This window comes from Diabrotica undecimpunctata, chromosome 3 (assembly GCF_040954645.1).
Source record: "Diabrotica undecimpunctata isolate CICGRU chromosome 3, icDiaUnde3, whole genome shotgun sequence".
Lineage (NCBI taxonomy): Eukaryota > Metazoa > Arthropoda > Insecta > Coleoptera > Chrysomelidae > Diabrotica > Diabrotica undecimpunctata.
Genome location: NC_092805.1, coordinates 154,582,856 through 154,654,944, shown reverse-complemented (window position 1 = coordinate 154,654,944; position 72,089 = coordinate 154,582,856). Strand labels below are relative to the sequence as shown.

At 32.9% G+C, this 72,089-nt stretch overlaps 2 protein-coding genes across 6 annotated transcripts; one reads left to right on the top strand and one right to left on the bottom strand.

Annotated features, from left to right (window-relative positions):
• The first annotated feature begins 24,690 nt into the window (after positions 1–24,690).
• Positions 24,691–34,659, top strand: LOC140437625 (aldo-keto reductase 1B-like). The gene is made up of 6 exons (XM_072527245.1): positions 24,691–24,851; positions 27,173–27,457; positions 28,432–28,632; positions 30,586–30,785; positions 32,934–33,089; positions 34,587–34,659. The coding sequence occupies exons 1-6, from the start codon at positions 24,777–24,779 to the stop codon at positions 34,627–34,629; spliced, it is 960 nt and encodes a 319-aa protein (XP_072383346.1). The 5' UTR covers positions 24,691–24,776; the 3' UTR covers positions 34,630–34,659.
• A 22-nt stretch (positions 34,660–34,681) lies between these two features.
• On the bottom strand, positions 34,682–70,209 carry LOC140437624 (salivary protein Tsal2A-like). 5 transcript variants are annotated; one of them, XM_072527243.1, is made up of 4 exons: positions 70,084–70,209; positions 43,013–43,163; positions 39,421–40,090; positions 34,682–36,444 (listed from the first exon to the last, which is right to left on the bottom strand). In XM_072527243.1, exons 2-4 carry the CDS (start codon positions 43,080–43,082, stop codon positions 35,982–35,984), a joined length of 1,203 nt encoding a protein of 400 aa, XP_072383344.1. In that variant the 5' UTR covers positions 43,083–43,163; positions 70,084–70,209; the 3' UTR covers positions 34,682–35,981. The 5 variants fall into 5 exon arrangements, with proteins under 5 accessions (XP_072383344.1, XP_072383345.1, XP_072383341.1 ...); XM_072527244.1 differs by lacking the exon at positions 70,084–70,209 and adding an exon at positions 58,908–59,035; XM_072527240.1 differs by lacking the exon at positions 70,084–70,209 and adding an exon at positions 48,953–49,039.
• Positions 70,210–72,089: the final 1,880 nt, after the last annotated feature.

Sequence of the window (72,089 nt, the reverse complement as noted above, 5' to 3'; positions counted from 1 at the left end):
ATGAGGGTGACGACAGTCGGTCAGTCATGAATACCGTATTATGGCGCCATCTCTTATTCATTTATTGCACTAATAAAACAACAGTTTTATTGACTTATAGCGAATTGAATTTTACGTGTGAATATAGTGTTATGACAATTTCGAAACATTTTGAGTTGCGACACTTTTGTATTATTAGTGCGATATATTGACGATACATTCGTCATTTGGCACCATGGCAGAGATACTTTGGTGTATTTTTAAAACAATCTGAATGGTATACATCCTAGTATCCAGTTCATGACGGAAGTTAAAACTAATTTATTTCCACCGTTTCTTGACGTTATTATGAAGAAAAACCAATCCCAAGGTTTCCAATATAATCATACCAATCATTACTTGTATGCCAACTCTCAGCATCCACCTTCACAAATTAATTCAGTCATTAATACATTTGTCTTCGGATCAGATCATCAGTCTTGAAGGGGTACAAACAATATAATACTAATAGTATAATACTTTGTCCTCTATTTAACTAAATATATAAATTTGTTTCTGGAAGATATGTGTATTTTTAAAGAATTTGCATGAGTAATTTGTTTAAATCTTTTTTTTAAATCTCCAAAAAAACAATTAATATTAAAAGGAAAACAAATTTCGAACAGATGAGTGTTTGAAACTATAAAAACCTATATTTTTAATATACGATAATAATTTAATTTTCGAAATAGAAGCCGACACTGATCATTTCTTACAAAGAAAATTTATAAGGTGGTATATAATTGGCGCCTGCTCGTTTGCATGGTCTTTAATGGTGCACCAGCAACAGCAACCGACACAACCATGAATCAGCTTAACTATGCTCTTTATTCTTTTATCAGGTAGCCTATTGAGTATAACTCGTTACTGCTACATCAACGCATTCTTCAGCACCCACCTGTATAAGGGGTATATACAAAGACTAATTGTAAACGGCATCGTCACTTTTTGTCTAGGTACGATAGAAGGTTTGAAGAATTAGTTTAAAATTAGCAACCCTGAATATAAAGCGCAATGAAAGAAATAAATAAAGTATATATATATATATATATATATATATATATATATATATATATATATATATATATATATATATATATATATATATAGGCACAGCCCTGACCTATTCTTTATCAGGTAGTGAGGTATTTGTACTATCTAGTACTTAGTTCGTTTTTAAATACAAATCGTGTCTCTCTAATTTACAAGCACGGAATAAAATTGTAGAATACCAAAAACTAAATAATCAGGGCCGCCCGTGTGCAACTTAATATTTGCCGCCCCCCTTCCAACACTTTAGACATACATACTATTATTTAAAGAAATGTGCAGACGATGCATAATGTAACAATAATAATTTGTAAATAGATAAATATTTACTTGAACGTTTAGACTAATCTCCATGATTCAACGTCCATATATTATCCTAATGTATATCCTAATATCCTATCCTAATATCCTAATTTAAACGTCCATTATCCTAATTTAATAACCATGATCCAACGTCCAGAATATGTATATCCTAATATCCTAATTTAAACGTCCATTTAATTAAAATAAACCGTGAATAGAAACATAAACACATAAAAAAAACTAAAAACGCACTTTTCGGGCTTTCGTCTCGGAAAACTTTTTGACAATATCTTTAATGTTCAATGTCCCACACACTTCATGTTCAATAGATAACATTGCAGAAGGCAGAAACACATCTTACTACAATTATTATTTGTTCTACGTGTGCCCCAATGTTTTTTCTCCATTTCATATAATTTTTGATGAGCAGAGTCAACTGTTAATCCTTTTTTTTAAATGTTGTAGATAGTTTAAACAGTTTTTGAGAATATTTTATATGAGCTGCACCGGATTCATGTCTTTTTAAAATAACAACTAAATGTTGCCAGTCACTTATCCCATTAATTCCACTAAGTAATTGTCGGCTGCTTTCATCACAACAAAATAGTTTACAAGGTGCACAAAAAACACTATTTAGTGATAATGAGTAAAGTAACCACGGGCCATGAATTTGGTCTTGATTAGGTAATGTGCGATAATAAGTTTCTGAAAATTTCCTATTATTTGTATCTCTGGGGAAGTTAATTTTTGTAATTTGCTGAGGAAAATTTTCAACAACAAATTGAACTTCACTTGGATTCATATCTGCAGGCCATTTTCCAGGATCATCTGAGACCAAGTATACACTGCAATCCAGATTAACTGGAACATTAATTGTTCTGTCTTGGTTGGTGGTTTCAGGTTCAGGCGTTTCAGCATCAGTACTCGCACTATCGCTATTATTGCCATCAAATCATCCGTCTTTATCCGCAGGAATATTTAATTGTTTGGTACTTTTTTATATGGTTTGGACTTTGCTTGAAGTTGAAGGTCCTAAATTTATATCCAAGTCTTCTATATTTTCATGTATGTTTTTCATCAAAAATGATTCCAGTGCACCGCTAAGTTTTTTTTTTCTACTCAGTTTTTGCCTCTTTTATTTTTCTATATTAAAAACCTGAAAGTCGTTTTCTTTTTCTTTCGGACATTTTGAAATTATCACTTAAGAACGAAGCCGGGCGAATTTAACAAAATAAATCCAAAAACACTGCAAATAAGTGGTCCAAATAATGTTTCTCCAAATAATACGTATCCGTAACGCGTATACGAATAAAATTGCTCTGATCTCGACGTTACTTCGAAATACAGTACCTACTGTGCAAAAGAAACGGATACAGTACTATATTTTACAAACAAAATCGTCTATCAAAAGCGTGTCTAAATTCATCGAATTCTCAACTAAGACTGAACATAAGACATATTAACCCATCTATAAACATAACCATAGGAACAATATTATAACAGAAACTTTACAACCACTTGCCTAAATTTTTGTAAGGTATCTACGTGTGAAATCTCAAATAACTGGAGTCCGAAAGCCGCCAGCCGCTTTGAATTAAAAAGTATTCCCGAAACTGCTTTATGACTGTACCTACAAAAGGGCGGCAGTTCATACAATAAATAATATTTTCTGACATTTTTTTTTAGATTAGGATGAAAAAAGAAAAGAAGTATACATGATAAATAAAACATATTTAAGTATTATCACGTACTGAATAAATATCATTGTTTGGAATATTAGAGTTCACAGAATTATCTGAATCATCATCATCATCAATGGCGCTACAACTATTTGTGAATCATTGCCGCGTTTACTATTGCCTTCCATGTTTGTCGGTCCCGTGCTAGTAACTTCCATTGTCGCACTCCTATTTTCTCTAGATCTTCTTTGACTGCATCTTTCCACCTTTTTCTAGGCTGCCCTAAAGACCTTCTTCCATCTGGCCTTTCCCAGAACACATTGTTTATAAGGCGATTGTCGTTACTGCGTATCACATGTCCTACCTATTATCTTTAGTTAGTTTAATTATCTGAATCATTGCTATTTAATTATTTGAATTTATTTTCGTTTTAAAAAAAGTATTATCATTAGTGGACTGCTTTTGGCCGCCCCTATTGTTGGACGCCCGTGTGCGATGCACACTTGGCACACATGGTAGCGGCGGCCCTGTAAATAATGGTAGAACGCAACTGCATAAGATAAAGGCAGCTCGTATTAGCTACCTAGTTCAAGAAGGATCGGCATATTAATAACGTTTTTAGCTTTGAATATAATTTAAAACAATAATTATGGTACCTACATTTCTGTAACCTAAATCTATGTACAAAACGTACAATTTTCATAGAAACAGTTTCCTTATATGAATTTTTATTTATGAAATTGGTTTATGAAATAAGCAACAAATCCCATTTTTCGGACGTCGCAACAATAAATAATAATCTTTTAAAACAACCATTTGTCAGAAAAGTAATTTCAAAAGACAAGTCAATAAGAGTTGGTACATCGTAAAGTAAAGAGTTGTTTTCCAAAGAATAACCTAAGCACAAAGTAGCCAACGGCTACTAATATTTTAACCATCGCGGTAAATATTTGTTCAACGAATTAACTTGTCAATAGGATGTTACGTTCTGCTTATTGATGGCCTTTTCTTTGGTTTATACATCTGAGTAAAATAACTAAGTGCCTGTAAACAAACAAATAATGTATATGTATATATATATATATATATATAAATATATATATATATATATATATATATATATATATATATATATATATATATATATATATAATAAATATAATAAATTACTTTATTTAAACAGCTTACCTATTATCGTCTGTATCGGCTGTATTATCGTGGCTTAGTATCTCTGGTTTTGTATTTGCAAGTAAGGAATAATAAAAATATACATAAAATTTTATCCATATGTATAGCAAATAAGATCAAAAAAATATCAAAAATAAAATACGTCATTATAAAATACATCAATGTATTTGATCAATACACAACTCATATACCTCCTATATAAAATGAATAAAAACAGATCAATATTATGACATCTAATTTTTAAACATCCAAAAAAAAAACATAAAGATCATATACAACCAAACGTGTTCTTTAATAATTCTAGAAATCAAATAAGCAAAACCGTTTCCGATTTACAAACCGATAACTTTTCAGACATCTCTTCTATCTCCCTATGACTGTCTTTTAAAAATTTTAAATCAAAACTTAATCTGCAAATTTACAGGACTATCTCTCCTAGTCCACCGTACTTTCCTATCGGTTCGATCTTTGCCCAAAGAAAATCATCTCTTCTTCTTCTTCATGTGCCTTGTCCGTTCCGAACTTTGGCAATCAACATGGTTATTCTGACTTTGTTTACGGTAGATCTGAATAGTTCATCAGATGACAATCCGAACCATTGCTGCAAGTTTTAGAGCCACGAGTGTCTCCTCCTCCCTGGACCCCTTCTGCTGTCTATTTTCTCTTAAACGATCAGCTGTAGTACTCTATATTTATTATGTCTCATAACGTGACCCAAGTATTCCGACTTTCTTTTCTTTATACTTATTCCTACCTCTCTTTCTTTACCTATCCGGCGTAGTACCTCTTCGTTGGTGACGTGCTCAGTCCAGGATATACGTAATATACGTCGGTAAGCCCACATTTCGAAGTACTCTACTTTTTTCATCAATGTTGCGGTCATTGTCCACGCCTCCAGTCCATATAACAAAACCGGGAATACATAGCATTTTAGAAGTCGAATTTTGAGAGGTAGGGTGAGGCTTTTAGAGGTGAAAATTTGCTTCATGCTAGTGAACGGTGCTCTTACGTTTTCTACTCTTATACGTATTTCCTTAGCTTGATCTCAATTTGAGTTAACTGTTGTTCCCAAGTAGATGTACGAATCCATCTGTTCAATTCTTTCATTGTCTAATATCAGTTGCTGTGGTGGTTGTTGGGTTTTGCTTACTAACATCCATTTGGTTTTTGTGATATTTAGTCTGAGTCCGTATTGCACACTTGTTTTTTGTATCTTACTCATTAGGCAACTCAGTTCCTCCATGCTACTTGCTAGAATCCCAGTGTTATCAGCACACAATGATCTCTTATTGAAATAAAATATTGGTAACCAAATGTTGCTTACAAATCTCCACATCTGGTGGCATGTCAAAATGACATCGACAGCCTCGCCTGAGATAATTTGTTGTATTTAAAAAAACTTACAGTTTGTGTGAAAATATCTGCTTTGCACTGCTTGGCTGGTACCAAAAATCTAATTTTTTTACTTTTTACTTTATACCGGGAAACACCAAAATTTTACCTAATTATAATTTCACAAAGAAAATCAAAACAACCTTTCTCTTCCAAATATCATATTGAACTTTTCTTTTTAAATGCCTTCCTTCCAAAACCAAACCTCTCGTTTTCTTTCATACCATTACCTAAAATCTCTTTCTTGAACAATTAACACACTCTAACAAAAAACATATCTTTCCCACTCTTTCTCTGTCGTCTCCTACCGCCGTTATCATACATATAACACACCACCTGGTTTTGGCTTGACAACCAATATCTACGTCACACAACTATCTGAGATACCTCAAATTTAAACTCTATTAGGTAAAAGAAATAAAATAAAAGACTTACTCGCAATCAATTTAATATTACTACCAATACGACCGGTTTGGCCTTCTACACTTTACAAAGCATCTTCAGGTCAAACGGTAAAAATTAAATTAAATGCTGAAATTATAAAAAGCCCATATTAGGGTGCTGTCTTATAAAGATAAAAGATTACAGTAATTATGCCAATATTACATGTCTGTGTTTATTAATATGAATAAAATTGATCAAGCAGACAAAGTAGAAACCCACAAATTGGTGAGAGATAATCTATTGAATTGTAATAAATAAGTAAAAAACAAAATACTAGTTACATGCCGATACAAGAATTATTAGTTAATGATTTGGGAAACATAGTTCAAACTATCCTGTATTGCTGATGATGGGTGATCTTCGGTTTTTATTGTAACTGTTCGATAATTAGCGGGGAAGTTTCTTAAAGGAAGAGATGTTAAAAAGTGAAATAGGAATAAGGTATTATATGTTTGTTTGTTAAATGAAAGTTATGGTTTATATTCTTTGAATTATTTAAAGTAATTTATATTTATTCAAGAGATATATTTTAGAAATGTGTGTTAATTTATTCAAATTTTTTTACAATAAAAGGACAGTTGTACGACAATTAATGAAATTATATGTACAATTTTGTGGGTGTGCAATTTCTTTAACTTGTAATTATCAAATTTTTTTGTTAAAGTGAATTTGATTTCTGTTTTGGTAGAAATTGTGATGTCAGATATGATAAAATTATTAAACTGAAACAATTAAGGACACTTAGGGACAAACAGAACAGAATTAAAAGGACAAAACAGACATTAAATTTAAAAAGGGGGCACTATATAGTCGTTTTCAAATATTTAACCCGGCACTACATATGTGGGGTTTCACAAACCCCAGCTCCCAAATATCGTTCTTAAAATAAATCAAACGCAGACTTATGCGCACGTCCACCCCAATAGCTTCCCAAAAATGTCCCCACCATCGAATTCAGGCGTTACCTCAGTACATTGTAGGCAGTGAGTGAAGTTACACGCGCCTGAAACGCTCTGGGGTGTGTCAAACCCCACCTATGTACTCACGTTTGCAATTTTGACATAATAAGTAAGTTTTTATTTTAGACTTATTTGAATCTGCATATTCAATTGTTTAATTTTTTAGCTAAAATATCATGTCATACGAAGCGGAACAGAAAAAGCTTGAAGCTCTATGGGCTGAAATTCATGACGATGCCATCGAATCGGGAAGCGATGACGATATTGACCATATCTCTGAAAGCGACCACAACACCGACTCGGAGCAGAATATCGCAATAGAAGATGTAGTTTTTGACGGAGATTCAGACATGGAGACATCAAAAACAGAACTTCAGAATGAGACGGAAAATAAAAGCACTGACGGACCTTCAAGAAACGAAGAAATGTATCTCGGAAAAGACGGAACACAATGGAATAAACTTGCTTCAAATAATAAACGGGTTCGAACAAGATCAGAGAACATTATTACTCATTTGCCGGGTGTGAAGCATTATGCAAACAATGCTAAACGTGCTTTAGATTGTTGGCAATTGTTTTTCGATCGACAAATGATCGAAGACATAGTGCGCTGGACCAATCACAAAATTCAACAAAAATAAATGCATGGTGAAACCAACCAATGAATGTGAAATTAAAGCATTTATCGGACTTCTTTATTTAGCAGGTATGTTTCATTCTAATCGTCAGAATTTGAGAGACTTATGGCAAACAGATGGGACTGGTGTCGATATATTCCGCAATACGATGTCTATAAATCGTTTTCAATTCCTGATGGTCTGTCTTCGGTTCGATAACATCGAGAATCGTAAAGACAGATTGGCGATTGACAAATTAGCTCCAGTTCATGGAATTCTGGACAAATTTATTGAAAATTGTAAGCAGGCCTACACTTCCTTTCAATATGTGACAATAGATGAGAAATTGGAGTCTTTTCATGGAAGATGTGCTTTCAAACAGTACATGCCCAACAAGCCTGCAAAGTATGGGATCAAAGTGCAAGCCCTAGTTGATGCCCGTTCGTACTACGTTTTAAATTTGGAAGTATATGCAGGAAAATAGCCAGAAGGTCCCTACAGTGTTAGTAATTCCCCAATAGATATAGTAGAGAGGCTAATACAACCTATTTCTGGTTCCAACCGAAATGTGACCTTTGACAACTGGTACACTAGTTATGAATTAATGATAAAATTGCTGAACGAGCATAAACTTACGTCAGTAGGCACGCTGAGAAAGAACAAACGATGCATCCCAGCACAATTTTTGACAGTCCAGAACAGAGAACAAATGACATCTTTATTTGGATTTCAGAAAGATATTACACTTTTATCGTATGTGCCGAAAAAAAATAAAAACGTCCTACTGTTGTCCACCATGCACCATGATGGAGCTATTGATGAAGCAACTGGCGATAAAAATTTACCAGAAATAATAAGCTTCTACAACTTTACTAAAAGTGGAGTAGATGTAGTGGATGAACTGTCTGCATCATATAACGTATCTAGAAACTCACGGAGATGGCCTCTTACGATCGTGTTTTCTCTCTTAAATACAGCCGCCATAAATGCTTTGGTGATATACAGAGAAAACAATCAAGATTTCAAACTTGCCAGAAGATTGTTTATCAAAATGTTGGGCTTTGAATTGATCCAGGACCACATATCTGAAAGAAAAAATAATCCAAGAATATCAAGGAGTATTCGTCAAAACATTGCACATTTTGGCCAAGATGCCTCTGCAGTGCCACCTGCCAAGATTCCAAAACTCATGGGAAGATGTTCAGTATGTCCAAGAAGTCGAGATCGGAAAACTAAATATTTCTGTTCAAACTGTGAATCATTACTGTGCCTGGAGCATGCTGTCATAAGTTGTCAAAATTGCATGAATTCAAATAGCGATTAATTTTTTTTCTTTCACTGTACAACCGGGCAGAGTTTTTCCTTGTATTATCTTACTATTAAATTTTCATTTACTATTGTATTTTTGATCATATGGTGTTTATATTTTTTGGTAAGATTGTTCAGTTAAGTTGTGGTTTTTGCTTATGGAGAATTGCCTATTATTAGTTTATTTTTAATTTCTTTTGAATAAAGGTGTTCTGATTATTTCTTTTCTGCTTAAATAGTCCTTAGATGATCACTTCAGACCATGAAATTAGAAAACATATAAAAAAACTGCCAGAAAAAATTCTGATTTTCTTAGAAATTGGGGTTTGTCACACCCCACATATGTACTAACGACAGAAAAATCCACGTATGTGACGCCGGGTTAATAAAAATATATGTGTATGAGAAATCTTATCTGAAATGATAGGTGAATACAAAATAAAAAATCAATGTTATCATTGTTATGCAGTTTATTTTTGTAGCTGCGATCACCTAACCAAAACGGATTCGATCTGATTATGCGATAATATAGAACTACGGCTATTCTGGGAAAACATATTCCTATCTTCTCAGCGGATTCCTCCGGGAAAAAATTTCCGTAAAAGAACAAAATTGCCGTCGTTACAAACAGAACATTCTCGTTCTACAAATACATTTAAGTTTTAGAATAAGTCTACACACGTAAATACTCGCAACAAACGAAAAAGTAGAATGTCAATAACTACCCATATCTGTCAGTTGAAAAAATGTCCGGTTATTTATGTTGATAAAAAGGACCATTTAACGAACAAACTAGAATCAAATGGATACCATAAATGTTGACGAGATGAGATTGTAACTCAGTCAGGCCTTTTTAGTGCGGCTGCCGATATATTCAACAGTAATTAGACATCAATAAATATCTTGTTGATAAATCTGTGCAATTTCATTGGTTTTTAGAACTTGCTTTAATATTTAAAACATGATTTTTATTACCTATCTTCGAAATTAATCTACAATTATATATAATTATAATAAGTTTTTTTTTTCTCGCGTATAGGTTTCTTGTGACAGTCAAATACAAATATGTAACACATTTTTTTAATTATCTACAGCTATACAGATATGGGTTTACTACTTTAAAAGGTAGTTTAATAAATTGTCTTGAATATTTTGTTTCTGTCACATCTCTTTTAAATGTCCTGCAGTAGTCAGTCAGTATTCTCGGACTTCATTTTCCTTGATATCCATACCTAAAATATCTCTACGGAAACGTTTCCATGTTTATTACCTAAACCTCCAATATTTTTTGAGAAAAAGTTCAAGTGAGAATCTAAAGGAAATAGATTTTAAAAGACATCTTACGGCCCAAATCACTGTAGACTTGCAGTAGATTCTGTGGCTGAAAGGCAAAAGGGGATAAGTCGATTTTTTGTAAAATAATGTTATGTATACCATTCGACAGCATTTTGATTCTGCACAATCTTGGTAAAGAGAGTTAACTCCTTCTACCCAAGTGTAACAATAACCTTTGTTCTTTGAGTCATGAATTCCACAGTTATAGAACCATAACTGTCTTTTGTAGAAAACTATATTAGTTGGCACTCTGGGTAGAGGCAGAGTTTTCTCCAAATCTAATGATATACACTCAGTGTTTTCATCATTTTTTGCTAACTCAAACTGCTTGTTCATTAGCTCTCTTGCATATTTTGCCATATCTAAATGATTATTATGTTTTTCTTTGGCCTGAATTTGTTGTTCATTCGAGGTAGAACTCTTTTCAATAATAAGACGGTCACATACATTACATGTGTCTTTTTTTAACTGTTTTCTTTTTAAATTAAATTTATCTTAAAATATTTGTGTGTATAGCGCCATACATACTGGCTTCTCGTGTTCTTCAGAGTATAATTTAAACATCAATGGGAGGGTGGTGTCGGGATTTGGATATTCTGCTGTTGTTGTAGACCTGCAGTAATGAGAAACATATCTAAGAAATTTAGAAATATGATTGACAATTTCTTCGATTTTAGCATCATTTAATTTGTTGTGACCTCCAGCATTTCCTCGGCCATCTATCACACAACCTTGTTTTTTTTTGTTTAGTGCTACATTTATCGAGCATCTGGATATCTGTAAAGTTTGCATGAATAGCTGTTTGCAAACTTTTTGGTTCATTAGGTAGTATTCTCTAGTACTTGTCTTCTTGTCAGAGCCCTTGACTCGTTTTCTTTTTCTTTGACAGATTTTGGTTACATTTCAACCTGCAGGAGCAAATGTAGTCTCGAAACTCTTTTGCATATGTAGTATTGCCTTTTGTAGTTATGTAATCTTGGTTTGTGTTTACCTTTTTTTCTTTATAGATCTGGTTTGATCCAGGTACTTCCTTTTTCTCCTTTTTTTGGGACGTGCTGTTATATTATTTTCTAGTCTATCATGTTCTTCCTCTTCCTGGGTTTGATTTATTGGTGTATCCACAAACTCTGAAAGGGAGTTTGTTTGAATTTCTTTGAGAGGTTAAACATTTTGTAGCGTTATTAGATTACACTCACTACTAACTGAATCATTAACATTGTCCTTAATAGCTAAATTATAATCACTTAAAACAAAATCGTCCGAATTTATTAACTGTCTCAATTCAAAGTCATCTACATCAATAATAGTTGAATCCTCAAAATGGTTATCAGCGTTGCTAGTACTCGGGAATTCCTGACCATTTACATTATTAATAAGTGATTCACTCACCTGAGTGTCTTTTTCATTATTAATATGCAGCTCCTAAAAACAATAGTGTCACGTTTTTCCGAATTATTTTAAATTAGCTATTATGTATAATAGTTTTAGATGTAAAAGCCATTATGAAAAATAAAAACCGCACATAATTACTTTTATAAAAACATAACCTACACATTTTTACATAAATTAGTGTAAGGATTATATCAGTTACTTACCTCTACAGCATTTATTGACTGTTGTACTAGAAGTAGCATCTTCTGTCCTCTTGATATATTATTCATTAAAATAATTAAAAATAACCACAAATCTCTTTATAATAATAACCACAAAAACTTTACACAGAAGTTATTACATATGTCACAGTAAAAGTTTCCGTATTCTGTGGGTTGTTATTTTGCAATTAAAGACCAAGCGACCACTTTGGTCTACGAATGCCAAACGTTGTGGTTCTTAGTCTACGATTGCTTTATATAAAGTCGTTTGATCTACGACTGCAAAATTCAAAATGGTAGATAGGTCTATTGGCGCTTAGGTTTTTCAACGATAGAAGGAATCTCCTTACCCGAATTTATGTGGAATTTTTTCTACACGAAGTTTGAACCTTTGACCACAAGAGGGCATCGATATCTCCATTTATTAAATTGTGGCGCTTAGTCTACCACTGCATAACGCGATCCATATTATAAGTGCACATATTTTCTAATATTATGAAATTAACTGAGAAGCAAAACGATTTAAGTCATGTTAACTTGAGAATTATTCGAAATGTGTGCTAGTAAATGGCATTCATTCAAGATATCCCCTTTTGCCGGAATGTGATTGAAGAAATATATATGAAAGTATTGCTAGGATATACAAAGTTATCCCTTTTTGCAGAATGCGGTGTCCACACAAATCATATTCGTATCGGTTTTTTGTCAGTACTTGTCTAGATTGTGAAGAGAGCACACGCAAATTTTATGAAGGAACATTTACTTCGATGGCAACTGTTCAATTCTACTCACCAAAATATTCACCACGTGTGGTAATTGTTGATTATTGATCACTACATTCCATATTTTTTTTTAGTAAAAGAAAATGTACAGCAAGATTTTGACTCAGACGACAGCGTAAAAGACCCGGTCTATGATCACATTCAAGAAGACCACCATAGTGATTCTGATACCGAACAGGAGAAAAATGGCTCAGATAAACCAAATTTTGAAAACAATGAAGAACATGGCCAACGAATGCACAAAATATTGAAACGAAAAGTAGGAAAAAGAAAAAATAGACAGGTTTTACGAAATACGGGTAAAAGATATGAAACAAAGAAAGGAAACTCAATAAAAGCTAGGCAGTCTCAGTCACTGCGAGATTGTAGAAGAAAGTGTAAAGAAAAAATATTTGATGAACATAGATTATCTCTGTTTCAAAGTTACTAGGGAATGGGCAACTACGATAGAAGAGTAAGTTATATTGCCTCATTAATTCAAATTTCTGACAAGAAGATTACTACTAACAGAAGTGATACTGATAAACCTTCAAAAAATAGGAAAAGAGTTGTACATATTTTATTAAAATCCAACTGTGATATTCCTATGGCTGATGGCTCATGGCAGAGGCAGGCATGAACCAAAAAACAAAATTTCCGAACCTAGAATAGAACTCGTCTATAGCCACATATCAAAATTTCCTGCCTATGAGTCTCACTACTCACGAAAACATACTAGTAAAAAGTATCTAGTAACAGAATTAACAAAAGCTTGTAAAAAGTTGTATCAATTGTATACCCAGGACATAACATCTGAACCGGTTTCATAAAGTTTACTCTCAAACAATCGATAAATTAGGCTTAAAATTTAAAAAACCAAGCAACGATACCTGTAATAATTGTGATATTTTTCACAATCATATTATTATCAGTAAGACAGCTGATGCAAGGAAAAAGTATGAAAATTTATTAGCAAATCATCATACAGAAGCTGAAACTGCTTACGAGTCAAAGAGATTTGACAAATTAAAATGTATAAACAGCAAAAGTCAAAAAATATTTGTATTTGACTTACAACAGGTTCTTCCTACACCTTACTTACAAACTAATACCGTGTTTCACAAAACGACAATTAAATACGTATAACTTAACAATTAATGATTGTCCTGCGAAGATTTCCACTCATTATATGTGGCATGAATTTACCTTCTGAAATAGAGCACGTCGTTTTATACAGTGATACTTGTGGCGCACAAAATCAAAACTCATTTGTGGCAGCAATGTTTACGCTTTTATTAAGTCAAAATAATAACTTAAAGGTAATTGATCATAAATTTTTAGTGCCTGTCCATACTCACATGGAGTGTGACGTAGATCACGCAACAATAGAAAAAGTTAAAAAAATGCCCATTTCCTATTCATGTACCTAGAGTTTGGTATAACTTAGTAAAATCTGCAGGAACAAAACGTACTACTTATTACTGCTAAACAAAAACAAAAAACAGAGGAAACAAACCAAACAGAAAAATTAAGTTTACGGTAGTTGAAATGACCCCAAATATTTTTTTTAATTTTAAAAATTTATTCAAAGGAATGTTAATAAAGAGAAAGAACACAGACTATAAGACTGACATTTGCTGGAGAAATTTGAAATGGCTAAGATACACCAAGGAATTTGGTATTAATAATTTTAAAACATCGCTTCAGGAATATGAGCCATTTTAGGAAATAAATTTTAGAAGACAAAAACAATACACCCATCGGTATCAAGAACATTACTTTAGATAATTTGTATGATAAGCCAAGACAAATAAGTGTAAAAAAAGTAAGCGATCTTTTAGACCTCATTGAGTTAGTTGATGAGAGTGCAAAAGAATTTTATCGTGGACTTGCCCAAATCCCACAAAATTCACAAGATCTGGATTATAAATACTGCTGACACAGATCCAGACATAGATAATTATTTTAATGATGACGATTTTTAATAAAATATTCTAAAACAAATATTTGTGTAATTTAGTATTTTAAAGAAACAGCTTCCGAAAAATATTTGTGTTCATCAAATTTTTGTTCTTCCTGCGAAAGCTATTCTGTTCGTATTATATAGAATATATGTTTTTATTTTGTGTTTAGAATGCGCCTTTAATTCTGTTTTTAAGTATCATCTTGATCAATTGTTAATTTGTAAACGTATCATCGATTGCTGTAGCAACCTCCATGTTTAATAAACTTTTTGAAAAAATTTACGTTTTATTTTTTGTTTTGTCAATGCTATATCCAGAACAAAATATTTTCTTTGCCTTATTGTGGTTGCCAGTTGTAAGTAGAAATAACTGCAGTTAACACTACAGTGCACATATAATGTTAGCCAAGTTACTACCGAACATAAGGGTATAAATCTACATAACCCCCTTTACCAAGATTATTTTACGTCCATTTCAACTATAACCTTACTTATCTCCTTATGCTTTCTTGAAATAATTAAAAATAATAAATATCCTAAAATATTTTTTTTTAATTTATCAATATATTGGAGACATAGATATTAATTAAAAAAAAATACTTAAATAATAAATATATCTAACAGAATTTAAGTCGGATCTAGAAAAATACAAACGTTACTAATATTACGTGTATAAGGTAACAAAAAGACCATAATTATGAACTAAAAATGTCTGTACTGAAAAACTTCCAAATGAGAGTTATCCCCTTTTGGCTTCTAGCCACAGGATTGTTGACATATTGCTTGTACTTGTCGTCTGTATAATTTCCCAAAAATTTTTTAGCCATATTTGTGAAATTAAGTCCATGTTCTTTTTTAGACTTTAAATCCACTTTAGAATTTGTGCTGTTATCAAATCTAGTATTCATAGAGCTACAATGATGCCCTCTTTGACTTTTGCATTACCTACTGTAGGAAACATTTTAGTACAAAAAACCTTTTTTTATTCTTTTCTATAGCTTTGATATACCTTTTCTTTAATCCTAAATTAATATGCAGTAGTAACCAGTATATTTTTTAGGATCAACCAAAGGCGTCTTTTAAAAATTGTTCTTACCGGTTTCAAGAGATTTCCGCTTAGATAATGGTTTTGTCTTCCAGGAGGAGGTCTTCCGTGAACTGAGTAAAATGAAACTAGACATCTGTGTATTAACTGAAGTAAAGAAAAAAGGAAGAGGAAATGAAAAGATAAACGAATACCTGCATTTCTATAGTGGCGTAGAAAAGAGCGAACGAGCTAAAAGGGGAGTGTCTATAGCAATACATCAGAAACTGAAAAAATGTATTAAATCATGGCAAGAAATAGATGAAAGAATTATCCTCATGGAAATTAAGAAAAATGGCCATGAAATAGTGGTAATTGGAACATATGCACCGACGGATGATTCAATGGTTGACAGCAAGGAAGAGTACTTTAACAAGTTAACAACTGTTCTAGCCACAATTAATAAGAAGAAAGAAATTTGAATCTTAGGTGATCTTAATGCAAGAACTGGGAAGAGCTCCAACAGTGAAATAATAGGGAGATATGGAGAAGACATTCTGAACGACAATGGTCAAAGATTAATAGATTTTTGCGAGGCACATTCTTTGAAAATATTAAATGGTTTCTTCCCCCATAAGAATATACATAAATTTACATGGACGCAGCCTACCAGGAATTTAAAATCAATAATTAACTATTTCATTCATCGTAAAGATTCTAAACTAAAAACGAAGGACGTGAAGGTATTTAGAGGGCCAGAATGTGGAAGTGACCACCATATGATTATTGCAAAAGTAATGGTGATATTTAAGAGAGCACAATCAAGTCACAAAAATGATGAAGTAACAGACATGAGAACAACCATAGAAAACATAAAATATAACCTGGAAAGCTTTAAACAAGATTCGACAAAGTTCTTATATAAAATTAGAATAGCTCAGAAAATAAAAAATATAGAAACAAAGGACTTAGACCCTGAAAGTCTGTATGAGGTAATTAAAAAATATATTCATGAAGCGGCAAATGAAGCACTGGGAAAAGTTGAAAATCGGAAAAAAGGAAAACCTGAATGGTTGTCAATGGAACTAGAAGAGAAAGTTCTCAAGAAAAAACAAGCATATCACATATGGCTTCAATCCAAAGATCCTCAAGACAGAGAAATATACGCTAAATGGAATAGAGAAGTTAAAAAAGACGTGGATAAGGCGAAAAATATAAACTGGGAGGCTAAGTGTGATGAACTGGATAGATTTATGGGTGGAACAAAAGTGGCGCAAGCTTGGAAAACATTAAAGCAGTTTAGGAAAAATGAGAAAAATGAAGACAACATTTCTCTCATAAATTTAAATGAATGGGAAGAATATTATACGAAACTGCTGAAAGAGGATAGAGTAGAGTACAGACGGGAAAAGATAAGGGAATTAATAGACAACAGAGACGAAAGACAGGAAATCCCTATAATAACATTATCTGAATTGACGGAAACCTTAAAAGAGGTTAAAAACGGAAAAGCCACAGGGCCTGGAGACATTCCCATAGAGCTGGTTAAATATGGGCCGACTGCACTTTTAGAATTAATAGTAGACCTTTTCAATAAATGTATGTGTGGAGACCAGAAAATTCCTAAAGATTGGAATAAATCTTATATAAGCTCCATATATAAGAGAGGGAATCAAAGAGACTGTTCCAATTATAGAGGTATTAGTGTGACGAGCTCTGTGGGCCGGTTGTACGGCAGAATATTAAAGAAGAGGGTTGAAAGACAGATACAAGATATTGAAGAACAAAGCGGCTTTCGAACCGGGAGATCCTGCCTTGATAATATATTTATCCTACGACAAATAATTGAAAAGCGTGTCGAAAGAAGTAGAGAGACCCATTTGGTATTTATAGACCTTGAGAAAGCATACGATAGTGTCCCGTTAAAGAAAATGTTTGAGGTCCTCAAAAGGTCCGGATTGGATTCGACGTATATCCGAGCGATATATAAATTGTACGAAAATGCAGTTAGTTGTGTAAAAATTGGAAACAGAACCTCAAATGAATTTAAAGTCACTAAAGGTCTAAAGCAAGGATGCTGTTTGTCACCGACACTCTTTAAAATATACGTCCAAGAAGCATTGAGGAATTGGAGAAATAAATGTAGATTTATGGACATCGAAGTGGGACAAGAAACTCTGTATACAATGTTGTTTGCAGATGATCAGGTGGTGGTTGCAACCGATGAGGAAGATATAAACTATATGAATCGAAAATTATTTGAGGAATATGCCAAATGGGGGCTTACTGTAAACATAAGCAAAACAGAATATTTAAAAATTGAAGGAAATACCACAGATCTGAGGCTTGAAAACTCAGTCATAAAAGGCTGCAACCAGTATAAATATCTAGGAAGCATCATATCAGCAGATGGCAGAGTTAAGATAGATGTACAAAACCGAATAACCCAAGGGAAAAAATGCATTTGAATACTGAATTTATTACTGTGGTCTAATAAAATAAAGATGCATACCAAACTTCGCGTATACAGAGCAATTGTAGAACCAATTACCACATATGGTGCCGAATGTTGGACGATGACAAAGAATGAACGAGATAAAGTAGACGTTGTGGAAATGGATTATCTTAGAAGGTCATGTCAAGTATCGAGAATGGAAAGAATCAGGAATGAGAATACGAAACCGTACAGGAATTAGAGATACTCTTTCAGATAGAATACAAGGAAGGCAATTACAATGGTATGGTCACGTGATGAGAATGGAGGAGGAGCGGTGGCCAAAGAAAGCCTTAATGTATGTTCTGCCAGAAAGAAGGAAAAGGGGAAGACCACCAAATTCCTGGAGAAGAGATATTACAAAAACAATGCAATCTAGAGGCTTAGAAGAGGGAGATTGGAGAGATAGGAAAATATGGAGGCTGAAATGCGGGAAACGGCCGTAGGACCCCCGTTATATGATGATGATGATAATGGTTTTGTGATCTAAACAAAAACAAAAAACAGAGGAAACAAACCAAACAGAAAAATTAAGTTTACGGTAGTTGAAATGACCCCAAATATTTTTTTTAATTTTAAAAATTTATTCAAAGGAATGTTAATAAAGAGAAAGAACACAGACTATAAGACTGACATTTGCTGGAGAAATTTGAAATGGCTAAGATACACCAAGGAATTTGGTATTAATAATTTTAAAACATCGCTTCAGGAATATGAGCCATTTTAGGAAATAAATTTTAGAAGACAAAAACAATACACCCATCGGTATCAAGAACATTACTTTAGATAATTTGTATGATAAGCCAAGACAAATAAGTGTAAAAAAAGTAAGCGATCTTTTAGACCTCATTGAGTTAGTTGATGAGAGTGCAAAAGAATTTTATCGTGGACTTGCCCAAATCCCACAAAATTCACAAGATCTGGATTATAAATACTGCTGACACAGATCCAGACATAGATAATTATTTTAATGATGACGATTTTTAATAAAATATTCTAAAACAAATATTTGTGTAATTTAGTATTTTAAAGAAACAGCTTCCGAAAAATATTTGTGTTCATCAAATTTTTGTTCTTCCTGCGAAAGCTATTCTGTTCGTATTATATAGAATATATGTTTTTATTTTGTGTTTAGAATGCGCCTTTAATTCTGTTTTTAAGTATCATCTTGATCAATTGTTAATTTGTAAACGTATCATCGATTGCTGTAGCAACCTCCATGTTTAATAAACTTTTTGAAAAAATTTACGTTTTATTTTTTGTTTTGTCAATGCTATATCCAGAACAAAATATTTTCTTTGCCTTATTGTGGTTGCCAGTTGTAAGTAGAAATAACTGCAGTTAACACTACAGTGCACATATAATGTTAGCCAAGTTAGAAAATTATTTGAGGAATATGCCAAATGGGGGCTTACTGTAAACATAAGCAAAACAGAATATTTAAAAATTGAAGGAAATACCACAGATCTGAGGCTTGAAAACTCAGTCATAAAAGGCTGCAACCAGTATAAATATCTAGGAAGCATCATATCAGCAGATGGCAGAGTTAAGATAGATGTACAAAACCGAATAACCCAAGGGAAAAAATGCATTTGAATACTGAATTTATTACTGTGGTCTAATAAAATAAAGATGCATACCAAACTTCGCGTATACAGAGCAATTGTAGAACCAATTACCACATATGGTGCCGAATGTTGGACGATGACAAAGAATGAACGAGATAAAGTAGACGTTGTGGAAATGGATTATCTTAGAAGGTCATGTCAAGTATCGAGAATGGAAAGAATCAGGAATGAGAATACGAAACCGTACAGGAATTAGAGATACTCTTTCAGATAGAATACAAGGAAGGCAATTACAATGGTATGGTCACGTGATGAGAATGGAGGAGGAGCGGTGGCCAAAGAAAGCCTTAATGTATGTTCTGCCAGAAAGAAGGAAAAGGGGAAGACCACCAAATTCCTGGAGAAGAGATATTACAAAAACAATGCAATCTAGAGGCTTAGAAGAGGGAGATTGGAGAGATAGGAAAATATGGAGGCTGAAATGCGGGAAACGGCCGTAGGACCCCCGTTATATGATGATGATGATAATGGTTTTGTGATCTCGGCTGTCTCATTCGCAAAGTAAACAGCAAAGCTTTGTATAGGTACTCAGCCTGCATGCCAAGTAACATAGAAATTACTTTAAGATCTCCACATAAGATCGACCTGTATCTATCATATTGACTAGTTTCTAAAATTAGTTTCATATTTCCAAATTAATGTCTCTTTGATCTTTGCAGAATAGGCTAAAGGGACTGAAGGTAATTGCTTACCGTTATGCAAAAGAACAGCTTTAACGCTAACTTTCGATGACTTCATAAACAAACGGTAATCTTGTGGTATAAATTATTATGACTATAAGTGTTAATTACTGCTGAAATATCATTACAATACAGTAAATCTACTTTTAAGGGAAATAATTTTTAAAATTCTTTTGCCTGTTTCTTACTAAAGCATAATTTAGTACTTTTGCCAAGCAAGTTCCAACTGTTAAGCCGTGCTCCTAATAGTTCTGCTTCTTTTTTATATAAAACTGAATCTCTCTCTCTACACCTATTTTTATGGCGTTTGCTGCCGTTGGACTTTTCTGTCCAGGTCTTTTTGAGTACGAACCAGTTTCTCGAAATCTTTTAAAGCATCTGATACTGTACTTTGCGAAATCTCCTACGTATGTACGCTAATGTACGCTACTTGATCTGGCCTTATTGTAAATTATTTTGTATTTTTAAAGATCAGTGAAAAATACACAATTTATCAATCAGAAATACAATAAATTCAACAGTCATTATTGTATAAGTAAATATTTAATTTATCGAGAGAACCTAAAAAAGGTCACAATTTAAAACCTAATACAATACAATTTTTTTTTTAATTTTGACTAGGCTATATTATATCGTGATAAGTATTCTGACTGTATAAGGATTAATTCTAGTGAAAGTGTAGGAAAAAAAGATATTATTTATTTGATGACACATTTCATATTTTTTCATTATTGACAGAAATGCATTAGATAAACAAAAATGTGATTTCTGATAATAAAGTTTTTTAGATAAACCGTTAATATTTATTAACGGTTATCAGTACATTACACAATACAGAGTTCAAGTACAGTCAAAGGTTTGAGATACTAACGCTTAATTTTCCTAGAAATTAACGGGCAGTTCAAATAAAAATTTTAGTATTATTTAGATAGTAAGGTGGAAAGTTTTTTACGCAAAACATAACTATTAAATGTGATAATATCAGTTGATGACAAATTATCTTGTAAACCAAATCTTGTTTATGTAAATCTTCTTCTTCTTCAGCCTTCATTTATCTATTGTTGGACATAGGCCACCTCCAAATTGCTCCACGCTTTTTTATCTTTTGCAATTCTCATCCACTGCTGTCCAGCTACAGCTGTTATATCGTCTATCCATTTTTTTTGTGTCTTTCCACGCTTCTTTTTGTTTTTCGAGGTCTCTAGAATGTCACTTTATGAGACCATCTGTTGGTGTCTTGTCTTGCTACATGTGCTACCCATTGCCATCTCAAGCATGAGGCTTATATTTAACATCGCCCTCTTCATGGCCCGTTGAGTTACTCTTAATTGTTCTGCCATTTTGTTTGTTATTGCCATAGTTTCCAATCCATAAGTTGCAACTGGTGATATACAAGTGTCATAGGTTTTTCGTTTTAAGTGTATTGGGATTTTTTTGTCTTTTAAAATGAAGCTCAACTTACCAAAAGCAGCCCATGACAAATGTGTCCTACTTTTAATTTCTATGGTTTCATTTTCCTTTTGGTTTTTAATTGGTTGTCCTAGATATTTATATTGTTCTACCTTTTCTATATTGATGTTATCTATCATGATGACTTCTAGGCTGTTGCTTAATATCTTTGTTTTGTCGAGATTCATTTTTAATCCTATTTGATTCGATTTGTGATTTAAATATTTAAATCTTGTAGCATTAATATTAGTTCATGTTGATTAGTTCATGAATAGATTTTGTTCAGTGTATTGTTGCATTGGGACAGTTTGGCTTTCCTGTAGATACAACAGAATTGCGTCACATTATTAAAGATTATTTGGACAGATGTGGTAGGGAAGTTAGGATTTTCCAGAATAATTTGCCTGGTCTAGAATGGGCCAAATCGTTTATTAACAGACATCCAGGTATATCTCGACGCTTCAATGAGACAGTGATAAGGAGCTACTTTGAAAATTTAACGACCGAAATATTAGAGACCGATGCAATTATCCTGAAATAATTCGAAATGCATCGAAGACATTAATTTCCGTCATGTTTCCAGAAAATGCGGCTGAAGAACTGTTCCCTCCATATATTGTTTATCGAGCCAGCAAGATGTGGACCACGTGAACAGAAAATGAGCCAAAAGGATGTCGATATAACTCTAGTTCTTCTGGGTGGTTTGATAGCAATATATTTACTGATTGGCTGGAACTTCAAATGATACCTAGGCTAAGAAAATTAGAAGAAAAGAAAATCCTAATATGCAACAACCTTTCTTCTCATTTGACAGTTCATTCGCTCAAATTATGTCGAGAAAACCAAGTAAGCCTAATTTGTTTATCCCACAATAGCACACACTTAACTCAGCCTCTGGACGTAGCATTTTTTCGCCCAGTTAAAATAGCCTGGAAAAAATTGCTATCGGACTGGAAAAATACCGAAGAAGGCGTTAAAAATACAAATATTCAGAAACAGAACTTCCCACCACAGTAAAATTGATGGGAATTATTGCACCAACCATCAAAGATAATTTGATATCCGGTTTTCGCAAATGTGGGATATTTCCTTGGAATGTGGAAGAAGTTTTAATCCGCATACCTCGAAGTTCAAACAACATAGATATTGTAGAATCCGCATTTTTTCGAATACTTGAAACACGAAGATCTTTGTCACCTAACACTACAAAGAATCGCAGAAAGAAAATCAACGTTCCTCCTGGAAAAAGTGTGTGCGTTGATGAATCAATTGATGAACCTATGACCTCCACTACAGCAAATGACGAGCAGCAGCCAGAATCTTGTACTTTTAGGGGAGAGGACACACTTAGTTTAAACGATGATTCATCGGACTATCTTAACTTCGATTAAATTGAAAAAGAGCAAGAAAAAGAAAGAGAATTCATAAATTTTGTAGAAGATAAATACTATCAAACAAATGGTTTCCATTTTGATAGGGTAGTAAGAGAAATTCAATGTTTTGTATTCTTTTCTTTCGAAGGACAGGTCTATCCTGGACAAATTGTTTCCTTTAACACTGATGAAGTTACAATTAATGCAATGCAAAAATCACTAAAAATGTAGAAGTGGTCTCCAAAGAAAGATCAACTTACATACTCCTGGTCCGATGTTCTTGGATCTATTAAACCTCCCAAACAAGTAACAAAAGGGGTATATTTTATGTGCCTTAGCTGGCTTGTTCGTACAGTGACTAAATATGCAGTTGAACATTTTGCTACAACGCTATATTCAATAAACATATTAGGTATTTGTTTCTAAAACCTTATTAAGTTTTAAAAAACTGTTTTTCGTTGAATATTTGCATTCCTAGTTCTTAAGTTTTTGAAAGGTACATCTAATTACATTTTATGAGGTACCTTATCATATTTTTTTGTAATTTATTAATATAATTCAAAATATGTTTTAGTTTTCTGCAATAAATTCTAAAAAAATATTTTTTTCCCTGTTTTTTTAATTTATTTTGAGAGATGGGGAACATTAAACACAATGTGTGCTTACATTGCATCAGTGATGTAAAAACTAGCGATTAGACGTTATTTTATGATGTGAGGCAAAGTAACCTTTGGCTATGGAAAACTTTGCTCAACATTTCAAATGAAAAAATAACAATAATTCGTTATTTTTGAGCTTAAAGTATTTAAACCATGATTGTTTAAAGTATTCTTTACAAGTAGGATTTAAGTAAATAAAGATATCTCTCAATTTTATAAACATTTGTTGAAAATTCTTCAGAGACCTTTAAAAACGGAGCAAAGTAACCCCAGTTTACGGTAGACGAAAATTCTTAAACTGGTGCATTTTTGGCCTTAAATTGTTAATAATTTAAAAAAGTCCACCGAACGCACTGGACGCAACAGTTTGGATTGTCTGATTGAGATATCTGATTATTTGAAGTTACAGTTTAGACCATAAAACTTAAAAAAAGTCAAATACCTGGTCGAGTCAAACGGGAATAATATATAGACTTAAAGCGTATATATTCCAATTATATTTTCTAACATTTATAAAATCTCCGAATTCGGTGAACTAGATAAAGAATAATTAATATCTTTTATTGCATTAAGTTTACACAGTGCCTTATTTTAACATTTCTTTTACATCGAAAAATTTAATTTTTAATACATTCCAAAACGGATACTGATTTGCTGCAACTAAACTTCTTATCAACAGGTCTATGTACGTCTATTAAAATTTCTAGATAACATTATATAATGTCAGTTCAAGTATTTTTAACATAACCTTGAATAACAAATTCAAGTGGGAGATGTTTTAGAAGTGAGTGACTTTATAAATTATAAAATTTAGTTAATTCTTAAATTCGGTGACGGAATTACATAATTTGTTTCCCGCTATGGCAAGTAAGGTACCCTCAGTTAAACTTAATAATGGACGAGAAATACCAGCTTTCGGTTTAGGAACGTGGAAGGTATGTATAGTTTTGTTTACTTGTTTGTATATAGCTATTTATAGACTCACGTGTGGCTACTTAACAAAATTTTTTTTGTGCAGCGGTCGTTGTATTGCATATGATAAATCTTACTGTCGGTGCATTTTCAATTTTAAATTGTTTGAAGTTTTCTTAATTACTAGTTATTAAAATATTAAATTGCTCTATATATACTGCAATCTGATAAATAAAATGGTGTTAACTGATGTGTAATACTCTATGATTTTTGATTCGTGTTTTTGATAGTGTTATGATGGACTTCACAATGTATGGTTAGGGGTCATTTGACCCAGCATAAATCATGTATGAAACAATACTGCAATATGTAATAACAAGTTTAAAAACTATGCCGTCAATTTTTTTCGGTGAAGGTGACTACACAGGTAAGGTAAACTTACCACTCAAAGGGGTGTGAGGGGGGTGGTATTTTGGTCAAACATTTTTGTACGGCATTTATAGCCAGTATAAAAATAGGTTTCATAGCTATGAAACGGAAGACATTTGACCAATGCGTTCTTCCTATTATGACATACGAAGCAGAAACTCTCACGCTCACAAAGACAACAGCACTAAAAATGCGAGTGGCACAAAGGCGCATGGAAAGATCAATTCTCAGCGTGACAAAAAAAGACAAAATAAAAAATCAAGACTTAAGGAAAAGAACAGGTATCAGTAATGTCGTCGAACGTATAGCCAAGCTGAAATGGAATTTTGGAAAACTGAAAGACATAAGATGGACCAGAAAACTAATAGAATGGCACCCACGAGAAGACAAACGCAGCAGAGGACGACCACCAACACGCTGGATGGAGGACATTAGACGAATATCCATGAAATGGCAACAAGAAGCACAGAACCTACACAGTTCACCTACACTATTAAGATTTTTTTCAAATTTCCCAACGTGATTTTAGTATAAATCATACTTCAAACTACAATATGGTTGCGTCTGTTATTACTAATAAAATTTTAACATATTAAATTTTAAATATTCCTGGCTACTGTCATATTCAGACAAATACCTCAAATCACATTGACTGCTTTGTTCCAACTTTCGTCCTAATATGTTATTTCAATCAGTTGCTATCAACAAGTTCTCATAGACACTTCGTCTCAGGACTAACAACCTCCAGTGGAGTCTTATGTTGCCATGTCATCTATTCCTGTTGTAACTTAAACATCCTTAGTTAATTTAACAATATTTAGAAGGTTTTTATCCAAGTATTTAGTGATTCAAAATATTCAGTATTCAGATACATTCAGTAAGTATTAACCACATTTTTGTATTAACCTTGGTCAAAATTTCAAATTTCATGTTTGCTCTAATTAAAGTGGTTATACTTTTAGGATAGCACTGATGATGGAATATTAATTCCGAAAACGTTCTGTGATGTATCCCGATAGAGTTTTTTAATATTAATATTTTATAAAGGAATTTTTAAATCAATTTTTTGTTATACATGGCATATAGCCAGATACAGGAATTTAGTTTCTTTGTGGATTTCAACGAATGGCGCGCAAATTGAATAAGTGTATACTTATGAGTATCAAGACTACGACACTAAATTAGGAAGAGACAATAAAACAACATTAAAATAAAACAGGAGAATAATATTAACATTGGCAAATTAGAAGTCTTTAGATCAGATATTTCCATGCACTTGAAAAGTAAGGTCTTTGATTAGTGCATACTTCCAGCTCTAACGTATGAGGCAGAAATATTAACCTTTATCAGAAAAGTAATTATTAAAATACAAGTGGCACATGGCCGGGAATGGGAATACATTGCTGAAATTGAATTGGGCAGGTCATGTTGGCATAATCAGAGATGAAATATTGACCAAGAAAATTTTAGAATGAAGACGATGTTTATCGTAATCGAGGACGTCCTCCAACAAGGTGGTAGGATGACTTCAAGAGCATGAAGCACAACTGGATTCAAGGTGCTCAAGATCGGATGCAATGGAATTATTTACGGGAGGCCTATGTTCAGTACAGGACTCGATACGGCTAATAATGATTATGTTACGTATTGTTCATGTATCTGTATTTATAAATTTCTTTATTAAGAATCTATTGTCTATAATTATCTAAATAACCTATTCGTGATTTTTATTGTTTTCTTGGTAGAAAAGTAATGAAGTATACTTCTCTGTTTATTACCACCACTTGAGAAATAAACATGTTTCTTATTCTAGCTATTATGTCACCTCCTACAATAATATGGCCTGTTTTATTTCACGTGCTAATCAGTTTTAATATATAATAGCTGTGTTGGGTTTAATAGTATTTATTTTTAGTCTAAACCAGGTGAAGTAACACAGGCAGTTAAAGATGCCATCGATGCTGGATACAGACACATTGATTGTGCCTATTTCTACGAGAACGAAGCCGAAGTAGGAGCTGCTCTAAAGGATAAAATTAGCAGCGGTGTAGTAAAACGGGAAGATCTGTTTATTACCAGCAAACTCTGGGTTACGTTTATGAAACCTGAATTAGTGGAACCAACTTTCCAGGAGACCCTCCAAAACTTAGGTCTCGATTATCTAGATCTATATCTAGTTCACTGGCCAGCTGCTCTTAAGGTAAGTTGTAAATTAGATAACATGACGACCAATAGTCAAAAATACATATATACGGTTGCCTTCCATCTTATACACATATTTTATTATTATTTTCTTTCTTTATTGCGAGCTATGCCGATATCTTTTACCTTAAGCTTAATAAATAAAAGTTGTACTATCTATAAACGTTAGATATTACAACTTTTATTTATGACTGCATTGTTTGCTGGTCTGCGATAGAATACAAAACGGAATATTTTACACTAACGCCATATGGCAGATATTCGAAAATTCGATTGGTTTAGAGTCGAATATTAAACATTTGCCAATGGTGTATTTACGAACAACTCAATTTATTAAGTTTAGATATATAGAGAGATGCAGAGATCTTTTATATCGGTATGGATACAATTTTGATCTTTTTTAAGTAAATCATCCCCTATATACATCTTTTGTCGCTGTTTGTGTTTTATTTTTCAAATTATGTCCATTTTCAAAATCAAAATAATGGCTATTTTGTTGAGAATGATTAGCTAAGACTGTACTGTTTGATTTATTGGTACACTATGTTTGTGTGCAACAATCCTTTTATGTAGATATTGATGTGCTTGCCCAATGTATGTTTAGTTGCAGTCTTTACAATTTACTTTATAAACAAAGTTCGACTGATGATCTTTAGTAATATTGGGATCTTATGTTGTTTATAAAGCAAATTTGTAAAGAGTGCAACACAACATAATATATTGGGCTCAAGCATACAATTATCTATTTATTATCTATACGTTTTTTTGAACTAATGATTTACCTTGTATATTTCTAGATCAATACTTCAGATAACTTGATTTATTCAAAAAACTTTTATTCAAAACTTATTTGTAAACCTATCAGTAATCGAAAGATTGGTAAATTACGTACGTGTACTCTAGACCAACCTAGATTTATTGAATTTGTTTCTTCTGTTTTTAAAATAATACATTTTTGAAACTGTACTCTAGGAAGGAGGTGCTTTGTTGCCTAAGCGTCCAGATCACGAAACTCTTGGTATCTTCAGCGACGTAGATTATTTAGACACATGGAAAGAAGTAGAAAAACTTGCCAAAAAAGGTTTAGCCAAATCAATTGGTGTCTCAAATTTTAATAAAAGGCAACTAGAAAGAATTCTTGCAAACGCCACCATAAAACCAGTCAATAATCAGGTTAGTATAAAAAACCTAATACATAGTGTTGTTTTATTTAATTTAAGTAGTTTTTTAAGTATTATAACTTATTACAATAAAGTGATAAAAATAGATTATCTTCTACTAATTAATGACCGTGAACTAACCTCCCCTTCATTTTTGAAAGGTCATTATCTTATTAATGTTTATCTTAATTCTTGTGATACTGATTTGCTTTCTTACTATTTCTTACTTCCGGTGATCTGTTATATAGTTTGTTTTCGCTTCCCCAAGTGTTTTGATTAATAACTTTTATTATAAATTTTTAAAATAGAAATTTGGCCAAAATTTTTCTTTTATTAATATATCTCTAAATTTTGTTTCCGCTTTGGTGTTACCATGTTGTTTGGTTCATGTCTTAAGTATATTATTCTTTTTGTACATATTGGCCCTAATGAAATAAAATATAGACAAACTATTAAGACGAAAACTGCAAAAATATATAAAGAAAATCCTTAAAGGTAGAAAATACGAGTATTAAGACCCATTAATAGATATAAAAATCTAAACAAAACACAGAATATTTTATATAAAAGAACTTTATAACAGAGACAAAATTAGAAATATCGAACTACGGAAACCCAAAAGCGAATGTAAGAAGACTTATTCGATAGAAACGAGAGCTAATACCGTAAAAAAAATAAGACAGAACATCAGAATTGGGAGTCTTGATATCAATTGCTGGAAAACCAATAAGATGCAGAATTCTTTTTCTTCGTCATTTTGTAGGAGATGGTGCTGTTTACCCTATCACCTCAGCTCTTGTGATGTTGATATCCAGCTGTCATACCACCTCTTTGGGGGTCTTCCTAGTAAGGGATTTTTTGTATTGGGTTTATAGGTTTTTGTATATTTCGCGATTCTTAACGGGTCCATTCTGCCGACATGATCTCTCCATTTGCGGTGTCATGCTCGTGTTCATCTCACACATCCTTGATTGCAGTCTGTCCTCATTACTTACTTTATCTCTGAGAAAAATTCCTCTTATGTTTCTTAATACTTTTATTTCTGTAGATTTATCAAACATTTTCGTAAGCGACGCTTCAGGTCTTGGTTCTGCTGCGTATGTTAGTACTTATCTTATGCATGATTTATATATCTGGATTTAGCTCTCTACGTTCATTTGTTTCTCCGTTTGATATAATCTTAAGCGTGTCCGGATTCTGCCTGCCATATCGACTTTTTTTACTTTCTCTGCAGTATATCGATTATAGGATATATCTATTCTGAGATAGTTTAAATTCATAGTAGTTGTTCTATTACGTGTTCAATAATGTTTAGTTAATTTTTATCAGATCTTACTTATTTTCATAGGGCTCATATCTTTAATTTGTAAGTAGCATACATCAAGTAATACTTAGGTCATGAAAGTAAAACTAATAAAAAATCATTATATTTCCACGGCTACATATTCTGTGGAAACAGAGAATCTACATAGTAAAAATTGCGTTGTGTAGTTGTCTTCAATGGAATATCAAGTAAAGTTTACAAAAAAAAACACATAGGAGCTATATAAACCGCTATATTTAAACAATTTGTGCACGGATGAGTTAAAATAGGAATAGAAAAATGTATTTGGCAAGCAACTATCGAAGTTTTTAATAAAACAGAGAGAAATGGTAAGTAGGAGAAGATATAGAAGAAAGATAGAAAGGAAGATACAAAGGATATAAAAATGGATTAAAAATAATTAAATTTTGGAAAAGTGGGAGAAATAAAAAAAGTTAGAGACGTTAGAAAAGTTGAAAAGTTAGTTTAAAAACGTTTTTAAATAAATAAAAATTTATAGAGAGGGTTATGGTAAATTACTATTATCAGTATTCAAATCCAAAAATCTGTAGTTAAAATTTAAATATAACTAATCAAACAATAATTCTTTATTTTTTATTTTCTACTTGACAAGAAAATATAATGTTAGCTTTATATCTATAGATCGAGTGTCATCCATACCTTAACCAGAAAAAACTTATCGCCTTCTGCAAATCCAAAGACATTTCCGTAACTGCCTACAGTCCTTTGGGTTCTCCAGACAGACCGTGGGCGAAACCTGGTGATCCAATTCTCACTGAAGATCCTAAAATTAAGAAGATTGCAGAGAAATACAAGAAATCTAGCGCACAAGTAATTTTAAGGTAAACATACTCCTTATACTTAATTTTATAGATTTGGTTATTTAGTGTTTAATCTCAAATTAGTATAAATATATTAATTAGAAAAAAGCAATACGTATTTAATCAAATTAAAAATATCTTCGAGAAAATATTTTTGTATGGTTTGAAAAACGTGTAGTAGAAAATCTATGTTCGTCAAAATAAAACTTAAATAATGGTCCAGTCGTCAGAGATTTTACCTCTAAAAATTGTACGAACAAGCTGAATTTGGCCAAAAATGTCAATTTTGGAACCCAAAAAAGATGCGAAAACGTTTACTACTTTTAGCCCCCGGCTTCTTCCTAGAACGAGCTCTCGTATGAGGGGAAAACTCTGATAAAAAATAGATTTATCAAAAATCTGTACGCGGTAGAACAAAATGTTTTAAATATAATTTTAAACAAAAATGTTTATTAACACTTTTTGTGTAGAATAAACCGTTCTCGGTTTATAGGGGGCAACATGAAGCTGCCGATGCTTTTGTCGTAACAAAACACTAAGAAATTCCCACTGTTTTCCAACGAATGAGTTGGAGGTTTTAGGCGTTTTTAGGTTTAGGAGGTGCATGGCGTACAATGGGAGTGCGTTATGTAGCAGAACGAGAGAGGGTAAAAGGCGAGTTTCTGGCGCCTAATAACTGTAATATATCGGCTAGGGGAATGAACCCCAACAGAAAATTCGGTCCTCCAAGGATGGGGGTTAAGTCGTAAGGCCAGCAAACTTACACTTGTGAAAATTCTACAATGTTAAAATACCCAATGAGCCTCGATTACCGGACGAAAATTACAGTAGACGAAAACAGCAACGAAAATGGACCATGAATTAAGAAATCTGGAATATACAGGGAATCCGGAACAAACAACAAGAAATTATGCAGGAATTCGTAAATCGAAAATAAGATGTAGCCATTCTCTCTGAGACCAAGAGAAAAGGAAATGGAAGCGAAAAATTAAAAGACTATGTACATTTCTTCTCAGAAGTGGAAAAGGATCAAAGAGCAAGAGCAGGAATATCAAACAAGAAATTCGAAAAATATATTAAATCTTGGAAAGCATACAACGAACGTTTTGTTAAAGTGACAATTCTCCTAAGAGGATCACAAATAACAATTCTGGGGGTATATGCCGTAAATAATGACTACTCAGTGCAAGAAAAGGAATCTTTTAAAGAAGACTTTAGAAAAATCCTGAACGAAATTCCTAACAGCCATGAGATTATATGCAAAGAAGACCTTAATGCCTGCCAGAGTAGGAAAACAAGCTCAAAGTAAAGTGGTAGGCATGCATGGAGAAGAAACTGTTAACAACAACGGAGAAAGACTCATAAATATATGCCAGTAATATGAGTTAAAGATTTTGAATGGTTTTTTCGCCCACAAGAACATACATAAATACACCTAGTATCAGCACACAAGAGATCTAAAATCGATAATAGATTATTTTATAACAAGACAACAAACTAAGCTAAGAGTACAGGACGTAAAGGTGAATAGAGGAGCAGAGTGCGGCTTGGACCACTGCCTGATAATAGGAAAAATATATACACCATTCGTAGACAGGAAACACACAGACATCAAAAAAGAAATCAGATAACAAATAGAAAGAACTACGTACACCTTAGATAATCTAGATAACGAGAGCACACAGTGTATATATGGGTATGATTTTTATAACGACTAAGGATTTTTCTAAAATGGGAAATAATTAGATCATGATTAGTGGAGTTTTTATTAAATGAAGTTCAAGGTTATATGATGCAAATGGTTTTTTATTCTTTTATAGAAAGGTTTAACAGAACGATTATTTGCATTGAGGTTTGGGTAATTATCAGTAAAAGTATTTTTATAGACAGGATTTTTTGCATTATCCTTAATTTTTGTTGCATATGTTAGACTAAGGTAAGCTCTTCTTTCATTTAACGACAATTCATTATTTAAGTAAACTTTCAATCGGTATACAAAAGGCTCCCAGGCATATTCTGAGTGCTCTGTTATGAATAGTATCGAGCTTTTTAAGTACTGATTTCGATGCTGAGTCGTAAGCTATAGCCGCGTAGTCCAGCTGTGTATTTAAATTTTTCACAACCTTACTAAATACAAAAATACAACTAAGATTGCTTTTTGTCTTATAGATATCTTCTGCAATCTGGAGTAATTCCAATTCCAAAATCAGTCAACAAGAATAGACTACAAGAGAATATTAATATTTTTGACTTCGAACTCTCAGCAGCTGATGTAGCTGTTATAGATACCTTTGATTGTAACGGAAGGGTATGCTGGTATGTCGAGTAAGTATTGTTGATGTTTTTAGTAATATTTTTTAAAAATTGTTGTAATTTTTAGTAGATATAACAGCCGACAGTAAATATTTTGTTCTTTCTTGTATTTTTTGAAACTAAGTTCGTAGGGTACATAAATTCACAATTGATTTTTATTTGGTAAACACACTAATATTGTAAGTGAAAGAGAACCTTTGAGTAAACGACACCTGGTATAAAGGGTATAATAATAGGTGTATATATATATATAGGGTATAATAATAAAAGGGTTTTAATAACAATATTTCTGTTAATATCATATGATATGTAGATGCTTCTTAATATGACGTAGGTTGACGATCATCATGGCAATATTTATCTTGTCTACAGCAGCGTGGTAAAGTTGCAAAGTTGTTGTGTTGAATCAGGTTCTAATGTTCTTTTACCAGAATGTACTTACTTTTCCTGGATCTTACTTTTCAAATATTTTTCGTTGCAGGATGGCGTGTAGGAGAGCATATTTGGATTCATTTTACATAATGCGTCCAAAGTATTGTAACTTTCGAGATTTGATGGACCTCCTCATTCGTGACTTAGTTAGTCCACGGATTCTTAAGTATTTTTGGACATAGCCTTATTTCATATTCTTTAAATCTACTATTGAGGTATAATTCACGCAGAGTTAACCTTCTGTTATCATTTTTTTGCCAATTACCATGAACTTTGCCTTCTTTACGTTTATATTGAGTCCATATTGTGGACTTAAATACGTGATTTTGTTTATAAGGAATTCTCGGTTTTCTAGGTTGTCTGCAAATACTATGGTATCATCTGCATATTTGATTTTGTTTAGTCGTTACTCGTTTAGTAGAATTCCCCTTTCAGTTTCATACAAAGCTTCGCTAAATATGCCTTTAAAGTAGAGATTGGTGTATTTATCCTCAATTCTAAGATTTGTGAACTGATTCCAGTTAAGGTTAATTAATTTTAGATTTTGGTAATTAATTACTGCTTCTCTTAGTATTTGCGTAATCTTGGCGTAATGTACTCGGTCAAACGCTTTCTTCCAATCAACAAAACATCCGTATACGTCGCAGTTGACGTCTCTACATCTCTAGAATAAGAGCTTTACTGAGAACAAAACCTCTCCAGTACCAATATCATTTACAAACGCAAACTGGTTGGGGGAAATTTGATATTTACACTGTTTCGAAATATTCTTATGGATTACCCTTAGCGATAATTGTAGTTGACTCATAAATCTTATCGTATGATATTCTTTACATCTTTTCATTCGTTGTTTTTTGGGACACGCATTTTCCTTTTGTATTACTTAACCTAAAATATCTGCAGATCTCAATGCTTACATGTACTATATGCGCTTGACGCCAGTGTGTTTAATTCGTATAAATTAACTAATGGTGCATGTGATACTAGTTTTGGTCAGAATAAAAAAAACCAATAATATTTTAATTTCATACCAAAGCTATTGCCGATATATTTTTTATGCAAACTTTTTTTTTTCAGGGCCATTGGACATCCACACTATCCTTTTAATGATGAGTACTAAGTGTTTTTAATAAATAAAAAAAGTCACCAATATTTGTGTTTAAATTTTAATACACTAAAAGTCATTTGATATGTCAACACTAACATTATTAGTTTCAAGAAAATGATAACTACAATTAACAATTTATTGCAATATACATTCAAAACACGTTTCTAGCAATCTTTGATCAAGGATATATATCATATTGTGCAGTCCCTCGTAGTTATAGTCTACATGATCAGTGGGGTTACAGCTCAAAACGCTGAGAACCTTAAGTCAGTAATCTCGTATGATCCAAATGCAGGAATGATTTAAAGAAAATTATAATAAAATAAAAGAGGAGAAAAATAAAATACAGCAAAAACTGCTAGAAAATATAATTAAAAAACTGGAGAAGCTAGAACAGAATCAAACATTTATTCTTCAACAGTTAAGTGAAAAGTGCAAGGATGCAAAAGCTGACCTATTTATAGAGATACAAGATACCGTTAATAACAGCACTGCACATATTCCCACAGAGATACAAGAGATGCAAAATACTATGAGTGAGACTGCCATATATGTGCACACAGAGATACAAGATATTACTTCGCAGTTGCAGATGAGATCCAAGAATTTATAAACTAAAATGAAGAACTAGAGAAATATTCCTCAATTCACTTCTAATTTAATCCCATTAAAATTAGACCACCAACGTTTAATGGAAAAACGGTTGGTCGTTTTAGTTAAAGCAGTTTTTGAGAGCTGCAAAAGTCAACTTCCGATCCGATGAAGAAAAAGTAACATTACTTGTATCTTTTTTTTACATAAAGTGTACCAATTTCTCCCAAAGAAAATAATGGTAAGCCAAGTCAGATCTAACAGCATCAGATGACATTCTGAACAAATTGATCTCCAGAGTTTTGCAGATAGACTATGGGATACCAAAATTTAGTAGTTACTAAAAATATCTAAAAGAAGATATCTTTTAAAAGTAAATCATTAGGAGAATTATTCATGCATGCACTAGATTACGAAGCAGTCAAAAATACTTCTAGAAACTTTCTTAGGATCTGTTAAAGTCAAACCACTATTAACTGTACTAAATTTGACCATCTTATAGCTCCAGACCAAAGTTAACGAAATTCTCATACTGGAGATGTGAAGAATCGAGTCACCATATGAATGAACTCCAATCTGTGATAACTCATGGCAATTAACGAGGTTGCGTCTTAATTCATCTTGGTTAGAGTTGGTTCGTAACAAATTTGTCACTAAATGTTCAATTTTTAGAATTATGGAACCAGACCGTTTTACACACTGATCCAATTTACACGGCCTTCCCTATAATCCTAAGACTTTAATACTATTAAGCCGCCCTATTATAACCTGTATCAATTTAATATTCCAGAAACCTTTAGGGAAGGTGCATAGTCAACCCTATTTTTAAAATCATTACATGTACAGGCATAAGAGTATCCCTTTCTCGTATCACTTTTTTGCCAGCTTAACCAGTTCAAACTATTAGATATATCTCTACAAATTATATATTTTGAAACATTCTCTTCAAATGGATTGTTTAATCCAACAAGAACCACACATCTTTTGTTGGATGGATTATAAACTATTTTCCAGTAAAGTGCTGGAACAGGTAATGCTCTTGTCCTTTGATTAACATACAAATATAATTCTGTTGGTTTTTGGGTAGATTCATGTGGCAATGTGGCTATGCCGTAAGTGCCAGTCCAGACTTGTAAGTTGGCTTTCTTTCTATCTGCATAGTTTCTGGTACTCCTTTCAGCTCGGTTCCAGTTTCCACCATTAAAACTTTGCCATTGTGGTGCTGCATTTATATACCTAAAACATATAAAAATTAGAAAAAGTACTATTTGAAATATTTACTTTTATTTATCGTATCACATACAATAAGAACACATAATTAAAAATCAATATAAATCGTTACATTTAATATTACAAACGAACATTTAATGTATTATTAATATAATGTAAAACATTTTTGGTCGCATTCAGGAACTCATCTAAAACTCTAGGGAATCGCCTTTGGGAGCATTCTTCAATAATGTGACGGACGGTCTGTCGTTGCGCATCACAGTTACACTCAGGAGTAAGGGCTTTTCCCCATATATATAAGCTGTCAGCAGATCTAGCGCTGCTTGTTGTTATTCTGTTTAGCGTTGCCCATCTATTGCGGGTCAGTTCAAAGCCTGGCGATTTCTGATCGATACAGGCCATTTGGTGTGCTTTCTGTGGTAAGTCGCTCTTCCATTGTCTTCTTCAAGCGTTGGTGAGATTGAAATGTTTCCGATGTAAGTTGGCTCTTAACAATGGAGGATATCTAAAGCGCAATATGTTTATTTCGATCATGGTGGATGGGTAGTTGATGGTTAACCCCGATTTTTCGATATTCTCTGAGAAGAGAATGACTTCTTCGCAGTTTCGGCGGTGGAATGTGAATAAGAAGCCAATAGTGTGGTGTGGATCTTATTATACCTGAGATCATTCAAATTGTCTGGTTTAATTGGGTGCCAATAATCTTCGTACGTTTGCTATTGAGCAATACCGAGAAAGCATATTCAGTCGCCGAGTATACAAGTCCGAGGGCGGATAATCTGAGTACGACGGATGAGGACCCCCATGGGGTGCCACATAGCTTTTGAACTATATTATTTCTCGTTTTCAGTTTTGTTAACGTTTTTTGTTGGTATTTTTTAAAGCCTAATGTTCTGTCCGGAGTCACTTTGCAGTCTCTTTGCAAAGTAAGCGGAAAGTGAAAGCTTTTTTTCTTGGCTTATGCATTATTTAGATGGAAACAGCATACTTTGGTTTTCGTTGCATTGAGCAGTAGCCTCCACTTGCTAAAGTATGCTCCCATAACGGCAAGATCAGGTTAGTATTGTTTCTTTAATATCCACGTTATTATGTCTTGCTGCAATGGCCCAGTAGTCAGCGTAGCCAAATTTCTGCCAAATTGTCCCAGGTAGGTCCTCGATGTATAAATTAAACAATAAGGGTGCCAAAACAGATCCCAGACTTTTTTAAAGTTGCCCATTGTGACTTGAAAAGGTCTGTCGGTGAGCAGTGAGCATGCTATCAATGGGTTTAGTTGCCTTTTGACACGGGATAGCACGGATTAGTTTGCCGATTAGTCCTTGTCCCCAGATAGTATCGTATGCAGCTGAGTAGGCAATAAAAGTAACGGATGTTTTTTTCTCTCTTTGAAAAACTGCTTCAATATGTGTTATTAGGGATAGGATCTGATCTGTGCAGCTGCGGTTAGGTCTAAACCCTGCTTGCTCAATAAGTATCAATTCAAATATGTTTCTACTCATTTCAAGTCTGATGTAGATTAAGCGTTCCAACAGTTTATGGACACACGTTAGCAGTGCAATTGGTCGGTAGTTTTGTGGCTTATTATTTGCTTTTCCTGGTTCTAATAATGACTATAATGGAGGCCTTCTTAAGAAAATAAGGGACTTCTCCTGATTTTAACATATCTGTATAGAAATAAGCCAGCCACTTCCTAGCATATTTTCCACAGTGAAGCAAAAATTCTGGATGGATTTTATCGGAGCCGGGTGCCTTTCCAGACTTAATTTCTGATATTGCTGCAATAATTTCTTCAGGAGTAAACTCATAGTCAGAGTATTCATATGTTGGCGAGCATGTAGACTTTAATATTATTAGTTTTTGTTACTTTGGTCGTGTGGTCACGATCCCTAGGTACTCTTGAGGTTGCTGCAATGTGGGAGACCACTCTGTTGGGAGCTATTGGTACTTTGTCTCTAGTTGGGAGTCTGCTACCACCAAGTTTTTTAAGTAGAGACCATACTTTTCTGCTGTATTTACTTAAGTCTAATTTTTCCACAGTTTCCATCTATTTTTGTCGTCTGGCTGCATTCAAACTGTGTAGTAGTTCGTCCGAAATTTCTTAGTCTTGGCTTTGATTGTATTCTTGATACAATTGCTTGCATTTTTTATCCTATTCTGGGACATACCCTTCACAATATCCTCTGGGTATAGTTTTCTTTGCTGTAGAGATAACCGCTCCAACAAATCTCATTTTAACGTTTAAATGGTCAATAAAATTGTTTTCAAATGTATGATTTTTTTTATTTGATAAATTTAATTAAAAAATGAACTGTCACAACTAGAAGTGCATATTAGCAATAAAGTAAAATAACACGTCGGTAAACTAAACAATAATATAATTACAATAAATCTTGCCAACTGAATATCCAATTTACTTTAATTAAATACCAAAAGCAACAACGTTCCACTTTATAACCTGTTCCATCATTTTTTTCATTTTCATCGTAAATTTTTAAAAAACTATTTTGAGAAAGATAGTCAACCGTATTAAAATTACTAAAAAATCTTTGGAAGTTGATTACCAGAATTAAGGACAACTGTAGGTCTGGAGGTCATGCAGGATACCCACTCCTACAAAAGCTTTAGCTACTAAGAGTAACATAGCAAAAAATGCAACAATCTATGTATGCTGGTAAAGCGTCTGCCAAGTAAATTTAGAAACGAGGATATTTGACTAACACCAATAAAAGGAGACTTGCACTAAAATGAAGTTTCTGGGTAGGACACGTAGTAAATGGGGTACATGTAAGGAAAAAATATCGTCGGGCAATTAGCAACAGGACGGATCAATTACTTAAAATGCATAAAATTTGGATGGGAGCACGACATAATAGATGGGGTTTGAAGCTATAATGTCGCAGTTGAAACGTCCTTTTTTAATAAAAATTCTCCTTTAATATTAAATCTTAAATAAAATAAATATATTTGCTATATTTTACTCACCTAAAAGTAGCATTCTGTTGAAAACCATAAAGAAAATCAGATTTGGCAGCTAGATGTCCTCTGGATAAAAAGAAATCCCCATTACTTATGTACTTTGATGATGCAGGTGGTAATCCTAGTAAATTGTTTATAGTAGTTTTTTGTCGATTTTTTTTATAATATGTATCAATACGACCTTTTAAATTATATAGGTCTCGATCTTCATAAAATGTTGGTCTGCTAAAGGTCTCATCGTTTGAATGTATGGATGCTGTTATGTCATAACGAGAATAAAGTGCTATTTGGGATGATGTGTTAAAGCAAATATCCATAATAGATACAAACTGGTTATTTCCTAAATCGTAACCTATTTCCACCATTTTAGAATCTCTAGCGCAGTAAGAATTTGTGTACTTTACAGTAGCTCTAGGATTGAAATTGCACGCTATATCGCGCCAAAAATATCGCTTTCCAAAAACTTCAAACTGCGAGTTTGGCAAACACCTGCCTTCCACTGTTGTTTGGTACATTAATCCATTAAGTAAAATATTGTCTCCAGGACAAGCAAAGTTAACAAACTCTCCGCTGCGGAACTTTAATGTTGTTTCTCCGGATTCTGGGTATAATATTGATGAATTTCTTGCTGTGAGAACTAATGGCGCAGCACCGTCAAAGGGGTCTATCTGGCAATCTAGAATGATAGGTTTGTTAGGCGTTTGAAATGTACGACTACATAAGTTTAGTACACAACATTGCGCATGCAAAGGTGTACACAAAAATATAAAGAAGCTCAAAATGTTACGAGATAACAGTTACTAAATAAGAAGAAATAATATTTTTGATGATATTTTTCTTTATTCTTGATCATTTCTTATACCGTCATAAATGCAGACAGTGTGAAGGGCTTGTAGCATTTACTAAGAAAATGTCGGCTGAAAGAGATAAAAGAAAACCTTTCAGGGCACACAGTTCCCTTTTTCGAGCAGGGAAATTGTACGCTCCCTTAAAAATGTAATCAAATTTTATACCAGTGTACAAAAAGAAGTTTATTCTTTATTGTAAGTTTTTTTAAACTATGGTATTTAGCCAACCACTGGGAATTTCCCTTTTAAGGTCTAGTATACATGTTTGCCAGAGTTTGCATAGTTCGTTGTGATCTGTGATGATGTTTAATCTTTTGTTATTTTTGAGTTGAGACAGAGATGCCTCAACTCAGCAGATATAGGTAGCGACCAAAGCTTAGTATTATGTAATCAGAATCATCATAAAATACTTCACAACTAAGACAGCGGCTACAACACAAACAAAAATCAGAGTCTAAATACGGAATCCACGGAACACTTATAAAAAAAATAAATATCAGAGAAGATTGCTGGAAATGAAATATTAGAAAACAATAACACCAAGGAAAGCTCAAAAAAGATCAAAAATAACATAATTAACGCATCAACAGAATCACATGGAGAAAAGAAAGTAACCAAAATTTACACATAAAAAACCCATGGTTTAGAGAGGAACTGACGACAAAATGTGAAGAAAAGAAAGAAGGCTTTTTATAATACAGAATACAACAAACACCACAGGCATACAAACACTATAAACGAATTAGACACAAAACAAATACTTTAATTAGACGAATAAAAACAAAACATTGACAGAGCTTCTCAAAACAGATAGAACACGACTTATACGAAGCACAAAAAAAAATATGGATAATGATTAGAGGAAAAAGAAAGGAGATAAACATAATAATTAAAACGAAACATATTCAGAAGGAAATATGGACAGACTACTTTCAATCTCTATTTGCTAAAATTGTCGATAATGAACCACCAACACCAGGGGTGACGACAAACGAAGAAATAAATATTAAGGAGGAAGAGGTAAAGGAAGCATTAGGGAAATTAAAAAATAGAAGATCAGTACGAGAGGACAGAATACCGAACGAACTCCAAAAGTAAGGAGGACCAGATTCCTCAAGAATCAAGATTAAGTATTTTAATGAATTTCTTCAAAAAGAGAGACAAAACGGACCCGAAAAATTACAGAGGAGTTAATTTATTACACACAATACTAAAATTAACAACCAAAGTCATAACAAATAAATTCAGTTAAATTAAAACACTAGCAGAAGAAAAGCAAGGTTTAAGCAACCAAATAACACAATAAAAGTGAAAGTAGAAGAAGAACTAATTGACCCTACCAAAGCTGGTTATGGAAAAAGACAGGTAGATTTCCTGAGTCATCTATTATTTAACCCGATTATGGATGAAATAATAAAAAAAAGTAAGAACTAAAAAGGATACCAAATGGTAAAAACAACTTAAAATAATCTGCTATGTTGACGATACAATACTACTCTCTCTAAGTAAAGATGATTTGCAACGTATGCTGCACCAATTTAATATAACCGCCAGAAAATTTAACATGTTAATTTCCCCAAAAAAGACAAAATGCATGGTTATAATAGCAAATTTGCTAAGATGTAAATTGGAGCTGGAAGGTCAGATAATATAAGTGATTGAGTTTAAATATCTAGGCATCACATTATCAAGCTACGGAAAGCTCGAAACTTAAGTGGAAGATCAAGTGAATAGAGCAAAGAGTGCCTCAGGCGGCCTAAATGAAACAATATGGAAAAATAAAAATATCAAAAAAAATGAAAGTCAGAATTTACAAAACAGTCATCAGACCAATAATGACATACACGGCTGAAACACAAACTGACACAGAGATGACAAAAATAAACTTAGAAACAGCAAAGATGAAAAATTTTATAGCAAAACACTATGGGGCAGAGCAAGAAGTACAGATATACAACGTTGATGCAAGGTTGAGAACATCAAGGACTGGGTAAGAAATAGAAAAGTAAAATGGAACGATCATATAAGCCGAATGACAAAAAATATAGTAGTAAAGACGGCAAGAGACGGTTCCCCAATAGGACGACGAATATTAGGATTTTCATATAAATGATGAAACGACGACTTACTGAAGGCACATTGAAAAACAAACAGTCATATCTATATATAAATAAGAAGGAAAGAAGAAGAGTAGAGACATTTTCTAAAGGTGTTTGTTATTTCTTTGACTTTTTTATGGGCAGGTCATGTACCAAGAGCAGTTTATGATCGGTGGACAAAAAGAATTTTGAAATGAAAACCCGAAAAAAAAATTAATAGAAATATTTAGATTGCGCAAAATCAAAATAAGTGGAAAAGCATGCGAGAGACCTATATTCAGCAGTAACCATTAAAGGCTAGATGCTCATAATATGATGTTTGGGATTATTGCTAGTGTGATCCGTTGTTTTAAACTCTGGCAACTCTTTAGCAAGCAGTCATACCTTTAGCAAGCCTTACTTTCGTTTTTGTTGTACTTCGCCCCTCTCCCGTTAAGGCATCCAGGACAGAACTAAGCCACTTAATCAATGTCATGATCTTACTACTTCTTAGAGGAGATAATAGACATAAAAATTACCGTTGTTAATTTTTTTTATATCAACAGAAAATCAACCAAATTAATAGTTTAACTAATGTTCCATAATCAAACAATTGTTTACAAATAATTAAAACCTAATAAACGTAAGCTACAAAAAATATACTATATTTACCTGCATATACAAGAGCTGAGAGATATAACAATATTGAGGTGACGCCGACAAGAACTACACAGTTATACATGACTACCAAACGTTATTTAAAATGTTTGTGGTAAATGACTATATTTTTATATACATTCAGTCCATGTTTATGTATGTCAATCTGTAAGAAAGTAAATTTGCAATTTTAATTTTCAACCAAACAAGATAAAATTATTAAAATACCCAACTATAAATATTTGAACATTAACAATACATATTGAGGAAAAATATTAATTAACATTACATTGGAAACTTAATTTTATGGAAAATACCCTGCATACTATAAACATATCAAAAAAAGTATCGTATCAATATATCTAGTAGTGTACCGATCACTGGTTGGATTAATAATTTGGATTAGATGGATAACTGCATGAAAATACTAAAGAGAAAAGCATAGTTAATAGGAAAAACAAAAGAGTAGTAACCTAAGAAACTTAGTAAATACATATTCCAAGGAATATTTGTATACCTAATGTACACTACTCAACAATTGAAGAGGATAATTTTAAAATTCCTAAAATTAACATATAAAACTATTTTTAAAATAATTGCCTGTACTATACTCTATATGCTATCTTTATTGCCAATATTTTTTGCATATGGTTTTTTTCTCCCTATTCTTATCAGCCCTTATCTCGTACAAAGAGAGACATGTTGTTCCAAACATGAATATATCATTCGTATAAAAGTGCTTGTATTGGCTTTACCAGTTGTCAATAAGTCAAGAAATCTATTTATCACAAAAACATTATGCCGCAAAGACGTTTAGAACTAGTGCAGCTCGAGCAATTAGTTCGTTGGATCCAACAAGGCATAACTCAACAAGAGGTTACTATGAGGCTAAATGTGTCGCAAAGTGTGATTAGTCGTGCATGGAATCGGTATGTAGCAACTGGATCTGCAACATACAGGCATGGAGGAGGAAGAGAACGATCTACAACTCGTCGGCAAGACCGTTTTGTAGTTCTGATGGCAAGAAGAAATCCAACATTCACGGCTTCCAGAATTAACAGTATCTTCAGGCATGCTACTGGACGAGCGATTTCCAGTCAAACTGTCAGAAGACGGTTACATGCATCCAATTTAATGGCTAGACGGCACGCTACCCATCCACAACTAACTAGGGAGCAGCGTGCATGCAGATATCGCTTGGCGATGGAACACTATCAGTGGAATTTCGAAAATTGGAGGAATTGTCTCTTTACTGACGAGTCCAGACATCGTTTGTATACGAATGATGGCCGAATATTGGTGTGGAGGGAAAGAGGACAGCGTTATAATGAAAATCTAAGAGTAACCACTCTTTTTGGAGGTGGATCCGTTTGCGTGTGAGGAGGCATATGTTTTGACGGTTGCACGGACTTAGTCATCTTAATTAATGAGACAATGACTGCTACACGATATCGAGACAGAGTCATAGTACCAATAATTGTTCCATTTTTTGGTGCAATAGGCGAACAATTTGTTCTGATTGATGATAATGCTCGCCCTCACCGTGCGAGAATTGTCAACGAGTGTATAGAATAGAAGCTCATGGCATTACAAGAATGGAGTGACCACCGTGTTCACCTGATATGATCTGCATTAAACATGTTTGGGCCGAAATGTCTAAGCAACAAAACAGGCTCCTTCAACCGCCCCAAACCTTAGATCAGTTGGCCAATACATTACGCGCGATTTGGGAACGTATACCGCAGCAGTTCATCAATAATTTAATAAGAGGTCTTCCAAAAAGAGTTAGAGCACGAAGGTGACAGAGAGGTGGACCCACACACTATTAAATTTTCTTTTCGGGATATTAGAAATTGAGCAGGAATAGAAATTTTAGGTTGTTAATTTTACAGTTTTTGTTTATTTTCTATTTTGTTTTCTTCAAGAATTTCTTTCTTTCGGTTCATCTGTATGAAAATACGAAGTAAAAATTAATCTTTATTTATATCACTTCATTTTTCTATTTGACCTTATAAACAAAAAATAAAATACACATTTTCATAATATCAACTTCAATTGTTGAGAAGTATATTTTAAACATGGTATCATTTATTCCATCGAATAAGTTATACCATGTAAACATCGCTCCTAACGCTCTGCTCTAACAATCTAGAAATTATAACATCAGGTTTTATTTTTTACGTATTTATTTTTTACGTAAACGTATTTTACGTATTTATACGTATTCCTAAAACAATATGAACAACTTTATCGTACATTTTTGTAAAAATTATCATTGTTATGCCATGTGATGCCGATTTCTCTCCACTTTAGGGTTGTGTCTTGCCGCCATTGCTATTTAATGTTTATAGTGAAAGCATCTGTCAGAAAGCTCTTTTAGAAGCAAACGAAGGAACTGTGATCAATGGAAACGTTGTATACAATATAGTCCAGTCGTCAGAGAATTTACCCCTAAAAATCATACGAACAAGCTGAATTTTGCCGAGAATATTAATTTTGAGACCCCAAATAGATGAAAAAAAGTTTACTACTTTTACTTCCGGCCTTCCCCCTTAAACCCTCTCGTAGGGGGGTAAAAACGCAAAAAATGGAGTTACCAAAAATCCGTATGCTGTAGAAAAAATGTTTTAAATAAAAAATGTAGCTAAGATAATTCTAAACAAAAATATTTATTAGCATTTTTTGTATAAAATAAACCGTTTTCTCACAAACAACGCTTGAAGCAACCGTCAATTTTGAAAGTCAGCTATGCCTGCGAAATCAATGTTGAATAAAATTTTTTGCAGCTCGATGGTAAAAATTCGACATCTTTTAATTCAAGTGTCCTATCAACAAAAATCAAGATGCGTTTTAACGATAAAGTGTGCAGCTTTTAGTAGAATAAACTCAGTTATTATAAAGGTGTTAAATAAACAAACGTGGCGCGATTTTTGCCATTTTTTTCAATTCTTGTGAAATCAATAAAATTGATCATTTTCATTGGCCAGTCGGAATAAAATTTCCATTTTTAGAGATCAGTCCTAAATATCTATGACATGAAATTTCAATTTTGAGTTGTGGCAACAAATATGAGACATTTTACATTACAAACAATCGCACGTCACGGAAAATGCCTCCAAGAAGACGGTTTTGGATGTAGTATAGCAGAAGTTTGGTTCTTTGAAGAAATGTACTAGCTTGATTTAAAGTTTTAAATGTTTTAGATCGCTTGTTATGTGAAAGTTTAAATCCAGCGTTTAAGCACATTTCAAATGCCTCACATTTGTTGCCAAAACTCAAAACTAAAATCTCATGCTATAGGTTTTGAAGATTGGGCTCTAGTAAATTGCTTTTTGGGTTTTTAACCCCCTACGAGGAGAGTTTGTTAGGTAGAAGCCCGGAGGAAAAGTAGTGAGTGATCTTTATTGCATCTTTTTTAAGGTCCCAACATTAATATTCATGGCAAAATTCAGCTGGTTCATATAATTTTTAGAGGTTATGGAATATTAACGGTATAAAAATCATTATCCAGAAAACAGTTCTCATTGAAGAACATATACTTGATATGGTCTTCAGTGAGAACATGATACAATCAACGAGAATACGCATAAATGGCCCACAACATAAAAAGTATCAAACTATAAGTGCTTGGTAACTTGAGTTTTTCGTCTTTTCTCTATAGAGTAGATTCTTTGAAGCATCACTTAAACTAAAAGCTTTTAAGATATTATACAGAACAAATTTAAGGTATAATACAGAAGAATATTAATAATTTGCTATATAGATGGTATATGAAATAGTAAAATTATAAGGAGACTCGGTAATAGATGTGAAATTATAACAGCGAAAAAGCGCAAATTTTTATATGTGGGTCACAGAATGAGAAAAGTGATGTGGTCTACGCAGCTTATCTTCTTCTTCTTCATCTACCATATCAGAGTTATTTAATGTCTCTAGTCCATTCACGAATGTTTTTTAACTAAGAAACATTATGGCAATACAGCAGCCTATAAAAGAAATATGGACATAGAAATCCCTTTTCTTCTTCTTCTTCCTTTGCCCTATCCGTTTCGGACGTTGGCTATTAACAAGGCTATTTTGACTTTGTTTACGGCACCTCTGAACAGTTCGGTCGATGTTAGTTCGAACCATTGTCGCAGGTTATGTATCCATAAGTGTCGTCTTCTTCCCGGTCCCCTTCCTACTGTCGATTCTTCCTTGGACTATTAACTGTAGCAGCCGGTACTTAGTATGCCTCATGACATGGCCGAAGTACTCAAGCTTCCGTTTCTTTACGGTGAAGATTATTTTTTTGCTTTTACCTATTCTCTGCATTACTTCCACGTTAGTGATGTGGTCTGTCCAGGATATCCGCAGAATACGGCGATATATCCACAGCTCAAAGGATTCTAGTTTCTTCAGGGTGGCTTCCGTTGTGCTCCATGCCTCTGCTCCATAGAACAAGACCGGGAAGACATAACACTTGATCAGTCTTAATTTTAGTTCCATTGAGATTTTGCTTGTGAACCACTTTTTTATATTGTTGAACGCGTTTCGCGCTTTTTCCTTTTAATGATTGGAATATTGGAATAAAAGAGAATTGTTTAAAGGAATATAAGAAGCTAGAAATATCAAATCAGTTGATAAATTTAACAAAACTCTTGAAAAAGTTGAATGTAGAGTACGAATTCAGGGGGAACTGTCTGAACATTATAAAACAAATAATGGGTTGCGCCAGGGAGACCCTCTCTCCTGTATACTGTTCAATCTGGCTCTGGAAAAAGTAATACGTACGTCACAAATCACAACCCCTTTTTCAATATATAATAAATCAGTGCAAAATCTGAATGAAAAATGCAAAATGCAAAAATGAAAAAGGCTGTATGAGAGGCGTATGTAGCATTAGAACAATCAGCTACAAAAATGTTTTTAATAATAAACACTAACAAAACGAAGTATATGAAAATAAGCACGCAGCTACAAATCCTACGACCACTCGTTATAGAAAACGACGTCATCCAAACAGTATATTCCTTGTATACCTAGAAGGGCTCGTTAACATTAAAAATATTACTACCGCAGAGATAATCCCCTCCTTAAATCCTTAATCTCCTCCTTAAATCCACAAATATATCGAGAAATACAAAAATAAAACTCTACAAATCAATAATACGCCCAGTCCTAACATGTAGTTCAGATACCTAGACTTTACCAAAAACTATTGAAAACATGTTAGGATGCTTCCAAAGTGAAGTACTAAGGCGAATCTATGAAGCAGTGAATGACAGTAGCGTGTGGAGAAGACGATACAAGTTCGAAATTTATAGAATATACCAGGAACTGAGGACGTCTGAGGTGGATAGGACATGTAATGCGGATGGAACAAAATTACCCAGCTAGAAAAACACTTCAAAAATATACCCATTGGTCAGAGAAGAAGAGGAAGACCTAGAACAAGGTTTCTTGATAACATCGATGAAGACATGAGAAATATGGGAATACGTGCTTTGCGGAGAAAAGCGATGAATAGAGACGAGTGATATATGAGGAGGCCATATAGCCATATGAGGAAGCTAGGACCCAAGCAGGGTTGTAAAGCAAGAATAATGATACCTGTTCTCCTCCTACACCTTTATGGCTGTCAATTTTACCTTTAAGGATCAGTTGTACTATTCTATATCGATTTCCCCTCAGAATATGTCCTAGCAAACTTATATTCCATCGAAATATAAAAGAGAAAAACGATCCTGTCAACGAAGAATATCCTAGCTCTGTAATCTTAGAAAGTGGTCTTCCTATAGCCTTGTACTGTTTAGAGCAGCAGCAAATAAATTTAGAATGCCGATCTAAGCCGCCAATATCATTAGAGGAACGATATCGTAACAACAATCAACTGTTAAAAATTTCCTTATTGTTTAAATTGCATATATTATTTATAACAACGATAAACTACTAAATAAATATGTATAAAATTACCTACAGAATATCGGAAAACCCACAATACGTACTTTGTGTGGTCACTACATCTTTATGTTAAATACTGGCTGTTGTAATCAAAATCCCCGTAGGAAATGAAATATTTACCAAACATTAAATATTAATTACACTAATTACACAAGTTTATTGAATTGTTTTACGTTAATTTTTGTATAATTATTAATAGAATTAAGTAAAATCCAAAGAAACAAATGAAATATAATTTTCCTCGTTTATTCTTATCATTATCGTATTTGTAGTGGTAATACCATATTCAAATGAATACTATGGATACTCTCTTTTTATGTTATTAACTTTTATAACTATTTTTCTTAACTGCTTTAGTCTTTTTACGAAATTATCACATTTCTCCTTTAAAAAAATGTTACCTTTTAATTTTGCTAAACTAAGCACTGAGTCCTGATGTAATTCTACTTTTGCATGAAATTTAGCAGAGTCTAGACTTCTTTAGATACATATTATAAAAATACTTGTTTATTGATTATACCTACCTACCACGATCTGCAGATATTTATTGAACACAAAGATAGTCAAGGACTATTTATAAAAAAAATATGTAGTCTCTGAATTAAAATTGAAAATTAAAATAAAAAATATAAACTATGAGCTACAACCAGAAAATAGTAAATCAGAAATACAAAAAAGCAGTCGGAGAAACAAAAAATAATAAATCACTAGGGAAAGATAGTATTACAGTCGAAATAATTAAAACCGGTAAAGAAGTTACAAGAGAAGTTCTGCATATACGAGTATCTTCTGCTTCATCTGCTTTATGTTATATATCTTCTTCTTCACGTGCCATCTCCGCGACGGAGGTTGGCAATCATCATGGCTATTCTGATCTTAGATGCTGCTGCTCTGAATAGTTCTATTGATGTGCATCCGTACCATTCCCTCAAGTTACGCAACCATGAGATTCTTCTTCTTCCTACACTTCTCTTGCCCTGGATTTTCCCTTGTATAATCAATTGAAGTAGGTTGTATCTCTCATTACGCATAACATGCCCCAGGTATTGCAGCTTTCGTATCTTGATGGTTTCCAATACTTCCATTCTTTGGTTGATTCTTCTCATGACTTCGTTGTTTGTTACATGCTCGGTCCATGATATCTTCAGGATTCTTCTATACACCCACATTTCAAATGCTTCCAACTTTTTAGCAGTCGACGCGTTAAGTGTCTATGCTTCTATCCCATAAAGCAGAGTCGAGAAAATATAGCACCTTGTCAGCCTAACTCTCAAGTCCAATTTTAGTTCTCTTGCACAAAGTACCTTTCTCATTTTATTGAAGTTTGTACGTGCTTTCTCTGTTCGAACTTTGATTTCTTTGGAGTAATCGTTTGTGTGATTAATTATTGTGCCAAGATAGTGGTAGTTTTCAGCTTGTTCTAAAGCACTACCGTTAATTGTCCGGCTTTCACCATTATTTTGGGTTTTTGATATCCTCATAAATTTGGTTTTCCTGGTGTTTATTGATAATCCATATTCCTCTCCATACTCAACTATCTTGTTCATTAGCTTTTGGAGGTCTCGGAGGTTGTCTGTTATTATGATAGTATCGTCCGCATATCTAATGTTGTTAATTGGTGTTCCATTGACCTTGATTCCTGCTGTTTCTCCCTCAAGAGCTCTTTTCATAATTTCTTCAGAGTATGCATTGAATAGTAGTGGTGACAATACACACCCCTGTCGCACTCCTCTTTTAACTTCGAACTCTTCTGATATGTGTTCATTAATGCGTACGTGTGCCTGCTGTTTATAATATAGATTTGTTATAATTCGAAGGTCATTGTGTTGTATTTGTTTTGCTTTGAGGATGTCCATTAGCTCTTTGTGGCGGACTTTGTCGAAAGCTTTATTGTAGTCTATGAAACAGACGTACATATCTTGGTTCACATCCAAGCATCTCTGGATTAGTACGTTGAATGCAAATAGAGCTTCACGGGTACCTACGCCATTACGGAATCCAAATTGAGTTTCTTCAATATCCATATCAAGTGTTTTGTAAATGCGTTTATGAATGATTTTTAAAAACAATTTAAGTGTGTGAGACATCAGGCTTATGGTACGGTGGTCGGTGCATTCTCTAGCATTTTTCTTTTTTGGGAGACAAATGAATGTTGAGGTCAACCATTCGTTGGGTATGTCACCCGATTGATAAATTTTATTAAAAAGATTTAAGAGGACATCAATGTACTCATTTTCTATTATTTTAAGGATATCAATAGGCAGTTGATCTGGCCCCGGGCTTTTTCCGTTTCTGGTGTTCTTTAGTGCATACATTATTTCTTGTCCTCAAAAGACAAGTCTTGTGGGTTTCCTCTTTCGTCGTCGAAGAGCTCCTCCATATACTCTTCCCATCGTTTTTTATATACTCACCTATTTTCTATGAAGGTACTAATTATGAAAGAAAATTAATATCATCATAATTCTGGCTTTACAACCCTGCCTGGCTCCTCCTTCTTCTTCTTCTAATGGCGCTACAACCCTTTGTGAGTCTTGGCCTGCTTAACAATGTTCTTTCATTCTGCCCTGTCGGATACTTTCCTTCGCCACTGCCTGATGTTCATGGTTTTAAGATCCCTCTCTACGTCGTCTATCCATCTTTTACGGGGCCTTCCTCTTGTTCTGTTTCCTTGGGGCTTCCATCTCTGGACTACTTTTACAGCTCGATTATCTGGCATTCTTTCTAGGTGACCAAGCCAGTTTAGTCTTTGTGATTTTACAATTCTGACAATATCTGCGCTCTGCATTAGTTCATCCAGCTCGTGGTTCATTTTAATTCTCCACGAACTATCGCTTCATTGGGTTGGTCCAAATATCTTCCTTAGTATTTTGCCCTCAAATATTCTCAGTTTATTTTCATCAGTGGTTGAGAGGGTCCACGTTTCACATCCATATGTGGCCACTGGTCTAATTACTGTTTTGTAGATTCTCAGCTTAGACTCACGATTCAGTAACTTACTTTTCATTAAGTCTTTGTATGCATAAAAACACTTATTACCGCTAAGAATCCGTGCTTGTATTTCTTGACTGATGTTGTTGTTGTCATTTATTATTGAGCCTAGGTAGGGAAAAGTGGAGGCATATTTGTAGGTATGGTTGTCTACCTTCAGATTCTCATGTTCATTCGATTTTGTGCACTCCATATATTTTGTTTTGCTTTCATTTATATATAGACCAAACGTAGCAGCTTCTCGTTTCAGTTCTATGACTTTTTCGCTCAATACCCTTTTGTTGCGGCTTATTATGGCAACATCATCCGCATATGCGCATATTTGCATAGATCTTGTATTAATACAGCCGTTTACATCCAGTTTTCTAACAACAGCTTCTAAAGTTAGATTAAAAAGTGTTGTTGATAAGGCATCCCCTTGTCTAACTCCATTTTCAATATCAAAGGCCTGCGTCATATCTCCATCTATTCTCACCATAGCTTTGGAACCCTCCAGAGTCATTCGTATAAGTTTAACCAACTTATTGGGTATCCCTAACATAGATAGTTGCTTTAACATCTTTTGTCGATCTACTCCATCAAACGCCTGTTTGAAATCGATATACAAGTTGTAAATAGGTATGTTATATTCAACACATTTTTCATGTATACCTCTTAACATATGTATTTGGTCTATAGTTGACCTCTTTGGTCTGAAGCCACATTGGTATTCACCAATAATCTCCTCCGAAAACGATTCCAGGCGGCTATATATAATTCCTGATAATATCTTGTTGATGACATTTAAAACTGTTATGCCCCTATAATTTTTGCAGAGTCGTTTGTCTCCCCCTTTGTACATAGGAAGTATGATTCCCACTTTCCAATCTTCTGGGATGACTTCTAGTGTCCATATGCGGTCGATTAGTTTATGGATACGCCTCTATAGCGCATGTCCACCATTCTTTATCAGTTCTGCAGTTATTCCATCTGTGCCAGGTGCTTTGTTATTTTTTAGATGTTTTATGACGTTTATCGTTTCTTCCAATGTTGGTTGCTCAACTAGTTGTTCTGCTGTGTGGTGAATTATCTTTTCATCTTCGTTTTGTTCTTTTTCTGGGTTTAACAGCTCTTGAAAATGCTCCTTCCACCTTTTTATTATTTCCTCTTTCTCGCTGATAATTGCCCCATTTTTGTCCTTGCAAACTATTGATCTTGTTAAGTATCCTTGGATACATTGCTTGATTTCCTTGTAAAATTTTCTAGCCTCTCTTCTGTTATTATTAGATACTTCTTCTTTAGATACATATCCTAAAAATACTTGTTTATTGATTTATTGAACACAAAGATAGTCAAGGATTATTTATAAAAAAATAGTCTCTGAATTGAAATTGAAAATTAAAATAAAAAATATAAACTATGAGCTACAACCAGAAAATAGTAAATCAGAAATAAAAAAAAGCAGTCAAAGAAACAAAAATAATAAATCACTAGGGAAAGATAGTATTACAGTCGAAATGATTAAAACCGGTAAAGAAATTACAAGAGAAGTTCTGCATATATCTTCTGCTTCATCTGCTTCATGTTATATATAAACTGACTTAAGAAGAATACCTTCTAAATAATGACAGCTACCAAACCAAAAATCAAACTGAGTTCAGAAAAAGCTACATAACATGTACTCATCTATTTTCTACGAAGGTACTATTTATGAAAGAAAATGTCATCATAATTCTGGCTTTACAACCCTGCCTGTTTCCTAGCCTCCTCAAGAATTTCACTCGCCTTCCTTCGCCAAGCACGTATTTCCATATTTCTCATGTCGTCATCGGTGTTATCAAGGAACCTTGTTCTGGTTCTTCCTCTTCTTCTCTAACCAATAGGTCTATCAAGAAGCGTTTTTCTAGCTGCGTCATTTTGTTCCATCCGCATTACATGCCCTATCCACATCAGACGTCCTATCTTAATACGTTTTACGATATCTGGTTCTTAAGATATTCTATAAAGTATCATCTTTCTCACACTCCATTGTCATTCACTGCTCCATAGATTTGCCTTAGTACTTTCTTTTGAAACATCCCAATATATTTTCATTACTTTTTGTTAGAGTCCAGGTCTCTGAACCATATGTTATGTTTTCCGTTCTTCCAATAATATTGATTGATCTCAGCATAGGCAAGGATTTGCACTGATTTATTATAATAATATTGAACCAATAATTGTGATTTGTGATACACGTATTACTTTTTCTAGAGCCAGATTCAACAGTATACAGAGAGAGTCTTCCTGGCACAGCCCGTTATTTGTTCGAAAAAGTTCAGACAGTTCCCCCTAAATTCGTACTTTACATTAAACTTTTTCAAGAGTTAGTTTTGGTAACATTACTAACTGATTTTTTATTCCTAGCTCTTTCATTGCTTTAATATAACATAACATTTATTGAACATTTCTCTTCTATTCACAGAGTTGTAGGCTGCTCTGTAGTCTATAAATATGTGATGAGTAAAGCTCGGATTATAGGCAAAATGCCTTTTTTGCCTATTATAATTGTTTTTTGCACTTTTTGCCTTTTTTCGTAAATTCTGCCTATTTGTGCCTTTTTTAAAATTTTATGGTACTACCCATGATATTATTCTATTACTAAACCATTCTATAATAAAATTTTGGGTCAATAATAAAATATCAATGGTTTGTTTATATAACAGATTTCTAGGAAAATGTACCTGATCGAGACTTGAGGGTTAACTATTTGGAAATCCCTAAGCTTTATTAGTTTATTATCAGTTGTACAGTCGGTTACTGTATCAGAGTTTAGCCACAAATTGCTATATCCTAGTTTAGTTTTGTTGCATATACCGAAAAGCAAAGAACACGTTTTAAAACGTTTTAGACATTTGTGTGAAAAGATGACATCTAAATTAAGGCTATGGATCGCACCTTATTCGGAACTTTCTCTAGAAAGAGATGGAGCATTTTGTAAACCATGCAGTAAATCGGTAAGTTTTATTTTTTCTCTTTTTTTCTCGTTCCACAACATAACTAAATTCTAAAGCGGTTTTGGAATTCTAATTATTTTTTTTAAATTCTCAGATTTCAAGTAGAAAAAGTACTTCATTGACCAGCATTGTGGAACCCCACTTCATAAACGTAATTTGGAAAAATTAAATTCCTCTAAGTTAGCCCAAATATCTCTGCGGGATAGTTTAAGCAGTTCAAAAAAAAAGGAGGAAGACGCATTTAAATTTGATTTATGCCAGATAATGATTGCATCCAACATTCCTCTATATAGAGGTAGAGTATATAGAGGAAGTTAATAAACCTAGTTTTAAATGCTTTTTCGAAAAATATCTTAATAAATCCTTACCGGACGAGAGTACAATGAGAAAACATATTGTGGAAAAATGTTATGTGGAATGTATTTCAAAAATTAAGCTGGAGTTAGAGGGCAATTTTTTGTATATTATCGTGGATGAAACGACAGATGTATGCGGCAGGTATATAGCTAATTTAATCATTGGAATTTTGAACGAAAACTTTGCGAGAAAACCTTATTTAGTTGCCGTTAAAGAATTGGAAAAACAAATAATTTAACAATAAGTCGATTTATACAAGATAGTTTAACAAACCTCTTTTTACCCAACGCTATACCAGTACCATACCATATATGTTAAAAGCTGCTGTTAATTTAAAGATTTTTTATCCTAATTTAATTTATTGCACTTGTGTAGCCCACTGGGTAAATAGCCTTGCTGAAGAAATAAGAAATCTGTTTCCGTTGGTAAATAATTTTATAAATTTTATGAAAAAAGTTTTTGTAAAGGCTCCGTTGAGGGTGCAAATATATAAAGAAAGACTTCCCAGTGTCCCTTTGCCACCTAAACCAGTAATTACAAGGTGGGGAACCTGGCTCGAAGCAGTTTTTTTTTACTTTGAACACTGCAATGAAATAGAATTAGTTATGTCAGAATTTGATGATGATATTTCCGAAGCCATTCGAGAAGCAAAAAAAAATATTAAAAAATCCCAAATTGAAACAGGAACTGGCTTATATCAATGACAATGACAATTATAAATTAATAGTTACCACAATTATTAGAAAAACAAGAGATAAATCTATGTGAGTCAGGAAAATTAATAGATAATTTAAAGACGAAAATTAAATCGGCACCTGGAAGTAACGGTCAATTAATTTAAAAAAAATGAAATATGTTGTCGACAAGAATGAAGGTTTTTCGTTTTTATCTAATGTGGCTAAAGTTTTTAATGGGACATTTTCCGAGGAATTTCCAATTATGCCAGATTTATTATCCGCTTTGAAATATGTTCCAATTACATCTGCCGATGTAGAACGTTCGTTTTCAATGTACAAATTAATTTTAAGTGATCGAAGACATAGTTTTAAGACCGAAAATATTGAAAAACATTTAGTTGTTTTTATTAATGATAAAATTTTAAGTGGTTACTATGTTTAATTATTAATTTACAGTTATTTATTTACTAGTTTATTTATACTAATGTTATGATTATGATGTGTAAATATACCTGCCTTAAGTTAATATTACGTTAATTCACTTTGTACAATAAATAATAAGTTATATTCCTTTATTGCCTATATTTTACCTAAATGTTAATATTTCTGCCTTTTTTAATAAAAATCTTTGCCTATATAGGCGCCTTTTTCTTCAATTTTTGTTGCTTATAAATCCGAGCTTTAGTGATGAGTATATATGCCATATTTTATTATTTTTTATATTAGATTCAGGGTTTCAATATGATGAATTCTCGATTAACCACCTCTAAAACTAGCCTTGTATTTTCCTACTATCCGTTCTGCATATGGTGACATAGTACTGAGGTATTTCTTCTGTGGCTAGAGCATTCAAAGATATCTTTTTTTTGTGTATGGTGCATTCCAAGTATTCCAATATTATTATCATTAGGGAGGGATTTCTGTATCCATATTTCTTTTATAAGCTGCTGTAATGCCATTGTGGTATCGTGGTTACCTTATTTATATAGTTCAGCTTAGACAATTACAAGAGCGAATGTAGATAGAATATCGAAGACACAAAGACCAATGTAAAGTGGAAAGACAATTAATCAACATACGACTGTAAAATAGGAAAAATACCTGAATAATAAACGTCACAAAAATTAAAGATACTACCACCCAAAAAGCAACACTTAAGTGGAAATTCGCCGGTCACACTAGACATAGACCAAAAAATAGAAGATGAACTCAGGTTATTACAGATTGAGGACCGTGGACATATAACCGAAAACGAGGGAGACCACAGATGAGGTAGGTGAAAAATCTGAAACAACATCCTATAATATTTTGGTCATTACTTGAGCTGTTCTCAGCTTGTAACATTTACTGTTAAATATAGACTTCCTTTAGTTATCTTGAGTAATCTCCCTCTTGTGTAGTGTAAACTTAGTTTGTTATCACTCTCTTTATATAACACCAGTTCTCACCGTATCCCACTGTATTGTACGTTTACTCTATATATCGTCGATCATTCTCGCCACGTGTCTGACTCAGTCCCACTAAATATAATATCCTTTCAACATCATCTGTACTTCCTTTGCTGGCTTTTACAATGCCATTTAGCACTATATCTTTTTTAGATAAGACAAATAGCTCGGGTTTCTTCGAAAAAATATTTCCATGAAATATTTTTGCATGATCACTTTTAAGAGATACCCCAGAAAAAGGTTCAAGAAGTCGCCCATGCAAGAAGTAGTCCTAAAAAGAGGTTTCAATGATAACAATTTATGAGTTGGCCTTTGAATTGCATTATCGTCCAGCTTAGTCTCTTGATTTGGCCCCCTATGATTATTGATTATTAAATCTTAACAGATGGCTCGTCAATAAAAAGTTTAATACACTATAATAGTTTAATAAAGTGTAATAGTGTAATATAAAAAATGTAATCCAAAATAATTTAAACAAAGATATAATATTTGCGAAATATTGTGCATCGCTTGCAAAATTATATTATTCGGACCGCATCAAGAGGTGGAAATATCGCTGGAGTCGTTCTACCGAGCAAAAGAAGAATGTATCGAATAAAATGAAGGAATTTTCCTAAAAAATGTGTTATCTGTTTTAAAGAGGTTTACTAATCAGAACACTTAGTAAAAATAATATAGCTCACTGCATAATTGTTATTTAATAACTTTTAGAAACTCGTCAATTTGTCTACTATATCTAACAATTCAGGTTTGATTTACGCTTAAATATTTATTAAAAAATGTCTTTTTTGGTTTCATTGAAGAATTTTTGAGACTTTTTAATTAATGCTTATTTATTTTTATCTTAACTTTAAATTTAGCATTGTTACTTAGTATTTTTACCCAGAAACGCATGTATTACAACAAAATTCTTACAAATTATTGTACATGAGAATATTGATATAATATTTTAAAATTGAATAAATAAAATAAAATAAATAAAATTTTAAATCAAGAACTGCATAAGAAAGCCCTAAAATGAGTATTTCCTCCACCAGAGAAAAAACTACTCTGCTCGATTACATATACAGACAAGATATCAACAAAAATAACGAAACACATAAAAAGAAAGGAATAACACGAGCTTTTATAACAAACAACAAATAGGTTTAGGCAAATATATTAAGTACAACAAAAACCAACAAAATACTTACACACTGCTGTATACAAATGTAATTGTGGGGATTCTACAACACTTACTTTAGTCAAACTGGTAGCACTTTTATCGAACGTATAGCAGAACATCAAAGGGCTTAAAAAAAAACATATTCTACGTAAGCTCTTTACCTTTTAGACTATAATCAATCTTTTCATGACGAATTTTAAGTTCTTCACATTAAAAATAAAGGCATTAAGCTCTCTTTATTAGAATGTGTACAAATTAAGACATTAAAAAATACAAACATATTTCTGAATGAGCATCCTAAGATAGAAAGTTCTCTACTTCTAAACCTATTAAAGACTATAAAGTGTAAACACATACCTAAAATGGATCACTTGAGAAAGGCACTCTGCCGAAATAGCTGTAGTGATAAGATATTATAATAAATTTTGTAAAAGTTTTGAAAACAAAGTTTTTAGTGTTTTACGATTAGATAAAATGATTTTTCATCAAGTAACGGTCGAATCCATCACCTATTTCAAAATACTTGTGATTTGCAATATGGGTATTTTATACGTGGTTATTTTATGACTCTCTATCAGTTTTGTAATAAACGCAGTGATCATTGCATCCCACACCTACTTCTACCACACGAGTTTTATTTGATAAATTTTTAATTCTGAAAAACAAACAGATGCGAAATTAATTTTTTTCATTTGTGATTATTCGCATCACCCATGCATGGTTTTGGCGGAACAATCGTTTGTTGTAAAGTATTTTTGTGAAGTACCTTGTTTCTAATACCACACTAGCGTCTCATACCAATAATTATTGCATTATTTGACATTCAAAAGCAGTATAAACATGCAGGGCCGCCGCTACCATGTGTGCCAAGTATGCATCGCACACGGGCGGCCAACAATAGGGGCGGCCAAAAGCAGTCCACTCATTATAATACTTTTTTAAAACGAAAATAAATTCAAATAATTAAATAGTAATAATTCAGATAATTCTGTGGACTCTAATATTCCAAACAATAATAATTATTCAGTACGTGATAATACTCAAATGCGTTTCATTTATCATGTATACTTCTTTTTTTATCCTAATCTAAAAAAAATGTCAGAAAATATTATTTATTGTATGAACTGCCGCCCTTTTGCAGGTACAGTCTTTAAGCAGTTTCATGAATACTTTTTAATTCAAAGCGGCTGGCGGCTTTTGGACTTCAGTTATTTGGGATTTTACACGTAGATACTTTACAAGAATTTAGACGGTTGTAGTGGTTGTAAAGTTTCTGTTATAATATTGTTTCTATGGTTATGTTTATAGATGGATTAATATGTCTTCTGTTCAGTCTTAGTTGAGAATTCGATAAATTGAACTATAAAAATAAACCTATATTATCTCCGGAATTGTCATTTAAAATAAATTTTTATTTTAAGATTTTGTATGCTGCCATAAAATAATTGAAGAACGGTTCCAATTATTTCAACAGCATACAGACATTTTTAGTGTAATATATTATGGCATAACCAAAGTTAAAAACGATGATGAACTTAAAACCAATCGTGAGAAAGTGAATCAAGCCCTTACAGACATAAACAGCTCAGCTAGTGACATTAGTGCAACCGATTTATATGAAGTAATTAAAGCTATTCGACCATTTTTTTCCGCAGAAAAAATCCTAGTGATATTCTTGAATATATTTACGAAAATAATCTTGTATCAACATTTCCCAACTTAACTATAATAGTACGTATATTCCTAACTCTACCTGTTACTGTAGCTACGGGTGAGCGGTCGTTTTCAAAACTTAAGATTATTAAAAACTATTTGCGATCCTCAATGAAGCAAGATAGACTTTCTGCTTTAGCAATGTTGTCTATAGAACATGAAGTGTGTGTGACATTGGACATTATAGATATTGTTAAAAAGTTTTCCGAGACGAAAGCCCGAAAAGTGCGTTTTTAGTTTTTTTATGTGTTTATATTTCTATTCACGGTTTATTTTAATTTTGGACGTTCTGTACGTTGGATCATGGTTATCAAATTAGGATAAAGGACGTTTAAATTAGGATATTAGGATGGGATATTAGGATATTAGGAGATACATAGGATATACATTAGGATCATATATGGACGTTGGATCATAGAGATTAGTCTAAATGTTCAAGTAAGTATTTATCTATTTACAGATTATTACTGTTATATTATGCATCTTCTGCACATTTCTTTAAATAATAGTATGTATGTCTAAAGTGTTGGAAGAGGGGCGGCAAATATTAAGTTGCACACGGGCGGCCAATACCTTAGCGGCGGCCCTGTAAACATGACTGAGTGCGCTAAATTGTTATTGTCATTATTAGTCACGTTAGGCATTAAAGTACATTCAACCAACTCACGCCTCTAAACGATTAATGGATCCCGCAGAAAACCTCTCGTTGTAGTAAAAGACACGGTAAACTGCACTGGTGTTCTCCATATTGTTTAACAGTTTGCTAAATTGTATTTATAAAATAAATATATGTGTGATTAACCCATTGTTCAGAGTTTTTTTTTTTATTTAGAAAATCGCATCGACCAAATGGCCATTAGCGAACAATTAATGGATTACATTAGGTACAATTACTGCATTACAATTTGGTTTATTAAATATTGTGGTACTTATTAATGTCTTTCAAGAAATTCAGAGTATTGTTAAAGTTACAGTCTGCACCTAGAGCGCCTAGAAGTGTTCCTGGTATCTTGTTGTTACTTAATTGTTGATTATAGAGGGGATATTCACATAGTATGTGCATTATCGTTAGTGTCGTATTACACGTTTCACATCGCGGCGGTTCGCACTTTTTAATTAAGTAATCATGCGTTAACGCGAACGCGAAACAGATTCCAGGTGTTGAAAACGAAAGAAAATGAAAGAGAAAATATAGACCAGAAATGGCACTCCATTAAAACGATCATTCCAGAAACAGCAGAGAAGTGTATAGGTCGGAAGAGAAAAGCAAAAAGAAATAAATGGTTTGATGAAGAATGCGAGGATACCTTAAAAGAAGCAAACAAAAGAAGAATCGACTACCTAGCAAACCCGACGGATGAAAAGCGTGAACAATACAATAGAGAGAGAGCCTTAGCCAGAAGAACAGTAAGGAGAAAAAAGAGACAACATTTACAACAACAAATTGAAAAAGTAGAACGTGAACACAGAAGCAAGCAAAATAAAAAATTCTACAAAGAAGTAAGACAACATAAGAAAGGTGCATATATAAGAACACCGAACTTTGTGAGAGATAAAAATGAGCAAATGATTACAGCTGAAAATAAAATAATCGAAAGATGGGCTGAATACTTTGAAAGTCTTCTAAATGTCCAGGTAGACGCGGATGGAAATAAAGCAAATTGTGAGTACCAAACGGCCGAGATAGAAGTACCCCGCCAAGCCTGGAAGAAATTATCACGGCGATAGAAACCCTAAAAAATGACAAATCCCCGGGACTAGACAATATTGATGCAGACCTGATTAAAAAAGGAGGGCATGAACTTAGAACTAAAATACACCAATTAATGAAAGAAGCCTGGGAACAAGAAATAATGCCAAAAGAATGGAGTGGCTGTATTATCGTGCCAATACATAAAAAAAGCAGAAAGGATACATGTGGCAACTACAGGGGAATCTCACTAATCGGTACTACATATAAGATATTAGCTTCAGTTGTACTAAAACGATTACTGCCATATACAGAGGAAATTATTGGCTATTACCAATGCGGCTTTAGGCCTGGAAGATGAACAATCGATCAAATATTTACTATCAGACAAATGCTAGAAAAGTATTGGGAATATAATAAAGAAGTACACCAGATCTTCATAGATTTCAAACACGCATATGATTCCATAGATTGCTTAAAACTGTGGAGTGCAATGATGGAGTTAGGCGTACCAAAGAAGCTGACCATGATTGCGCGATTGTGTGTCAACAATTCCTTTGCACAAATTAGAATAGGAGGCAAAACTTCAAAGGCTTTCGACATAAGCACCAGACTCAGACAGTTAGATCCGCTGTCCCCATTACTATTTAACCTAGCATTGGAATATGCAATGCGAAAAATCTATACCAGAGTCAAACCAGACATAACTGCCAGAGGAGCAAAGATTGTTCTCGCATTTGCAGATGATGTAGATGCAGTAGCACAGACAACACTGGAAGTTAAGGATATAGTATCGAACTTTGAAGAAGCAACACTAAGCGTATCAAAAAAGGAACGACAGCGAATAAGACAAAACATTACCATAAACGATCATAATTTTGAGGTGGTCAAGGAATTCAAATACCTGGGAGCAACAATTACTGGCGAATACTGGCGGGGAATAAATCATTCTTTGCCATTCAACATCTAATGAGGTCAAAGCTTCTCTCAAGGCGTGTCAAAATCCAAATTTACAAAACCATAATACGACCAGCAGTGACATATGGAAGTGAAACATGGACATTGAGAAAGAAAGAAATCAATAAGCTATTAGTATGGGAACGCAAAATCCTGCGAATTATATATGGTCCTTGCAGGGACAGCGTGACAAATGAATGGAGGAGCAGATACAACAATGAAATAAAGACTCTCTTCGGGAAAGGAAACATCGTAAGATACATAAAAGCCAATAGATTAAGATGGACAGGCCACGTGGTACGGAGTGATGACGACAGACTGATTAGCAATGTGTTTTGGAAAAGACCAGATGGTAGAAGATCGATAGGAAGGCCTAGAATAAGGTGGAAAGACGCAGTCAGGAAAGACCTGGAGAAGATGGAAGTAAGGCCATGGGAAATAATAGCACAGGATCGGAATCAATGGAAGGCAATAGTAAACGCGGCAAAAACTCACGAAGAGTTGTAAAAGCCAATGATGATGATGAATCATGCGTTAACCTAGTGTATCCAAATCTGAGGCGCGTTAGCTATTATTTCTTGGCTTCTTGACGTAGGTACCACATTCCATGTCTCTAAGCTGGGTTTTACTTGTCTTAATTTTGAATTTGACACATTCCATTTATTTTTCCACGCACTTAAAATTGATTTTTTTATGTAAACTTTTATATCCGTTGATACCGATCTGTTTACGATTTCGAAAACGTCACTCACTATCGCATCTTTCGCACTATGGTCAGCAGTTTCGTTGCCTTTTATTCCTATATGGGATGGGATCCAGATAAAATTTATCTCATTATGATTGATATAAGCCTGAAGAAGGACCGTTTTAATTTTTATTAAAAGCGGGTTTTTTGGATACAGTTGTTCGATGCTTTGTATGACACTAAGTGAGTCTGTTAAGATAATATATTTGCAGTTTGTTGTCAGATTGATTAGTTCAAATGTAATTATAAATATTATTAAATAGGTAAAAGAAATAAAATAAGACTTACTCACAATTAATTTAATTTTACTACCAAAACGACCGGTTTCGCTTTCTACACTTTGCAAAGCATCTTCAGGTCAAACGGTACAAAGTAAATTAAATGCTGAAATTATAAAAAGCCCATATTAGGGTGCTGTCTTATAAAGATAAAAATAAAAAATTACTAAATATGCCAATATTACATGTCTGTGTTTATTAATATGAATAAAACTGATTAAGCAGACAAAGTAAAAACCCACAAATTGGTAAGATATAATTTATTGAATTGTAATAAGTTAGTAATAAACAAAATATTACTTACATGCCCGTACAAGAATTATTAGTTAATGATTCGTTATACATAGTTCAAAATATCGTGTATTGCTGATATGTATCACGAATCATTAACTAATAATTCTTGTACCTGCATGTAAGTAGTATTTGGTTTGTTACTAATTTATTACAATTCCATAGATTATCTCTTACCAATTTGTGGGTTTTTACCTTATCTGCTTAATCAATTTTATTCATATTAATAAACACAGACATGTAATATTGACATAATTACTATAACTTTTTTGATCTTTATCTTTATAAGACAGCGCCCTAATATTCGCTTTTTATAATTTCAGCATTTAATTTACTTTGTACCGTTTGACCCGAAGATGCTTTGCAAAGTGTAGAAAGCGAAACCGGTCGTTTTGCTAGTAAAATTAAATTGATTGTGAGTAAGTCTTATTTTATCTCTTTTACCTATTTAATAATATTTATAATTACATTTGAATTTTTACTCTTCATTTTTGCTCCTACAAATTAACTCTAACTGATAGTACAGGCAAAAATGTTCTAAACAAAGCAATTGAAAAGATTATGGAGAACTCCAGTGCAGTTCACCGTGCCTTTTACCGCAACGAAAGGTTTTCTGCGAATTCAATTAATCGTTTAGAGGTGTAAGTTGGTTGAAGGTACTGAAGATGATAGCTCGAGTCGTGGTTTCGACAAATCAAATAGGCGAGCGGTTTACCCCTATAAGCAGAGCATCAACCGACTAAAATTCTTTTTGCATTTCTAATGCACCAAACCTTTTTTATTCAATTCTATATATTTTTCCAAGATGAAATGTATTTTTTTTAATTTTTACAAGTGGGCCGGCAATTGTTATTAACAAATAACTTATACAAAAAAGCAATTTCACCGAATTGTTTCGGAATCAATTTTAGGTGTATCTCATCAAAATAAATAATTTTTCTCTCTTGGTAATTTGTCGAAAAATGCTTCCTTTTCGAGTTATTTGCATTTTTTTGTTGAAAAAATGTCGTAATTAGTGATTTTTGGGATTTTTTTTTCTAAAAAACTACTAAATCAATTGCAATTTTACAAATAGCTTTATAATCTTTAAACCGTCGAGTACCAGTTAGAATATTTTGACAAGGATAACTGGTTTCTATCTTGCTAAAAACGTGGACCCAAATATTTCGAATATGCCTTTCGAGAGTATCCCGCTAAGCATGTACAGCGGTTGAGGTGCTGTAGGCGCTAAAAAAAATGCATCTAATGAAAAATTACCACCTTCGAAACCAGCATTATTACAACATTACTTAAGAGCAAAGTGGCAAATAAATGAATGGATTCAAGCAAAAAACAATATTATTTCATCTCTTGATCCATTAACCCTTGGTTGGACAATGGAAAATAATTGTTTCGATTTTAATTATTTTGAAGGAGAAACTAGTTTAGATATGTTACAAAAGTATTTCTGCTCATGTACCGGAAAATGTTCTACGAAAAATTGTAATTGTATTTCCTATAATTTAGAATGCTGCGCAGTATGTGCATGTACACTAGAGAATTGTAAAAATGTTAAGACGACTATATTGAAGACAATGAAATCAGCTTATTAGATGGAAATCCTGTTGCTGTTGACGAACATTTTCAAATTATTGACAACGAAAACGATGTATAATTAATATTAAATTTTAATTTTATTATATTTTTTAATGAAAATTAATTATATATTGCTTAATGTATTTCACTGTAGTAAAACATTCAATAATATAGTCACCACGTATATTAAAAGAAAAATTACATTATTATAGCATTGTAAAAAATTAATTTTAATTGTTTTAATTATAATATGTCTATAAAAATAATTAGAAATATCTTTTTTTTTAATAAATTGTACGTAATATTTGTATTGAATTAATTTTTTAAATTTAAACAAATATATCTACGTGCCGCACGCCTGTATCGCCGCAACCGCTGTACACACTTAGCGGTAGACTGCTCGAAAGGCATATTCGAAATATTTGGGTCCACGTTTTTAGCAAGATAGAAAAAAATTATCCTTGTCAAAATATTCTTACTTGTACTCGACGGTTTAAAGATTATAAAGCTGTTTGTAGAATTGCAATTCATTTAGTAGTTTTTTAGAAAAAAAATCCCAAAAATCACTAATTAAGGCATTTTTTCAACAAAAAAATGCTAATAACTCGAAAATGAAGCATTTTTCGAAAAATTATCAAGAAAGAAAAAGTGTTTATTTTGATGAGATACACCTAAAAAAATTGATTCCGAAGCAATTCGGTGAAATTGTTTTTTTGTATTAGTTTTGTTAATTGCTGGATCACTTGTAAAAATTAAAAAAAAATACATTTCATTTTGGAAAAATATATAGAATCGAATAAAAAACGTTTGGTGCATTAGAAATGCAAAAAGAATTTTAGTCGGTATATTCTGTTTCTAAGCGTCTTTTGAGGGGTAAACCGCTCGCCTAAAAGGACTCCAGTATAAAGAGTAATAAAAAAATAATCGAATTTTTAACAGTGTTTGACAAAGAAACTTGTTTATTGAATCCCCGCACAAAATTTTTGGTGCTCAAAGTGACGCTTGGAGTTGTCTAATTTATGAGAACCATTTTATAACCCCCTCACACTGACATTTTTTACTTTTGATTTTTTTTCTTTTCTTTTTGTATAAAGTTTGAGTTTTCTTTCTCTTAAATAAATATCAATAATGATAATATCTGTACACCCTATACAAATTGTTTGCATATTTGAACCGCATCTTCTTCAAAATTTTTAATGTGTTAAAGTAATAATGTTTGTATTATATATATTTTTTTCTAATTTGACCCATATAGCCAGGTTCAGGGTCTGTACGTCTTTTTTATAAGTGACATTTAAGTGACATTTATACTTTCATGGAATAAATAAAATCACTCTAAAGTAAAAATTTAGCCCAGTAAAAAATTGACTTTACACATATTTCAGCATCACTAGTATTTTTACAAAAAAATTTATATTTCGAATTTGCCACCAATTTGTGTGAAGCGCACTATATCACCGTTCTATCATCTTTCGTCTTACACTACGTCTCACGCATGTCCATTGATGGAATATATTGTAATCAAATTTGCCCACGAGGAAACAACTTCGTGACTGTCTAACACTATCGCTATAATTTATCATCAATATATTTACATATAATTAAATCACTTAACCGGCCGACTAAAACGTTTAAAAGCAAATTTATCAATTAATCTCTACAAGCTCTTGAGTGTATCAATACACGACTCATTCTGGTTCTTTTCGTACATTAGAACTAGAACAGTTGAAAAAATTTAAAACATAGGTGTAGTGACTGTTACTTTGATTGTTGGAATCCTTAGAAATCAATATAATACAACAATTTATTGCTCTTATCTTATTTCCAATCTAATTCGACTCTTTCTACAATTTATTACCTATCCAATTTAAGCACTTACTCTTGTTATCTTATAACTTAACCTTTCAGTGCACGCGCCTCAAAAAGTTGCATCAACACACGCGGTGGACTCAAAGTCCGCATATTGAAATACCAAGTGTAAGAGGGAATAAAAAAATCCTCTGATAAAATAGAATGAACTAGGTATTATTATCTAAAGACACTTATTATTATTTTACTACACAATATTAATTATTTAGGATGTTATACACATTCATTACATGTATTTGTGCAATGTTATTACTACTTGTGCAAACACATATTATATATTATATCTTCCACCTTTAACACAGGAATACTTGGTCGGACGGTTCTTTTTTCTGTCGCAGTAACTGCAGCGTCCCCTTTGTTCGCCAATATTTCCACCTAAAGGTGGTGGTGGACCTTTATATTGAACCAGTTCTGTTATTCTTAATTTCTTTGACGATGGCAAATAAGAAAGAGTAGCACGAGCACGGAGGTGATTATCAACTAATTGTCCAGCTAAACTTTGTGAAAAAATCTTCTGCTGGTTACATTATCGAAGTTTTTGCAATAAAATATGACATTTGCATTAATATCTTCAATATTTAGCATCGAATAGAAAACTACTGTTGGCCATATCGTGGTGTTTGTTGCACTGTTATAAGCAGTACACAGCTTGTCAACGATATCAATACCGACTTTAGTGTTGTTATAATCCTTTATCATTTCGGGTTTACCGGTTGATTCATATATTTTATTATCATAATAAAGACTGGACAACAGTAGGGCGTTTTTTTACTTAGGTTTGTAATAGTGCACAAGAGTGGTATTTTGTCAAAAACCAAAGAAACTACTTTTGACCAACAGTGACTCTGGGGGGTTGACAAACTCAGGTCATAATTCTTTTTAGTTTTTACGAATTGTACCAACTAATGTCAGATTTTTCGCGTAAAACGACTCTAATATATACTTGTGAAATATATCCATAGTTGTGAAAAAGATATCGTTAGTAATATTGCTTTCTGCTCCGTATATGGATTCACATAATCTCAAGAGGAACGTTTGCGAGAGTTGCTCACAGCTTAAGAACCACCAGGTTGCTGCCTTGAATAGACTTTAAGATTTGAAATAAAGTAACACTTAGCATTATTAATTAGAGCGAAATTTTAATACCATATTTATTGGGTTTATTTAGAATATATTGCCTAAATGAGAAACGCCCTCGAAACGCTTCCAGTTTCTTATGATAGGAAGGAAGGAAAGAAGTAGGTAATAAATACATAGTTAAAGTAATACGTAAAGTATAGTAGCCTAAGTAGCTTACATACAAAAATATCTATAGCAATGTTATGGATATCTAAATATTTTTTTAATTTACCAACAATTATAATTGATTTATAGCCATAGGGCTCTATTGTATTAAAATAAAGTAGATCACAATATTGCTGCTAATATAGTTCTAAACGACTTGAAAGGAACCTTTTTATTTTCTTGTTGAACGAAACTCGTGCATAATGACAAAACGTGAAATGTTTATGTATTCCATTGGAATTTATAGAGTGAAAATCGTGATTCACATCGTTTATGGTTGAGTCATTTACAATTCGTTTTATTTGTAGTTTGTGGTGTACATTTATGATGTAGCCCCTTTAAATATCCGCCGCCTGAAATCGTAAAAGATTCGGAATTTATTGTGGTATATATAGATACCCAAAGACTATAAAGAGTATATATATACTATATACATATATATATATATATATATATATATATATATATATATATATATATATATATATATATATATATATATATATATATATATATATAATCATATGATATTGTAATTTTGAATTATGATAAAACAATAATTAAATTAATTGATCCAATTAGCTAAATGAAACAAAAAATTATTTAATGAATTTTATTACGAACATGTGAATAAATTTATTAACGACGCCAATTTCATAATTGATATGTTTTATTATCTCAGGGTTCCTATTTGAGTTCAAAAAATACCTTTACCTTCAACAGTGTTCAATAAAGAAGAGGAGTAAAAGGAATGAATAAAAAAACTCAAATTTGTGAAATACAATTAAAATATAATAGTAAAATAAACTTTTTAAAACGGTTTATACAACTAATAAAATCACTTAGAAGAAATGTTCCCAGAAAATCATATAGTTTTCACATATAAAATTACAATAGGAAAAATTAGTCCAATCTATTGTCTCGCCTCAATAGATTTCTCTCTGCACTTTATGAAAATGATTCACTTTAATCAACTTTCTATCGCAAAAAAGCTCCATCCCTAGTTCTGCTTATAAAAACAGTCCTGTCGATCAAAAGAACGTCCTGACTCACTTTTCTATCTCCTTTTTGGATTGCCTCTATCTGCTTCACTACGAATCTCTCCGGGAATAATAATATGTTTGTACTTACAAATTTTGCACCCTTTTCATCCGGCAATTCAGCTTTCAAAACTTACTGACACTACTATTTTCACAAGCTCTATACTTTTCTTTCAACGTTTAAATACACTTGTCGATTTGATCTTTTTTCACTCTCCGTCCAACAGCAAATGATCCCATTTTCCGCTTCAAAATTATTTCGTCTCTCAATGCCTTCCATAATTTTCTGTTGACCAATCAACAACCTCGACTCAATTCTCCAAACTCCAACACTTTCCAATTCCCATACTTGTATACAAAAATATCAGACAAAAGACTTTCTACTTTGTACTAATTCCCTTAATTCATCAATTAATATTAATTAATTATTTCGTGGTAACCGAAATTAATCCTTAAAAAAATGCAGGTAGATTTGATATTTCAATATAACATTTTGTTCACTTAAGCTCATCTTAAATACCTATCCTAATTTGAAAAGTCCGAAATTTACCGTAAATCTAAAATTGAAAAAGTCTCTTTTCTTCACAAAACAATATAACTTCACAACACAATAAAATTAAACCGTATATCTAAATATGCTATAACTATAACATGGTTTTACAAATTTTTGTGTCTTCTTCTATTTCTCTATTAATTATTCTTTATATACATCTTCAGATCATATTAAATATATATATATATATATATATATATATATATATATATATATATATATATATATGTATATATGTATATATTATTATGAATCTCAAATTTTAAAGAAAATGGAATATGCAGGCATATGTTTCTTTAAATTAAGAATATGTAATTAGTAGGTTTTTATATATAAACCGCCAATCACTGTCCAATTTACACGAGTCCGCGAAACACCACGAGAGAGCGCTGTTACAGTTTAAACACGTTACTAATAAAATTGTCACATAAAACAAGAATGTTTTCTTCAGTAATAATATACTTGATTAATAATGAGCGTTCAGCTTTTAACTATAAGCTATGTAACAATAACTAGGTATACTCAATACAAGAAAGTTTAAAACTCTTAAACCAGAAATGGGTCGACTCCTTGGTCGAATACCAAACTGACACTGACTAATATGCGATAGTGAAAACTCTAACCAAGACGCGAAACTGGGATACAATGTGACACTAACTAATGTGCCAGAGCTGAAAACTCTAACCAAAAGGCAACCAGCTAAGCTGGAATACAATTTTACACTAACTACGTGACTGCTTTCAGATTATCACTGCCTCACCTATCAGGCGTCAGGGAAAATTTCATCGAAATTTTTATTAGGTAGCTAAAATCGCCTTTTAAATGATTGCTAACTATGGTTTTAAATGGTTAAAAACAGCGTTTGAATGCTTTATACCAGAGATTTCTTCGGAATTTACTCGCAGAAAGTTACCCCGGTAGATCTTATGAAATAAGAAATTGTTTGCTACCAGTGGCGTAGCAACACTTGGATAAATTTCTTACAGAAATTTATTCATCTGGTTTTCTCTCCGATCTATTTTAATTTCCTGTCGGAATCAAAATATTGTTAGATTTCATGCGATTTATATTTACTGTTCAGGTTCCTAGTGATTTACACGGTTCTAACATTAGGTTAGCATAAAAATATTTTTTTTTTCACTCTTTTTCAAAAATTTAATTTGCTTTGGTTTTAAATGCTACCGTATTTTTGACCTGACTGCGCTGACAATTACCACCATGGGCGTCTGATCATGAAGGAGTTGCAGCAAACTCACAATTCAATAGATAAAAACGCTACTTGAATTAGCAAACGAAGGGATCATCAAAATAGAGCAATAAAACAATAAAACCACTTTAGTTGGTTGGTAATATAATTGGTTATGGATATTTTGCTCTTTTCCCTTATTGCACAACTACCACGAGGTACTGTTGTTGTAGTGAACGGGGCAAGTGGCAGATTTCTTGACATCCGAAAATGTTTAACACTACAATCGCGTCTTTCTAATTTATTCCAATTGTGCATGCCTGAGATATACCTAAGGCAAAAATAAAAGCCCGCCAAG

Excerpts from the sequence above, each read along its gene's own strand:
- LOC140437625 (XM_072527245.1), top strand. The coding sequence starts at position 24,777 with ATGGCAAGTAAGGTACCCTCAGTTAAACTTAATAATGGACGAGAAATA. Across the intron at positions 24,852-27,172 it reads TCGGTTTAGGAACGTGGAAG|TCTAAACCAGGTGAAGTAAC; the intron begins GTATGTATAGTT and ends ATTTATTTTTAG. Across the intron at positions 33,090-34,586 it reads AGGGTATGCTGGTATGTCGA|GGCCATTGGACATCCACACT; the intron begins GTAAGTATTGTT and ends TTTTTTTTTCAG.
- LOC140437624 (XM_072527243.1), bottom strand. The coding sequence starts at position 43,082 with ATGTATAACTGTGTAGTTCTTGTCGGCGTCACCTCAATATTGTTATAT. Across the intron at positions 40,091-43,012 it reads CTCAGCTCTTGTATATGCAG|ATTGCCAGATAGACCCCTTT; the intron begins GTAAATATAGTA and ends CTATCATTCTAG. Across the intron at positions 36,445-39,420 it reads CAACAGAATGCTACTTTTAG|GTATATAAATGCAGCACCAC; the intron begins GTGAGTAAAATA and ends TATATGTTTTAG.